The sequence below is a fragment of the Lepidochelys kempii genome, chromosome 26 (assembly GCF_965140265.1).
Source record: "Lepidochelys kempii isolate rLepKem1 chromosome 26, rLepKem1.hap2, whole genome shotgun sequence".
Lineage (NCBI taxonomy): Eukaryota > Metazoa > Chordata > Testudines > Cheloniidae > Lepidochelys > Lepidochelys kempii.
This window is the reverse complement of record NC_133281.1, coordinates 15,706,765-15,765,435: the sequence shown is the minus strand read 5'-3', so window position 1 is coordinate 15,765,435 and position 58,671 is coordinate 15,706,765. Positions and strand designations below refer to the sequence as shown.

The 58,671-nt window shown below is 60.7% G+C and overlaps 1 protein-coding gene across 6 annotated transcripts; it reads left to right on the top strand.

The window, feature by feature from the left end:
- The first annotated feature begins 7,391 nt into the window (after positions 1 to 7,391).
- PSD4 (pleckstrin and Sec7 domain containing 4) lies at positions 7,392 to 52,715 on the top strand. Of its 6 annotated transcripts, none has more exons than XM_073325345.1 (16): positions 7,392 to 7,711; positions 26,301 to 27,457; positions 32,820 to 32,898; positions 34,558 to 35,011; positions 41,703 to 41,882; positions 42,155 to 42,235; positions 42,750 to 42,862; positions 43,616 to 43,674; positions 45,458 to 45,547; positions 46,680 to 46,723; positions 46,989 to 47,155; positions 47,846 to 47,916; positions 48,350 to 48,495; positions 49,141 to 49,285; positions 50,246 to 50,389; positions 52,016 to 52,715. In XM_073325345.1, exons 2-16 carry the CDS (start codon positions 26,459 to 26,461, stop codon positions 52,265 to 52,267), a joined length of 3,024 nt encoding a protein of 1,007 aa, XP_073181446.1. In that variant the 5' UTR covers positions 7,392 to 7,711; positions 26,301 to 26,458; the 3' UTR covers positions 52,268 to 52,715. The 6 variants fall into 6 exon arrangements, with proteins under 6 accessions (XP_073181446.1, XP_073181443.1, XP_073181447.1 ...); XM_073325342.1 differs by lacking the exon at positions 7,392 to 7,711 and adding an exon at positions 11,524 to 11,799; XM_073325346.1 differs by lacking the exon at positions 7,392 to 7,711 and adding an exon at positions 19,168 to 20,650.
- Positions 52,716 to 58,671: the final 5,956 nt, after the last annotated feature.

The window sequence follows — 58,671 nt, the reverse complement described above, 5'->3', positions numbered from 1 at the left end:
TGGGAATGGCTTGATGCAGGTGCTTCCAAAGAGCCATACTCCGGTCTCTGTATGCCGAATCTGGGCCAGTACTTTTTATGGTTGAGTGGCGTGCCTCAGCTGGCCAGTCTGCGGCAGCCAACCATTTTTCATAATAACTGGCAGGAGCTAACAATTTACACAGTTGGAGGAGATCTGTCTCAGAGGGTTCATAGGTTTCACAGATTAACAGAAACTCCTCAGCAAATTTGACAGAGTTTTCCTGTGGTTTGGGAAAACTTTTAACTATAAATAAAAGTTCCGTACAAGTCCAGGGCTTATAATCCCATATGGACTCACTTTCTCCCATCTTAAGGACTCGTAAGGGTGCCACAACAGTTTGATCAGAGTCTCTCATTAACCTCCCATCAGGTTCTCTTTTCCAAGAAGAGATGTCAAGAGAATCTTTGCAGACTGCTTTGGATTTCTTCTTCAAAATATTTTGCAGAGCTGAGAGGCCAATGAGGGTATCTTCTTCGCTTTCATTATCTGTAGTCACTGAAGATTTTTCCTTTTCTGATTTCTTATTTGCGCAGGAGTATGGTGGGGGTCGGGTTTGATCCGGATCATTGCACAGGGCTGGGCAAAGGGGAGCGCTTGGACTAGGGGTGGGAGAGACTGCATCCAATTGAACTGTTAGTTTTTTGATAGAATTTTTAAGAGAGGTGAGTTTTGACTCAGTCCATCTACGATTTGCCTCTTCCCACCACTGCATGAAGCAGTCTACTTCTCCTCTCTCCAATTTGGTTTTTGGGAGGATGAGTTTGCTTTTTAAAGCATCCACTCGATCCTTGTCCCAAGAACCTAACAGTGGCCACTGTAATTTGGGGTTCTCTAGAGCTAATTTGGACCATTTTTCAAGAAATCTACAAGAGTCCGGACCCCTCCTAAAATACATAAAATAAGCTGGAGTTCCCTTAGGGAACTGTTCTTCCTTAGACTTCTGATTACCCATCCAGGAGGACTTCACCCAGCACTCACACAAGAAGGAAATTCAGGCTCAGCAGAGCGGTACCCGGTGTAACACACAGAAAGGAGCCCACAGGCTACGGCCTCAACTGCCCTTGCTTTCACACCAGGGATTATACCCAAGGCGTGGTGCGGCTGCAGCTGTGCAGATTCCACTTATTCAGACCGTGGGGACGGGGACGCCTTGGTCAGCCAGTCTCCGGACAGAGATGGCTCCCAGATTCACACACACACCACGGGGAAGACGGATAGACACAAAGACAAGACAGTCCTCAAACCGGTTAAAGCACAAAAATAATAATTACCTGAGACGTCTGATTCCAGAAGCTGGATCCAAAGACCCCTACCCGAACAGAGTGGGAACCAACAAGTTCAATGGCGTAGACTGCGCTGCTGCTGTGTACCTTTCTGTCTTGTGGAGGATCACTTGGACTAAGTGTCCAGGCACCAGCTGCCACGATCGTCCTGCAAGGCAGTCAGGGATCACACAGCCTCAGTGAAGCCACTTGCCATCTCGGTGGAACCTCCAAATTGTCAAAGTTTGACTCAGACTCACAATTTATCAGACCACTCTGTTTTATTAGCAAAGCTGCTCTGCTAATACATTTAGAAGTGAGCCCCCTGAGTGGGGCTTGTGTCTCTTAATTTATACAGTTTTTGGAGAACAAGTTACAGAGAAGTTACAGACAAAAGAAGAAAAAAGATTTTAGTCACCACCCTTCGAGATCCCTGAGACCAGTCACGTATCTTCAATTACCTGCCACCCTTAACAATCTCCTTAACAGCTTCCAGTTAACTTAACTAATTGCCCTTCACACCTTCCATTCTGATGCCTGCTTCTTAGAGGTGCTGGCTCTATCTTAATTGCTTCTCCATTCAAAAGCTAACTGTCCCTTCGTATGCTCCCTCAGATACTTTGTAACATGTTTTGGCATGCCCTCTCATATACAATGTATCCAGCATGTTGCCTTATACAACGTTATACTTATACAATGTTATACTTCCACACTACCCTCCAGCGTATCTACCTCTCCTCCCAGTTTAGTGTCATCTGCAAACTTTCTGAGAGTGCAATCCACACCATCCTCCAGATCATTTATGAAGATACTGAACAAAACCGGCCCCAGGACCGAACCCTGGGGCACTCCACTTGATACCGGCTGCCAACTAGACATGGAGCCATTGATCACTACCCGTTGAGCCCGACAATCTAGCCAGCTTTCTACCCACCTTATAGTGCATTCATCCAGCCCATACTTCTTTAACTTGCTGACAAGAATACTGTGGGAGACCGTGTCAAAAGCTTTGCTAAAGTCAAGAAACAATACATCCACTGCTTTCCCTTCATCCACAGAGCCAGTTATCTTGTCATAGAAGGCAATTAGATTAGTCAGGCATGACCTTCCCTTGGTGAATCCATGCTGGCTCTTCCTGATCACCTTCCTCTCATGCAAGTGCTTCAGGATTGATTCCTTGAGGACCTGCTCCATGATTTTTCCAGGGACTGAGGTGAGGCTGACTGGCCTGTAGTTCCCAGGATCCTCCTTCTTCCCTTTTTTAAAGATTGGCACTACATTAGCCTTTTTCCAGTCATCTGGGATTTCCCCGGTTCGCCACGAGTTTTCAAAGATAATGGCCAATGGCTCTGCAATCACAGCCGCCAATTCCTTCAGCACTCTTGGATGCAACTCGTCCGGCCCCATGGACTTGTGCACGTCCAGCTTTTCTAAATAGTCCTGAACCACTTCTTCCTTCACAGAGGGCTGGCCACCTCCTCCCCATGCTGTGCTGCCCAGCGCAGCAGTCTGGGAGCTGACCTTGTTTGTGAAGACAGAGGCAAAAAAAGCATTGAGTACATTAGCTTTTTCCACATCCTCTGTCACTAGGTTGCCTCCCTCATTCAGTAAGGGGTCCACACTTTCCTTGGCTTTCTTCTTGTTGCTAACATACCTGAAGAAACCCTTCTTATTACTCTTAACATCTCTTGCTAGCTGCAACTTCAGGTGTGATTTGGCCTTCCTGATTTCACTCCTGCATGCCCGAGCAATATTTTTATGCTCATCCCTGGTCATTTGTCCAATCTTCCACTTCTTGTAAGCTTCTTTTTTGTATTTAAGATCAGCAAGGATTTCACTGTTAAGCCAAGCTGGTCGCCTGCCATATTTACTATTCTTTCTACACATCGGGATGGTTTGTCCCTGTAACCTCAAAAAGGATTCTTTAAAATACAGCCAGTTCTCCTGGACTCCTTTCCCCCTCATGTTATTCTCCCATTCTTCACATTGAGGAAGAGGGTAGATTTTTATGAGCTTGCACTGTGCAGATTTTTCTACACAGTGCAAGACAGTATTATTTTGGGGTGTGCATGTGAGTGCTGGGGGAGTCCTCTCACACAGAGCTGACTTCAGTCTGTGCCTGCAGCGGGGTGTGGCCCACCTGTGTGTGTGCTGCAAGAGGCCGGAGAGCCTAATTCAGCAAAGCAGGGAGAGGGAACTGAGGCTGGTTGAGCAGGAGATGCTCAGTGAAATTCCAGTACATCAGGTGACATTCCGGATGGGGGCTCCAACCCATCACAGGGGTTGGCCCTGCTTTGAGCAGGGGGTCGGACTAGATGACCTCCTGAGGTCTCTTCAGACCCTGATATTCTATGATTCTATGATCCGTGCTGAGTTCTCTGGTCACCAACTGCCTCTCCAACACACAGCGTCAGCCTGGGGGGAGCTCTCCACTGCCTGGACCCCCACTCCCTGTTTCACCCCCAAACCCTGGCACTCCCCCAGCTCCCCACCCCCTTGCTGCACCATCCCCTGGGTTGCATGTACCTGAACACGAGCCTACTACCGACCCCCCAGCATCCTCTAACACCACCTCCCCTGCCCATGCTCTCCACTCTTAAGCGAGCGTCCGGAGTACCCAGGCATTGGGCAGGCCCTAGGGAGGGAATTTTATCCTGTAGCACTGAGGGGTGAGACACCTGGTCTTTCAGGGGTCCGGCTGGCTGGGGTGCCCAGCTGTGGGCATGGTGCAAGCCTGCAGGGACTCTAGGGTTCACACCCCCGGAGTGTTGGAATCCGGGCACTGGATGAAAATGAATCCACTAAGCAAACTGTGAGGCTCATGTGGGACCTAACTGTGAGCCTGCAATTGAGGGGGCTGGGGGCAGGGCTGGCTATTTAAACCCAAACCATAATTGGAGCCTAATTAGGCTCCCAGCCTAAGACAGCTTCCCTTATTATTAGCATCTCTCCTGTGGTGAATGATTCTGGGTCATTCCCAGCTCCTCAGCTGGGGTAACCGGGCCCAGAGCTGCAGGAGGCCCCCCAGCTGGAGGCCCAGCAACCGTCCCCACCACCCAGGTGTACAGGGGATGGAGCACCAGATCCAAGAGGTGTTTCGGTGCCTAAATCCCTTGGGGAGGATGCAGAGGGGTGACGGGCCAAATCCGTGTGAAGTGCAACCCCATGCACTGGGTCTGTCTCCAGCTGCAGAGGGCAGACAGGGCAAACCTGGGGGTGCTGAGATCTGCTTCAGGCACTGCAAAGGCTGGGAGGTATTTGCCTGACATCTCTGAGCTCACCGCCAGTCCAGCTGCCCCCTGCGCCCCTCCATCTGCTGCTGATCCGGCTGCCCCCCCCCCACCTCCCCTGCCCATCCAGTTGCCCCCTGTGCTCCCCCCCCAGCTGCCCTACGGCTGATCTGGCTGCCTCCACCTCAACCTCTCCTGCCGGTCCAGCTTCCCCCTGCACCCCCAGCTGCCCCCTGTACCCCCAGATGACCCTGCGCTCCCCCTGGCTGATCCGGCTGCCCCCCTGCACCCTCCCAGACAGTCCACCTGCTCCCCATACCCACCTGGCCAGACCAGCTGCCCCCTGCACCCCCCCCAGCTGCCCCCTTGCTGATCCGGCTGCCCCCCCCCCGCACTGCCCCTGCCAGTCCAGCTGCCCCCCATACCCACCTGGCCAGACCATATGCCCCCTGCACTCCCTCTGGCTGATCCAGCTGCCCCCCCGACTCCCCACCCCAGTCAGCCCAGCTGCCTCCCTGTGCCCCCTGGCTGGACCAGCTGAAACCCCTGCGTGCCCCCACCATCCATCTGCCTCCCTCCCCCACCCCTCTCCATGGCTGGTCCAGCTGACATCCCTCTGTCCCGCTGCTCCCATGCCCCTGCCAGCATGCCATGTGCTTACTTGTGCTGCCATCTACAGGCCAGTGCCCAGCACTGCACCCTGCCACCCAGGCCCCAGGGCTGCAGCTGTCCTGACTCAGAGCTTGGGGGCAGAGCCTGGAGGGTTGCTCTTCGCTGGCCTGGGTACTGCAGCTCCTGGGGCTCAGCCCTGCCCAGGAGACGGGGCCCCACAGCCACAGGACGAACACAGACCTAGAGACCCCAGGTCACCGCAGGCAGCAGGGGCCAGAGCCAGGGGCCAGGCTGATGCAGCTGCTGTCTGCAATGGGGGCCGGGGCCAGTGGAGCACAGGGACCTGTCCCTGGCTGTGAATAAGGAGCAGAGGGCTCTGCACACACTAGCCATGAGAGCACGGCCTTGTTGGGGGGACACGCGATCCTGGGGTTAAGCAGGGGACAGCAAAGGGGACAGAGTCAGGGCGGCAGGGGCCCCTGTAGGGAGCTGCAGCTAGGAGAGAGGCTGAATGTGTGCGGCAGTGCAGGAGAATCGCCCAGCCTCAGGGCCATAGCTTCACTGACCAGAGAGGCAACAAGGGGATCGGCTAGAGCCAATCAGGGATGGGAAGAGGCAGGGGGATTGGGTAGAGCCTGTCGGGGATGGGAAGAGGCAGCAGGGATCAGGTAGAACCCATTGGGGATGGGACAAGGCAGGGGGATCAGGTAGAGCCCATCAGGGATGGGACGAAGCAGCAGGGATCGGGTGGAGCCCATGGGGGATGGGGCAGGGCAGGGGGATCGGGTGGAGCCCATGGGGGTGGGACGTGTCCTGGCTAGGGGCTCCCCTCACCGCTGCCCCCTGGCCACGGGGCCCCTGGAGCTGCCCCCGCCCCCGAGCCTTGGCCAGGGTTCCCGGCAGGACGGTACTGTCAGGTGCAGAGATGGGGCTGGCCCAGGTGTGGCTTTGCTGCCTTGGCCAGCCCAGGGAACGCCTGGCAGCTGTGGGCCCCACGGGCCCCAGGAACACGTAGTCACAGCAGGCTGAGCTGAAAGGTATTTGGGCACATGGAGGTTAAGGGGAGCTGGGTACCTAACTAGTTTTAAGGCTCTGGACCCAATGGCCTCCCACGCTTGTGCTCTGGCCTGGCTGAGCACAGGGGAAGGCAGCACCAGCTGGGGAGTCACCTATGTGCAGCCCAGCCCCGTCTGCTCTCCTGGGTCCGGCCTGGAGACCAGCCCTCCACCTGTCCCAACTGGCGAAAACAAGGCGCAGGCCCTGCTGAGCCAGGCCCAGGTGCCAGCGGAGCCTAGGGAGGGTAATGGCCTCACTCCTGATTTACACCAGTGTCACTGGCTGCAGGGTGGGGCAGGCCGCCTGCCCCTCACCCTGCACCTCGCTGCTGGTGCCTGCACCAGGGCAAAGTGGGTGCAGGGAGCTGCCCCTTCGAGGCTAACAGCTTGTAACCCTGGCAGGGCAGCTGTGTCAGCAACAACACCAGGTGCTGGGACCTGGGAGAATAGGGTCCTCAGTGGAGTGGCAGGGGAGGATCGGGCCCACAGAACCAGGGGAGGGGAGGATTGAGACCAGAAAGCCAGGGCCGAGGAGAATCGGGACCATGGAGGCAGGACAGGGGAGGATCAGGCCTGTGGGGCTGAGGCAGGGGAGGATCAGGCCCACAGTGCCAGGGTCATAGAATCATAGACTATCAGGGTTGGAAGGGACCTCAGGAGGTCATCTAGTCCAACCCCCTGCTCAAAGCAGGGCCAACCCCCAATTTTTGCCCCGGATCCCTAAATGGCCCCCTCAAGGATTGAACTCACAACCCTGGGTTTAGCAGGTCAATTCTCAAACCACTGAGCTATCCCCCCCCCCGGGAGGATCGGGCCCACCAAGCCAGGGCAGGGGAGGATCAGGCCCATGGTGCCGGGACAAGGGAGGATCGGGCCCACAGAGCCATGCAGAGGAGGATCGGGCCCACAGAGCCGGAGGGTCGGGCCCAGCGCATACCCAAGCCTAGACACGCCCATCCCCAGCCTGGCTCAGCTCCTGACAGCCGCTGGCTGAGCTGGGCCGCCAGCCCCGTTCATGGGGGTCAGCGAGAGCCAAGTTGGGGGCCCTCCGCAGCAGCTCCTTCCCCTGTGCTGTGGGGAGGGGCAGGGGTCTGGGGCTGGGACGCGGATCTCCCAGTCTCCAGCACCCCTCCTGCCCCTGCTCCTCCCCAGGCTGGAGCGCAGCTCTCCGGCCCCGGGGGCCAAAGGTCAGTCACTCTGCACACAGGGGCCGGGGCTCCAGAGTGGGCACCGAGCCGCAGCGGCCGTCTGGGCTTGCTGCTGTCAAACCTGTCCGGCAGCCCCGTGCTGGCTCCTCCTCGTCCCAGAGCCGGGCTCAGGCTCTTCCGCTCTGCCGGCCCACGTTTCTGGAGCCGGCGGCAGGTCCCGTCGCGCTCCCCACACACCTGCGCCCTGCACCCCTGGGCCTGGGGGAGAGCAGCCCTGAGGCCCCCTGCCCTTGGAGAAGGAGCCATGAGCCTGCTGGGCCAGGGGAGGCAGAACCAAGCAGCCCCGGGCCTGTGCACCTGCACCGAGCCCTGCCACGAGATGGGTAAGGAGAGAGCTGCTTTGCCCGCGGCACGGACGGGACGGGCTGGTTGGCAGGGGTGAAAGGGATTGTGGGACAACCTCCCAGCATTCGCTGAGGGCCCTGACTCCAGTCTAGCCCCCCCACCCCCCGCCAACACCTAGTTCCTTGGAGGAAGGGTTTAGGGGGCTTTCCACAGCACCAGGCCCTGCTAGCACTCATGCCCTGACATGGCAGGGGGGGTGGGGGGGGGTGGGGAATGCAGGTGGGCCCCCTGTGTGCTGGGAGGAGCTGTCCTGGGGGTGGTTGGGGGGTTGGAGAGGGAGGTCCTGGTTGGCCCCCCACTCTGCTCTGAGGCCCGGACCCCGGGGCTCAGAGCTGGGAAAGACCCACTTGGCGCATCCTCCCTTTGGAGCCCGGCCGGCACATGAGGCCCCCAGCCGGGGTCCCAGACAGGCTAGAGGGTGTGAGGGGCTCGCCCAGCGCCCCTCATCGGGGTATCTGGCAACCGCTGAGAATTTAAATCTAGATAGAGCATGAAATCTCTGCCCCCTCCCCACCTGCGTGAGGCTGTGTGCTGGGTGGGTGCAGAATGCGTCTGTGGGGGTGCATGTCAGTGTGACGGGGTCTCTAGGTGAGCGTGGTTGGGGCTGCCCAGGGTCTGTCATGCCCATGCCAGCCCCATGCCCATGGGGCAAGCCTGGCCCAGGCTGTGACAAGCCTGTTCCGACTGCAGCCCAGGCCCCTGGCATCCACGGGGCAAGAGCGTTAATAGTGTGATCAGAACAACAGGGTGACACCTCCGCCCCCTGGCCCCGGGGCTGAGACGCGCCGCCCACACCTGGAGGGGGGGTCCTGCAGCAAGCTGTGAGGAGCTGGCAGGGCCAGGAAGCACTTCCCCTTGAGTTTGGCCGCGCATGGACCACAGGGGCCCGGACGCTCACAGGTGCCATAGGGAAACTGCTCTCGGTGGTAGGCTTGGGGAAGCCCCGACCAAAGTCAAGCTTTGTCATGCCGGGCACTGCCCAGCCCCCGCCCGAGATCAGGGCCCTGTCGTGCCGGGCACTGTCCAGACTCTGCCCGAGTTCAGAGCCCTGACGTGCCGGGCACCGCCCAGACATACCATGTGCAGCTCCTGCCCAAGGATCTCCCAGTCTGTACAGACCAAGCATTGTTACAAACAGGCACAGAGAGGGGGCAGGACCGGCCTGTGCTCACATGGGGTCGGTAGCAGAGCCGGGAACCCTGATGTCCCAAGCACTAAGCTGGCGCCAGTCATTGGGCCATGCTCCCTTCCTGTGGCAGCGTGGGGCCCCGTGGGTCTGGTGTTGCAAGATCCCGCCCTGCCTCAGAGCAGGGAGTGAAAGTCTGGGCTGGAGACACACGGAGCCTGTCTCAGGAGAGGCTGGGGTGAGCTAGGGACAAGTGCCCGTGTTGAGTGCTGGCACCATGCCTGGCAGTAGACCGGCCGAAGCAGCCGCAGCCCCAGCTGGGGCGTTCACCATCCATGGGCCGGAGCCTGGACCAATGCAAAACTCCCACGGATGCCAGTTGGGGTCATGGCAGAGGAAGGGGTTGGGGGACCTGGCCTGGAGCCCTGGTCCCTGCCCACGGTGCTGGCATGGCAGGCCGGGCACGCAGCTGTCTTGTGGCACAGAGGGCTGGGCGAGGGTGGTTCTGTGGGTCTCTTTATTTGTGCTGGGACTTGCTAATGCCTGGTCTGTCTGGGTCTGCAGCCGCCGAGCCTGGCCACACAGCGTCCCTGGGTGTGTTACTGTTGGCATGGATCCTCGCTGCCACCCACACCAGCCTAGTAGCTGGCTGGGGAGGCAAAGGCCAGCTGGCTTCATCCAGCCAGGTGCCCCCTGGCCCTGCTCACAGTCAGGATCTAGGCACATGTGTGGGGGGGGCAGCTTAGGGGGTATCTCACCCCCTCTGGGGCACCAGCAGGACCATAGAATCATAGACTCTCAGGGTGGGAAGGGACCTCAGGAGGTCATCTAGTCCAACCCCCTGCGCAAAGCAGGGCCAATCCCCAATTTTTGCCCCAGATCCCTAAATGGCCCCCTCAGGGATTGAACTCACAACCCTGGGTTTAGCAGGCCAATGCTCAAACCACTGAGCGATCCCTCCCCCCCCCAAGTAGCCTCATGCCAGTGCAGGGCCAGAGTAGCCGGCAGAGTCTGTCTCTAGGAGTCGGTGATGCGGCATGTGGGGTTTCCTCGGTGGCAGCTGCACGGCAGGGGATCGGTCCCCAGGCCTCTCCCTGCACGCAGCCTTCGCGTGACTGGGGGTCTGTAGCTCCCTGGTGGCGTCTGCAGGGGGGTGCAGCCAGAGACGCCGAGGAACTAGGCATGCTGGGTGGCGGGAGGGGATCCAGGCAGGGAGAGATCCCCGAACCTGAACCCTTCAAACCCCAAATGGCACCAGAATAAACCAGTGCAGAGAGAGCATGTTAGCAGGTCCTGCAGCCCTTGGGCACAGGCCACCCCCAGGAGCCAGGCTGTGTGTCCCAGTGGTTAGCTGGGAGGCTGGTGGGGCAGGTGCTTGCCCTACCTGGAGTGGAGGGAAAGGGTTGGCTGGGCTCTGCCGTAGCTTCAGCTAGCGGGAACTCGGAAGCAGGGGCGGGGCTGGAGGGAAAATTGGGGTGGCTGTGACCAAGGGGCATCATCTGCGGGAGCGTGTTTCTGTGAGCTTCCCCTGCCTCCCCAGGATTACTCCTTCTCTCAGCCCCCCACCCCATGAAGACAACTCTCCTCCCCCCCCCCCAGCCCCATGGAGTAGCAACCAAGGGAGTTGTCCAAGGTCATGCAGAAGCTCAGTGGCAGACCCAGGGACTGAATGCCTAGTCCAGGACCAGCCTTCTGCCACAGGACAGCGAGCCGGCTTTCGCAGGGCGGAGAGGTGGGTGCGCGGCTGGTGGGGACCCAGGAGAGCTGCTCTGGGGCCAGAGAAGAGTCAGGGCGGTTCCCGTCTGTGTCAGGATGACGGCACAGATGTGTCGGAGCAGGGGAATAGCGCAGGTGGGTGGGATCCAGGCACAGCTCAGCGTGTGCGTGTCCGTGTCTGTGCGTGTGTGTCCATGTGTGCCCGGCTCAGCGTGTGTGTGTCCATGTCTGTGTGTGCCCGGCTCAGCGTGTGCGTGTCCATTTCTGTGTGTGTGTGTCCGTGTGTGCCCGGCTCAGCGTGTGCATGTCCATGTCTGTACGTGTGTGTCTGTGTGTGCCCGGCTCAGCGTGTGCGTGTCCATGTCTGTGCGTGTGACTGTGTGTGCCCGGCTCAGCGTGTGCGTGTCCATGTCTGTGTGTGTGTGTCTGTGTGTGCCCGGCTCAGCGTGTGCGTGTCCATGTCTGTGCGTGTGTGTCTGTGTGTGCCCGGCTCAGCGTGTGCGTGTCCATGTCTGTGCGTGTGTGTCCGTGTGTGCCCGGCTCAGCGTGTGCGTGTCCATGTCTGTGCGTGTGTGTCCGTGTGTGCCCGGCTCAGCGTGTGTGTGTCCATGTCTGTGTGTGCCCGGCTCAGCGTGTGCGTGTCCATTTCTGTGTGTGTGTGTCCGTGTGTGCCCGGCTCAGCGTGTGCGTGTCCATGTCTGTGTGTGCCCAGCTCAGCGTGTGCGTGTCCATGTCTGTACGTGTGTGCCTGTGTGTGCCCGGCTCGGCGTGTGCGTGTCCATGTCTGTACGTGTGTGTCCGTGTGTGCCCGGCTCAGCGTGTGCGTGTCCATGTCTGTGCGTGTGTCCGTGTGTGCCCGGCTCAGCGTGTGCGTGTCCATGTCTGAGCGTGTTCAGGGGGCAGCAAATCAGAGACCTGCCTCCTTAGGCAATTTCCCCTCTTCTCCACTCTGCGGCCGTCTACCAACAGCTCGGCCAGCCTCCTGTCCCTGCTGGCGCGTGGCGGTAGCCGTGGCATCGTGGCAGCGTTGGGAGCAGGGGAGCTGTTCCCCAGGGCCTTGTTGTGTGCCCAGAGATTGCAGCCCCTGGGGAACGCTGCACCTGCCTGCGCGTTTCCTGCCACTGCGGGAGGAGCCGGCTCGCGCTGTGCAGCAAACAGGAAGCCGCTGGCTGCCCCATGGCACCGGAAGCAGGTGAAGGCCGGGCGGCTGCAGGGCTGTGCTGGGTGAGTTGCTGTGACACTTCCCAAGCTCTTCTCTCGGGGGCCCGGGTGGGATTGAACCAGCACGTTCGCTTCCTCTCCCCCATGCCTGCCGCTGGCAGCGGGCTGGGGCTGGGGCTGGCGGGACCCATGGCCGAGCTCTGGCGCAGAGGCCCTGGCGGGGGTAGGCCCCGTCTGCACGCCCTGCGTGCTGTGGCCTTGGGAGGGCTAGTGCGAGCGGCCCAGCCAAGAGAATCTCTCCACCCCAGCCACGGGCCAGGGCTGGCTCAGCAGGGGTGAGCTAGCCACAGGCAGGGGAGCCCCTCTCTGTAGCGCTCTTGGGCTGAGGTTCTAGTCCCAGCCCCCTAAGGTGTGTGTGTTGTTCTGTGTCTTCTCCCCATTCAGCTCTTTGTACTGCTCCCATGCCCGGCGGCAGGGGCTCTTTGTCTCCTTCCAGTGGCTGGCGAAAGGATAAGGATCTACTGTAAGCGCTAGCTAGTGGAGCCAGTCCTTTGGCTCCAGTGGGAGAGACTCAGGCTTTTAGTGAAGGTGGTCCCAGGTTCGTTCCCCCGCTGCTGGCCCAGGTGGGGTTGGTCACGCAGCCTCCAGGGGCCCAGCACTGTGTGCTGTCAGTGGGCTGGTGGCCCAGGCTGGCTGGCCATGGAAGCGCAAGTGGGGCGGCCTGGCCTGCTCCATGGCAGGGAGAGGCGGTGACAGCCTGGTACCGACGGGGGGAAGCAAGCCGGGTGGGCTGAAAAAGCCCTGTGGGGGTGGGAATGGCGCTTGCTCTGTAAAGCATCCCAGGCGGGCTATGGCCTAGAATTTGGCCTCTCAGCCTTGGGCTGGTGACCCCAAGCGGGGTCATGGCCACAGGCCAGGGGATCACAGCCACCCCACTCCCCCGACATCACTGAACGGTGCCGGGGATGGGAGTGGACGCCCCGGGCAGGGCAGCCTGTCTGTTTTAGCACCGAGGGGAGGGAAGTTGTGGACACACTACCAAGCAGCTGGGCCTGGAGGGAAAATGTTGGGGGCTAGTGTGGGCCAGGCTGCCCCCGAGGCTTCCTCTGGCTTCCCTCTGAGTTTCTCTCCCTGGACCCAGCAGCGTCTCCATCACCATCCCTGGGGAGGCCTGGGAGCGGGAGCAGTTTGAGAGCTGCTTGTGGGCAGGGCAGGGCCCAGGAGCCCCAATGGGTGCAGGCCCGTACCCCAACGAGAGCGTGAGGGGGTGTCACAGCACGCTGGAGGGGGGCAAAGAAGCCAAGCAGGAGGGATGGGGGCAAAGCACAAGTGCTTGTGTGGTGAGACCCGGCTGCATCCCCAGGGCACAGCACAGCGGCAGGGAACTGTCATCAGTCCCTCTGTCGGGAGACACTGTGCCCTCACCCTTCCCGTGGGGGGCCTCTGCCCACAGGAGCTGTCAGCTCTGCCAGGGATCAGTCCCCCAGGAGATTTCAGCCTGGAAATCAGCACGTCCACAGTGGAGACCCTCACCCCCACACTCATCCCTCCGAAGCACTAGGGCTGGGGGAGCCCCTGGGTGCTCAGGAGGGTAGCACAGTGCCGCTGCTCCTCTCCTTCCTGTGGGGGCAGGTGGGGGATGCTCATGCTGCCCCCCCCATGGGAGGGTTTGGGGTTTGAGCCCAGGTGGCGGGTGGCTGTTGTCACGGAGTGTGGGGGAGTCCAGGCCCTGCACCCCTCTTCCTGGGATCCACTGAGACTCTCAGCCAGCCAGTAAAACAGAAGGTTTATTGGACAACAGGAACAGTCCCAAACAGAGCTTGTGGGTACAACCAGGACCCCTCAGTCAAGTCCTTCTGGGGGAGCAGGGAGCTTAGACCCCAGCCCTGGGGTTCCCTGTGTTTCTCCACCCAGCCCCAAACTGAAACTAAACCCACCCAGCAGGTTCCCTGCTGCAGCCTCTGTTCACATTCCTGGGCAGAGGTGTTACCTCCCCCTCCCCCTCCTGGCTCAGGTGACAGGCTCTCAGGTCTCCCCTCCCCAGGGCACATTCCCAGGTCAACACTCCCCCCTCCCTGCTGAGTCACATCGTCACATCTCTCCCCCCTTCGAGACTGAACTGAGCGGGGTCACGCTGACCAGTGACCTGGGGAAGTTCGGGGCCCCCTCTCCGGGACAGCGCATCCGCTATCAGGTTGGCACTTCCCTTCACGTGGACCACGTCCATGTCGTAATCCTGCAGGAGCAGGCTCCATCTCAGGAGCTTGGCGTTGGCTCCTTTCATCTGGTGCAGCCAGGTCAGGGGAGAGTGGTCGGTGTAGACAGTGAAGTGTCGCCCGAAGAGATAGGGCTCTAGTTTCTTGAGGGCCCACACCATGGCCAGGCACTCCTTCTCGATGGCCGCGTAGTGTTGCTCCCGGGGTAGCAACTTCTTGCTCAGGTACACGATGGGGTGTCTCTCCCCCTTTTCATCCTCCTGCATTAACACCGCCCCCAGTCCCGTGTCTGAGGCGTCGGTGAACACCACAAAGGGCTTGTCAAAGTCTGGGTTTGCCAGAACTGGGCCACTGACCAGAGCCTCCTTCAGCGCCCGGAAAGCCTCCTGGCACTGCTCGGTCCAGACCACCTTGTCTGGCTTCCCCTTCTTGCATAGCTCCGTGATGGGGGTGGCGATGGCGCTAAAGTGGGGCACAAATCTTCGGTAGTATCCTGCCATCCCAATAAAGGCTTGGACCTGCTTTTTGGTGTGGGGAGCGGGCCAGTCTCTGATCACCTCCACCTTGTCTGGTTCCGGCTTTAGGCGGCCGCTCCCCACCCGATGGCCCAGGTAAGATACTTCCGCCATCCCCACCTTGCACTTCTCCGCTTTTACAGTCAGCCCAGCCCCCTGGAGTCGGTCCAGCACTTGTCTAACCTGGGACACGTGGTCCTCCCAGGTCTGGCTAAAGACACAGATGTCATCAATATACGCCACGGCAAAACTCTCCATCCCCCTCAGGAGCTGGTCCACTAGGCGCTGGAAGGTGGCCGGCGCTCCCTTGAGGCCGAAAGGCAGGGTCAGGAACTCATAGAGCCCCAGAGGGGTGATAAAGGCCGATTTCAGTCGGGCATCTGCATCCAGCGGCACTTGCCAGTAGCCCTTTGTAAGGTCCATGGTGGTGAGGTACCGAGCTCCTCCCAGCTTGTCTAGGAGCTCATCAGGCCTGGGCATGGGGTAGGCATCAGATACAGTGATGGCATTGAGCTTCCGATAGTCCACACAGAACCGGACCGACCCGTCCTTTTTGGGGACCAGCACCACCGGCGAGGCCCAAGGGCTGGCAGATGGCTGGATCACCCCCAAAGCCAGCATGTCCCGGACCTCTCTTTCCAGGTCCTGAGCAGTTTTCCCTGTGACTCGGAAGGGGGAGCATCTTATCGGCGGGTGTGACCCTGTCTGCACCCGGTGGACAGTCAGATTAGTGCGTCCAGGCTGGTTGGAAAACAGCTGTCGGTACGGATGCAGCACCTCCCTGACCTCAGCTTGCTGGGCAGGGGTTAGCTGATCCGAGAGGGGAATTGTTTCCAGGGGGAAACCAGCTCTGGTCCCAGGGAATAGATCTACTAAAGGGTCATCTCCCTGCTCTTCCCACTGTCCACACACGGCCAACACCACATTCCCCCTGGCATAATATGGCTTCATCATATTCACATGGTACACCCGGCGGTGGTGCGCCCGGTTCGACAGCTCCACCACATAGTTTACCTCATTGAGCTGCTTGACGACCTTGAAAGGGCCCTCCCAGGCGGCCTGTAGTTTGTTCTTTCTCACTGGGATGAGAACCATCACCTGATCCCCGGTGGCATAGGCACGGGCCCGTGCCGTGCGGTCATACCAGACCTTCTGCTTCCTCTGGGCTCTGGCCAGATTCTCCCTGGCCAGGCCCATGAGTTCAGCCAGTCTCTCTCGGAAGATCAGGACATACTCCACCACTGACTCTCCATCGGGAGTGGCCTTCCCCTCCCACTCGTCTCTCATCAGGTCCAGGGGGCCCCTCACCCTCCTTCCATATAACAGTTCGAAAGGCGAAAATCCAGTAGACTCCTGGGGCACCTCCCTGTACGCGAACAGCAGGTGAGGTAAGTACTTGTCCCAGTCCTGCGGGTGCTGGTTCATAAAGGTTCTCAGCATCATCTTTAGCGTCCCGTTAAACCTCTCCACCAGCCCGTTGGACTGGGGGTGATACGCTGAGGCCCAGTCATGCCGGACCCCACATTTCTCCCACAAGCACCGGAGCAGGGCCGACATGAAGTTGGAGCCTTGGTCTGTCAAGACTTCCTTGGGGAACCCCACTCGGCTGAAAATGGTCAGGAGCGCATCGGCCACGGTGTCTGCTTCAATGGAAGCTAAGGGCACTGCCTCGGGGTAGCGGGTGGCAAAATCTACCACCACCAGAATGTATTTCTTCCCCGACCGGGTCGTCTTGCTGAGAGGCCCCACGATGTCCATGGCCACCTTCTGGAAAGGCTCCTCTATGATGGGCAAAGGTCTCAAAGCCGCTTTCCCCTTGTCCCGGGCCTTCCCCACCCTCTGACAGGGGTCACAGGATCGGCAATACTGCCGGACCGTGGTAAAGACCCCGGGCCAGTAAAAGTTCTGTAGCAACCTCTGCCGGGTGCGCCGGATTCCCTGGTGCCCTGCGAGGGGGATGTCATGGGCCAGGTACAGGAGCCTGCGGCGATACTTCTGGGGGACCACCAGCTGCCTCCTGATCCCACAGGACTCTACTTCCCTTGTGGGAGCCCATTCTCGGTACAGGAACCCCTTCTCCCACAGGAACCTCTCCTGGCAGCCTCTCCTCATGGTCCGTACCACCCTGAGGTCGGCCAGGTCCCTGAGCTTCCGCAAGGAGGGGTCTTTCCTCAACTCGGCCTGGAACTCAGCAGCTGGGGCAGGGACGGGGCCCGGTTCCCTCTCGCTGGCCAGGTCTGAGGCCTCCGCCTCTCTAAGCCGTGCCCCTCGGCCCTCCCTCCCCACCAGGGTAGGGTCCTGCGCCTCCGGTGTGATACCCTCCCCGAGGTCAGGGCGCAGTGCCCCTCGCCGGCTCTGGCTACGCGTCACAACCAGGGCGGCCTGGGGCTTGCTTGGCCAGTCCTCTAGGTCTCCCCCCATCAAAACTTCAGTGGGCAAATGGTGGTGTACCCCCACATCCTTGGGGCCCTCCTTGGCCCCCCATTTCAGGTGTACCCTTGCCACGGGCACCTTAAATGGGGTCCCGCCCACCCCTGTCAGGGTCAGATAGGTGTTGGGCACCACCCGATCTGGGGCCACCACCTCGGGCCGGGCCAGCGTCACCTCCGCGCCCGTATCCCAGTATCCATTGACCTTCCTCCCATCCACCTCCAGGGGAACAAGGCACTCTCTCCGGAGGGACAGCCCCGCGCCCACCCTGTAAACTGAGCACCCTGAGTCCAGAGCCTCCAGCCCTCTGGTGGAGCTGGCCTGGGGTACTCTTCCCTCCTGAGCAGGTGGTAAACTGGCAGCCCCCCTTTCCTGGGTCGTCTGCCCCTCGTCCAGCTGGGTCCCTACCCAGTTAACCCTGGGTAGGTTGGGTCTGCTCAGTCTGTCCCTGAGCCCGGGGCACTGGGACCGTACGTGGCCTCTCTGGCCACAGTGATAGCAGCTCAGGTCACGTTGGTCCCCTCGAGCAGGTCGGAGGGGCCCGACGCCAGGCGTTCCCCTTGGGAGGGGGTTCTCCCTATTTCCCCGCTGGGAGGCCCCCTGGTGACTCTCTCTCTGCATCGGGGGGGGCCTGTTCTTTTGGGGCTCCTCCCGGCTACCCCCTGACCGACTGTTCACGAACTCGTCGGCCAGCTGCCCTGCGTGCTGGGGGTTCTCGAGCTTTTTGTCCACCAACCACAGCCTCAGGTCGGAAGGGCACTGTTCATACAGCTGCTCCAGTACGATTAGGTCCAGCAGGTCCTCTTTAGCTCGGGCCCCAGCTGTCCACTTGCGGGCATACCCCTGCATCCGGTTGGCCAGTTGTAGGTAGGTGACCTCAGGCGTTTTACGCTGACTCCGGAACCTTCTCCGGTACATCTCGGGGGTCAGCCCAAACTCACGGAGCAGGGCCTGCTTGAACAGTTCATAGTCCCCTGCCTCCGGCCCTGTCATTCGGCTGTACACCTCCACGGCTTTGGGGTCCAGTAAGGGGGTGAGAAACTGGAGCCTGTCTGCAGGGTCAACCCTGTGCAGCTCACAGGCATTCTCAAAGGCCGTCAGGAAGCTATCCATGTCCTCCCCCTCCTTCCGCTGGGCCAGGAAGCACTTATCAAAGTTCCTTGCCGTCTTGGGTCCCCCCACACTCACCGCAGCCGCAGCCGGGGCCCCACTGCTCCTCAGCCTGGCCAGCTCCAGTTCATGCTGTCTTTGTTTCTCCTTCTCCTGACGCTCCCTCTCCTTCTCCTGACGCTCCCTCTCCTTCTCCTCCTGCTCATGTTGACGTTGTTTCTCCTTCTCCTGACGCTCATGTTGACGTTGTTTCTCCTTCTCCTCCTGCTCATGTTGACGTTGTTTTTCATGATCCTCCAGCTCCCTCATTTTCATCTCCCTCTCCCATTCCAGCCGCCTCCGCTCCAGGGATGGGGAGCTCCGCCGGGAGGATCCCCTGCTGGGTGCCGGGGTCAGGGTGCCCTCGGTATTCGCTGGGCTTCCCCCAACCCCTCCCCCGGACATAGGTAGGAAGGGTCTCGGGATGTCCTCAGCAGCAGTCTGACCCCTCCCAGCCCGGTCAGGCCCCAGGGCCCACGCTGCGTCCCCCGGGCAGCTTCCCTCAGGGACAGGGATCGGGTCATCCAAGCGATCCCTCTCCTCCAGCTGGGCAATCAGCTGTTCCTTGGTGGACCTCCCGATGCGCAGCCCCCTCTGCCTGCACAGCTCCACCAGGTCGCTCTTCAGGCGTTTAGCGTACATCTCCCTGCTGGCCCCTCGCAGGCCGGGCAGCTTCCCACGGTTTCCAGGAAAAGCCCCTCGTGTGCCCGTCCTTCTTGAGGTCACCGACTCTTTGCCAGGGTCGAGCTGCAGACTCCTCCGCCCCTGGGACCGCTCGCTGCAATCCCTCGGGGGACCCTGTTACTGCAAAAGTCTTTCTCTCTGGTCACACATTCCCAGGGGTTAACCGCCCCCCGAAACCGTCTCTCTCTGAATCTTCAGCACGCCTGGTCCCCGTCAATTCCCCTTCGTTTTACTGCTCCCCAGTCACTTACTGCAGGAAGCGCCGTTCACGGGGTGCAGTACATCCCACCGCTGCCACCAGTTGTCACGGAGTGTGGGGGAGTCCAGGCCCTGCACCCCTCTTCCTGGGATCCACTGAGACTCTCAGCCAGCCAGTAAAACAGAAGGTTTATTGGACAACAGGAACAGTCCCAAACAGAGCTTGTGGGTACAACCAGGACCCCTCAGTCAAGTCCTTCTGGGGGAGCAGGGAGCTTAGACCCCAGCCCTGGGGTTCCCTGTGTTTCTCCACCCAGCCCCAAACTGAAACTAAACCCACCCAGCAGGTTCCCTGCTGCAGCCTCTGTTCACATTCCTGGGCAGAGGTGTTACCTCCCCCTCCCCCTCCTGGCTCAGGTGACAGGCTCTCAGGTCTCCCCTCCCCAGGGCACATTCCCAGGTCAACACTCCCCCCTCCCTGCTGAGTCACATCGTCACACTGGGCAACACCCTTGTGGATGGACACCGACAGACCCCGGGTTGGCATCGGTCACAAATGTGTCATGGGATCCCAGTGCGATGCTGTGGCCAAAGGGCTGATGCGGGGTATAAAGGGGCATCTCGAGTAGGAGCAGAGAGGTGATTTGCCCTCTGGATTTGGCACGGCTGCAGTCCTGGTGCCTGGGAGGGGTCAGAGAAGAGCCATGGGAAGGATTAAAAGGTTGGAAAATCTGCCTTGTAGTGATAGGCTCTGAGGGCCTGTCTGCACAGCAAAGGGAAACCAGCAGACTCGGGCTCATGGGGCTGTTTCATCGCTGTGTACACTTCGGGGTCGGGCTTGTGCCCAAGCTCTGGGAACCTCCCATCTTGCAGGTCCTAGAGCCTGGATGTCTACACAGACCTACAGCCCGAGCCCCATGAGCCTGAGCCGGCTGGTACAGGCCAGCCATGGGTGTCTAGGTGCTGTGTAGACAGACCCGAAGAGCTCAATCTCTTTAGCCTAGCACAGAGAGGGAGAAGCAGTGTCTACAGGTGGGGAACAGAAAGTAAGTTAAGAGGGAAGGTACTGTACATCTGGTGTCGGGCTTGGGTTACGGGGAATTGCAAACATCGGTTGCAAGGTTCACGAGGTACATACATATCACATAACCAGCACAGATCCAAATTGAGGTGTGGGAGTTTTTAAAGCGTCAGTGGATAGGTGGGCTCGGGTACGCCACCCATGGAATGTATTAAGAGTCCAAGTCAGTAGCGATGTAGAGAATAAGTGCACGGGTGGGGTGCGTCCCTCCCTTCATCAGGGAAGGAAGTGGGTTATTTCCCTGGTCTGTGTTCTCGGTTACTCCACCGGGTACTGTCTAATAAAGGGCTGTTCAGTCTAGCAGGCCACCCTCCAAAGGCTGGAAGTCAAAGCTAGACAAATTCCGACTGGGAACGAGGCGTAAATGTTTAACAGGGAGGGGAATTACCATGGGAGCAATTTCCCAAGGGTCAGAGCGGAGTCTCCCTCACTGACCATTTCAAACCAGGCTGGGATGTTTTCTTGCGGATCTGCTGGAGTTCGAACAGGGATGAAGTCCAGGCCGTGGGAGGGGTGGTGTGAGGGGCTGATTCGGCCCTGAGAATTGATGCTGGCAGCTGGTACCGCTCTGGGCTTCACGCATCACCAGCACTGGAGGTTTGAGGCCTGGGGGCAGGGCTGGCAGCGGGCACCTTCCCCAGGTGAGCCAGGCACGGACAGGGAGCGGCACTGGTGCGAGAGCAGGGCCGAGCCCGGCAGGACACCCTGCCCTGCAGAAGGGAGGCATCGCACTCGGTGCTTGCCCAGCCCACAGTAACGCAGCCGCGGGCTGCTGCTCGGTGCCAGGGCAGCTCGTGAGCCAGCGGCTGAGTCCCGCGATCGGTCCCCGCCCGGGGTGGCACCACGGGCCACGCTTGGGGAGCCCAGCCGGGCGCACGTGCCCATCCCGTCCCGGGCGTGCAGGGGACCGGCCGGCTTCCCCCGCCTGGGAGCCGATCTCGCGGTAAAAATAGCGCCCTCGCAAGGCCCGGCGGCGGCCTGGGCGGACGTCGGGCCCGGCGCAGGGCGGGCTTTGCTGCTGCTCTTTCATTGCCGGGAGTTGTCCCCCTCCGAGCCAGGTGGGGCGCGGGATTGCAGGGCGAGCTGGGGCCGGAGCTGCGGGGAGACCCTGCCTGGGGGCGCCCGGAGAGAATGGAACCAGCTCGCCCCAGGCAGCCGCCGCGGTGCACTGGCGGTTCCGGGGGCTGGAGCCGTTTTCCCGCAGCTTCGCATGGCCAGTGCCCCCCCCTCCCCGGGGCCCCTCTGTGAGCGGCCCAGGTGCCAAACGCCCCGCGCGTGGCGCTCAGCTGGGCAGGGACCCGCGCCCCGGGGTCTGTACAGCGCCTGACCGCGGCGGGGCCCCGGCCGCCCCGCCCCGCCCCATTGTGCCGCGGCGGAGCCCGAAATCCCCTCGCGCGCCCGGTGCTTGGGAGAAGGGACACGCCGGCGCGCGGGGCATGAGCCCCGCCGCAAACCCTGCCTGGATTTCTTTTTCATGGTGCAATTTTTTGGAGGGGGGGGGGGTCTGAGCCATGGGGCTTGGCCAAACAGCAGGCCCCGCTTCCACCCTGGGACACGCCCCTGGGGCGGGGGCCAGCGCCAGCCCTGGGAGAGGGACCCCCCCCCCGCCTCGGCGCCTCTCAGCGCCCCGCTGCTGCGGGGCTGCAACCAAACGCGCCGGAAACTGCCGAGAGGAGTGTGTCAGCGAGTGGGGGAGGGAAGTGAAGCAGAACTCCCCAGCCCCGTGCCCCCCCCCCGGCCCTGCCCCAGGGCTGCGGGCTTGGCTGTGGCAGAAGGGGGGGGTCATGCCCCCCCATCTGTGCAGCTGTTTGCATGCCCTTAGCTTAGCCAGCAGTGGGAGGCCAGGAGGGCCTGGGCCTGGCTGCGGGGGGGGGCACGTTTCTAAACCCTGTGGGCAGGAAGTGTGCAGGCAAGTGACAGCAGCAGAGCGAATGCGGGGGGGCGGGAGGAGAGAGTCCCAGCCGTCCGGACCAGCAAGGATGGCCGGGTGTCCCCAGGCTCCCCCCCTCGGGCAGGGGCTGGCCCGCTCCCCCGGCGCAGAGAGGAGCCCCGGGTAGGTGCCTCTGGCGGGGGCTGCGGGGCCGGGAGCCAGTGGGAGTGGGCTGGGGAAGGCGCCGGGCCGCTTGGCTTGGAGGGGAAAGTCCTGGCAGGAGCGTGGGGGGAGCTTGGAGCGAGTTGTGGGGACCCCAGAAGGGGGTGGGATCCAGGGGGCGGCACACGCACCCCGGCGCTGCTTGCCCCCCCTCCCCGGAGCTTACGGCTGTGACACGACTCAGGAAGGACGGGAGGAGGCTGGGGGAGCCGTGTCCCTGTCTATGAATGGGGCGTCTGTTCCTCTGCTGGCCCTGCCCAGCCGGGCGTGGGGCCGGACAAGACTCACACGGGGCAAAGAGAGGGACAGACAGACAGACAGCCCGCCCCCCGACATACCCAGGCCCAGGGCTGGCTGGGGCTGTCACAGTCCGGCTGGCAGTGAGCTGCCCACCTGGGGAACCAGCCGCACACTAGCTCAGCTAACAAAGCGGGGGGTGGCTTGGGTTAGCCACTCAAGGTCCAGCCCGCCTGCCCCCCGGATCTGTGCTCGGGTGGCTAGCCCCTGCCATCACCCCTGCCGCAACGGCCATGCTGCCCAAGCCAGCGCCCCTGCAGACACACAGATCCAGCCATGCAAACCGAGATCCAGACACACAGACCCCTCTGCAGACAGACACGCAGACAGACACACACATGCCCCTTCCTCAGACAGACACACACACGCAGACAAACGCCCCCCTCTGCAGACAGACACACACACGCACAGACAGACGCCCCCCTCCGCAGACAGACACAAAGACACTTACACACATGCCCCTTCCTCAGACAGACACAGAGACGCAGACAGACGCCGCCCTCCGCAGACAGACAGACACACAGGCAGACAGACGCCCCCCTCTGCAGACAGACAGACACACGCGCAGACAGACGCCCCCCTCCGCAGACAGACAGACACATGCACAGACAGACGCCCCCCCGCAGACAGACAGACGCACACAGGCACCTCCACAGACAGACACACACACAGACACCCCCCTCTGCAGACAGACAGACGCACACAGGCACCTCCGCAGACAGACAGACAGACGCACACAGACACCCATGGGCACCTCCGCAGACAGACATGGACACACACAGCAAGGCTGGGCACTCATGACACCCATGGATATTAGCAAGAGCCAGCGCCCTGGAAATCGGGCTCAGGGGCACCTGGACGACAGTCCCCAGAAGCAGACAGACAGACAGATACAGAGAGGGGAAGCCAGACATTTTTGGTCTGGCTGCTCAGGGGGGTTGGTTCGCTCCCACCAGTGACAGTGAACTCTTTCCACCCAGCCTCACCCCTTCACACTCAATGCGCGCATTGTGCTGGTGGGGAACCTGAGGCACAGAGAGTGACAAGGACTGCACTGAGGTGACAAAGGGAGTCAGTGATAGACCCAGGAAAGTAACCCAGGAATCCTGACTCCCCAATCAGTACTCTAGTTATTGGACCACGCTGCCTCTTATCAAACCATCGAGCCCATACTGACCACTTCTGGGAGATCGATTTACCTATCTATCTATTCATCCCCATCCACCCCCTCTAGCTATCCCCATATGCCCTCAGCCTTGCCGAATCCATGACGTTCCCCTTCCAGAGCCGGGGTGGGGGGCAGCAGCCCCAAGTGAGGTGCCAGCATCCAGAGGTGACTCTCTCCCTGTGCTGCTCTGTCTCATTAGCTGTGCAGCTAGGCCTGCCCAACCCGCGCTAGTTTCACAAACGCTGCTATTCTGATGTACTCCCGTGACTCCAGGAGCTGGGGCTTTATGGAGCAGTGAGCCTGCAGGAGAACGGGCTCTTTGCCAGCACCCAGCCTTTTCGCAGGAATGTAACGGGTTTGATTAAACTTTGGTCATGCCATTTCTCAGACCCAGGATGGAATTTCTGGTCAGGCCACAGCAGTGAGCGAGCCCCAGAAGAGCCAGCAGCCCAGTGCTCGTGGCACTCACCAGGCAGGTCAGAGACACGGGGTGGGTGCCTGAAGCCCGGGGCTGTAGAGTCTCTCTTTGGCCCAGTGAGTATTTGTTATGGAACTTCAGTGATGGACAGATTCTGGACCCTGGTGCTTAGGATGCTCAGGTGGGAGATGCGGGTTCAGCTGTCCGTTCCCCGTGAGCAGGGGTTTGAACCCAGCTTTCCCACCCCGCAGGGGAGGGCCCCCTAACCATGCTAGTTTTCTGGGAAAGGTCTCATGTTCATCCAGAATGGGAGAAATATATACAGTCTGGACATTTTTCATGGGACTGGAAAAACCATTCCCCCCGCCCCCCGGCTCTAGAGACACCCTGAAAATCACAAGCCTGGCTTGAGCAGCACTGCAACCTTGGCTAGGGGCTCCAAGCGCTCTCTCTTTGTACAGCACCCGGCACACCGGGGCCATGTGCCACGAGGGGGCTCTGGGTGCTACCCTAATACAGATGACGAGTACACAAGTGCTAATAACAGAATTTCTTCGGGGTAGTGATTTTTAATGAGCAACATATAGATTAGCAAGCCTGATCAGTCAGTTATGGGGATCTTTTCCATGTGACTGCGTCAGTCCTATATGTCTCTGGTCAGTTGCGTAAGCTGTGACTTCACATGCATCAAGCAGACACCGGAAATACTGTGGCTGAGTGTAACACTCTTCTGGCTCGGGCTTTGCAATTGTGGTCACTCTCCCAGCATCTGAGTGTGTGCGTGCGGGCCCCTCTGTGGTCTAGTCTCTAGCTAGCTCTCAGTGATACGGAGCGAGCAGAAATGGAGCCCCCGGATGCTAGGTCAGAGGCATCTGTGTGTCCGCAGGTTGTCGTGTATGGCCAGCTTCAGGGATGGGAGAACTCTGTGGACTTCAGGGACTCAGGCCTGCAGGTGCGATGCAGGGGCCAAAAGGGCAAATGTGATCCCGGGATGTGTAGAGGAATCTTAGGTAGGAGCAGAGCACTTATTTTCCTTCTGTATTTCACCCTCATGTGACTGCTGCTGGGATCCTGTGTCCAGTTCTGGTGTCCCCAATTCAGGAAGGATGTTGATAAATTGGAGAGGGGTCAGAGAAGAGCCATGAGAATGATTAAAGGATTAGAAAACCTGCCTGAGCGGGAGAGATCCAAGGAGCTCCATCCATTTAGCTTAACAAAGAAAGTTAAGGGGACTTGATCACTGTCTATCAGGAAACAAATATTTAATACTGGGCTCTTCAGTCTAGCAGAGGAAGATGTAACATGATGCAAGGGTTGGAAGTTGAAGCTAGACAAATACAGACTGGAAATAAGGTGTAAATTTTTAATGGTGAGAGTAATTAACCATGGGAACACTTTACCCAGGGTCATGGTGGATTCTCCATCACTGACAATTTTTAAATCAAGATTGGCGGGACTCAAGTCATGCTAAGTAGCATCTAGGCTTTGTGCAGTCCTGCACCAGGGTGATCTCCATCCTTGGCCCAGATGCCAGGCATTTCCCCTCCAAGTTACTGCACATTTGTATGTAGCTTCTACACTCTTAGGGGCGATCCTTTCTCCCTGTGTGGTACAGCACCAAGCACACTGTGCATGCCAGAAGCATGACAGATAACACTCCTCGTCTGAGCACTTCAATGCAGGCCGTTGTCATTATCCCCCTTTTACAGATGGGGAAACTGAGGCACAGAGCAGGGCCATGGTCACCCAGAGAGTCAGTTGCAGAGCTGGGATTAGAACTCAAGTCTTCCAAGTGTGTGCCCCACTCACTAGCCTACACTCTGAGTGCCGCCAATTCCTAGCTCTTTTCCTCATTGGATTCCAAAGAGCTCAGTATCAATGTCCAAATGGGGAAACTGAGGCGTGAGGTGGGGCTGTGACCTATCCAAGGTCACCCAGGCCAGTGGCTCAGCTAGGAATTGAACCGCTTCCTTTAAAAATGAATTTCCCACGCAGCCCTTGACATCAGCAGACACTGCTAACCAAACAGAAAAAACCCCTCTGTTCTGCCCCCGTTTGTCTGCTGTGCCCCCATGTGTCTGGGTGCCTGGTGTGATAAATAAATTGTCACCACCGTTTGTACTGTACAAACCCTGTGACCTCCAGATGGATTTCCCTACTTTCGGTATTGCTTGTAATTCCTGATCCAGGTTGCAGCGTCTCTCGCCCCCAGTGGCTTGCGTTGTCCTTTCCTGGGGTTGTCTAACGTGCCCATTTCCAGCCCATTTCGTTGAACGTTAACTTGTGGTTTTGTTTGCTTGCCCTCCTCTGCTCCAGGGTAGACCCGAGTGCCATGGGGAGCCTCTCTAGAGAGCCGGCTGCTCACTGCTTAGCAAACAAGATGGGAGAAGAGCCCACCTTGGCTTAACTGAACCTTTCAAAGCAAAGGCAGGCGTATCGGGAACCCCAGTGTGTGGTTCCTGGTGGATGGTGACATGGATGCGGCCGGCCCTTCCAGCCACACGGAGCCCGTGGACCTCCTGGCTCCTTATGCCGCAGAAGCTCCAGACTGTAGGCCTGGAGAAAGCCTCTTTAGGATTCAAGATGCAATTGTGTTCTCTGATAATTACACAGACCCGGGCAGTGCCTTATACGCCCAGTTCCCTGAGGGCCCGGAGGGCCACAGTGCTGGCAGCTCCTCCTTGGAAGTCGTTGCCGGGGCCTGCGAGACATCTCTGGAAGAATTTGCTGGCCTTGGAGGTGGAGGGACGCCGGGCGCCGTGGGGAATGCACTTGGTTCGGAGATGCCCGCTGTGGAATCTCCGCCCCCTCCAGCAGAGAACCTGAATGCCCAGGACGAGGAGAAGAATGACGCTGCCCAAGCACTGTTCTGGGCTGGGATCCTCCAAGCTCAGCTGTGTGTGCTGGACCTGCAAGGGGAGCTGGAGAAGCAAGAAGAGCCTGTCGCTGAGCTAAGCAGCTGGTCCCAGGGCCCCGAGAATGCACAGAGATGCTCCCCAACTGCACAGGGCTTGCCCATCTCCTGGGAGCCGCTGGACGAAAGAGCCACCGCGGCCAGTGACAGCGATGATGGGCAAGAGGCTGGCCCGGGGAGGCAGGAGGAGGAGAGCTTGTCATCCGAGGAGGAGGAGGAGGAAGAACAGTGCCTCTTCTACAACAACCCACTCTTCCAGGAGAACCCGTGCCCCACAGGGCCCAGCCCCTCTGACGGCCCTGCCTTGTGGAGCACTGCCGAGGGGTATCACGCTGGTTCCAGCGATGAGACCCACAGGGCTCCGCAGGATGAGCCGGTGTCGGGCAGCCAGCGGGAGGAAGTGCTCTGGTGCCCATTGGCCGAGGCGGATGAACCAGGAGCTGAGGATGAGGTGCCGTGCGATGTCCCCGCCTACACGATACACTGCAGCACCTGGGCCCCCTTGGTGATCACGGAACGGGACATCGACGGGTCCTGCTCGATGGCCGAGGACCTGGAGGTAAGCAGCGAGCGGCCCATTCGCCTTTTGTCAACCTCCTTCTGGAGGCCAGCCTGGGGGGGACCGTCTCTGGTGGCCAGGCTGGAGGGAGCGGCTTAGCGGAAGGATGGCCCATGTCTCCCCCTTTACCCCGCCCGCTCAGGCCAAACTGAGTGATCGCAGTTTGGAGAAAGCCCCCTTGGCCTGCCCGGCCACTCCCGGCACTGCGGAGCTATGAGATGGGGGGCACGAAGGGGCACTGGCTGTGCCCGCCTGGGTCCGTACTGAGCTGCAGTATTGACCCCCACCAGCCCATCCCATCCGACCTGCTGCATAACCCTGGCCGGGGAACGTTGCCAGAGGGAATTATTCTTCCCTGCTCTGCATAAGCCTCGCAAACCAGGCTGCCGGGGTCTGGTGGGAGGTGAATTACCTCCAGCAGTGGGAAAAGCCCTCCCCTTGGCATAGGCAGCATGCTGCATCTTGGGTGTAGACAGCTTCAGTAATTTGGAGGCGTGGCCCGTGGGAACTACATGTCCCAACATGCAGTGCTCCAGGGCACCCTGGACAGGGGCCAGCGCAGTCAAAGCATGTTCTGGGGCCAGCTCCAGGGCCTGGCCCCTGGGATAGGAGCAGCCACTTTGCACATGGATTCGCTCGTGCATCTTCCACGATTGTGTTCACAGACCAGACCATGGCATTGCCCTCACACTCGTGCTCATGAGGGGTGTGAACGGCAGCATCCATGCAGACACTGCAGTGCTGCTGTGGGGTGTGGATGCCTTGGGGGTTGCATCCCCTCTCGCTTGCACTGGTGTCACTCCCTTGCTTTCTGTGGAGTGACTCCTGATTGACATTGGTGGAAGAGAGAGGACAGGCTCTGGGGAATGGGGATATACACTGGGTGTAAAACTACACTGTGGGTCCAAACTCCCTCGGGTGCACACAGGCTCACCAGCATGCAAGGGAGGCAGGCTGGAGTAATGTCCCTGCTGAGAAGGTGGAAAGTAGCGTGGCCTAGCGGACAAAGTACTACACTGGGACTTGGGAGCCCCAGCTCTGCTGCTGCATAACTTTTATGGCCCCTCGCTGTGCCTCAGTTCCCCACTTGTGAAGTGAAGCTGATGCCGCTGACCTCCTTGGAGATCAACTGCTGGGAGAAGCTAGATGAGAGCTCGGTATGAGTAACGTGGAGGGCAGACCACTTCAGCCCACACCCCCTTACCTCCCTTCCTGTCAGTGGCTTTCTTTGCCACATTACAGGGGCATTCTGGGGCCATGTACAGGTAAATGGTGAATAGAGAAGGTGCCAGCAGGGGGTGCTCTGGAGCAGGCACCTTCCTGCTGGGTTCTGCAGGACCAATCAAACGGGCTGCTGTGCTGCTGCCCCCCAGCTCCTGCCGGGGCCGGGGACCTGGGCTCTGCTCGGCCACATGCGGGGCGGGGGGTAGGGTGAAGGCTGCTGTCACCCCTCCCCACTTCTCTTCTGCAGACTAGACAAGCCCAGGTCCCTCCACCTCTCCTCGCCAGCCGTGTGCCCCAGCCCCTGATCATTTCCATTGCCCTCCGCTGGACTCTCTCCAATTTGTCCATGTCCCTTCTGTAGCAGGGGGCTCAAAGCTGGACGCCGCACTCCAGATGAGGCCTCGCCAGGGCCGAATAGAGGGGAACGATCCCGTCCCTCGATCTGCTGGCAATGCCCCCACGAATGCAGCCCAATGTGCTGGTGGCCTTCTCGGCAGCAAGGGCCCACTGCTGACTCATATCCAGCTTCTCGGTGACTGTAACCCCCAGGTTCTGGGGCCATGCAGGGACCTGCCCAGCCCCTGGGGTCGGTTAAAGAAACCTCCAGGCTGCTCCAACTCATGATCTGTTTTTCATAGCATCCAATGAGCCCTCGGGGTAGAGAACAGCCTCAGTGCAGTGTGCCCCCCTTCCCCCCCAATCTGCCCCCCTAGGGATCCTGGGGGCTCAAGAACAGATACAGTGCAGGTGCCTCGGCCATATCCCCAATCCACCCCCATGAGCCCTGGGGAGCAGAGAATAGCCACAGTGCAGGCCACACTGGCCATGCCCCCATCCACCCCCTATAGGCCCTAGGGGGCAGAGAACAGCCACAGTGCAGTGCCCCCCAGTCACACCCCTGATCCGCCCCTTATGGGCCCTGGGGGGCAGAGAACAGCTACAGCACAGGGTGCTCTGGCCATTCCCCCGACCCACCCCCTATGGGCCCTGGGGGGCAGGGAATAGCCACAGCGCAGGGTGCCCCAGCCATGACCCTGATCCACCCCCTATGGCCCTAGGCGCAGGGCTCCACACCAGCTGGGGAGGCCCCTACAGAGGTGGGAGTCTGAGGGGGCCATTTACACCCACCCTGAGGCCTGTTTAGTGTGTCAAACCAGTGCGAGGGGAAACCGGGCCAGGGAATGGGGTTTGGGCCAGCCCCTCAGCACCGGCACCGTGGGGCAGCCCCTGACGCGCGGCTTGCCTGGGCTGAATTCTGACCTCAGCTCCATGGAGGGCCCAGATCGCCGTGCCTGTCGGGCTGCGTGCTCGGCCCTCCCCAAGCCCTCTGGCCAGGCTCTAAGTTTAAAGGTGGCCGGCGTGGCTGGAGCCTGGCTCCAACAGGGCACTGCCCAGCATCCACCTTCCTGTGGATTGTTTGCAGCCGGTGGCTTGGCGTCTGGCCAGTCTCCGGGGTGGGGCTGGGGATGAGGCAGCCGGCCTCGTGCGTCAGGCTTTGCCGTGGGGGTGGAGTGTCAGCCATCCTGCCGGGTCAGGGGGGCGTCAGGGGCAGGGTGACACATTTCTGGACTATTTCCCGGGAGCAGCACCAGGAGGAGCTTGGGATAGCTCCAGTGTTGGCTTTCCTGCCATTGCAGTGACCGGGGGAGGGGGATGACCAGGTTGGGGTGCTGAGGCTGGAGTGATGGGTCGCTTGGTTCAGGGGCCTGGTTCTCAACCAAGAGGAGCAGCGGGCACTGAGCGCCTCTGGAGCTCAGGCCCCAGCATGAGGCTGAGATGATGCTGCCCAGCGTCTGTCAGTCTACAGGGATGCTGCTGGGTAAAACCCGAGGGTGTCGAAACCAGACATATCCCCCGAGCTGCTACTGACCCAGGATTGCTAGTGGGGGGAGGAGTTCCTCAGAGCTTGTTCTCACCACTCCCACCAGGACTGGTCATGTTTGTATTACCATTACCCTTCGGGGCCCCAGTCACAGACCAGCACTCCTCTGTGCTAGGCACTGTACTTTTCTATTGCTATTAGAGGTATTATGGTAGTGCTTAGGCGCCCCAGTCACAGACCAGGCCCCCGTTGTATGTTCCATTTTCCACATATGCCAGGCTCAATATCTTCATAAATGATCTGGAGGATGGTGTGGATTGCACTCTCAGCAAATTTGCGGATGATACTAAACTGGGAGGAGTGGTAGATACGCTGGAGGGCAGGGATAGGATACAGAGGGACCTAGACAAATTGGAGGATTGGGCCAAAAGAAATCTGATGAGGTTCAATAAGGATAAGTGCAGGGTCCTGCACTTAGGACGGAAGAACCCAATGCACAGCTACAGACTAGGGACCGAATGGCTCGGCAGCACTTCTGCGGAAAAGGACCTAGGGGTGACAGTGGACGAGAAGCTGGATATGAGTCAGCAGTGTGCCCTTGTTGCCAAGAAGGCCAATGGCATTTTGGGATGTATAAGTAGGGGCATAGCGAGCAGATCAAGGGATGTGATCGTCCCCCTCTATTCGAAATTGGTGAGGCCTCATCGGGAGTACTGTGTCCAGTTTTGGGCCCCACACTACAAGAAGGATGTGGATAAATTGGAAAGAGTCCAACGAAGGGCAACAAAAATGATTAGGGGTCTGGAGCACATGACTTATGAGGAGGGAACTGGGATTGTTTAGTCTGCGGAAGAGAAGAATGAGGGGGGATTTGATAGCTGCTTTCAACTACCTGAGAGGTGGTTCCAGAGAGGATGGTTCTAGACTATTCTCAGTGGTAGAAGAGGACAGGACAAGGAGTACTGGTCTCAAGTTGCAGTGGGGGAGGTTTAGGTTGGATATTAGGAAAAACTTTTTCAGTAGGACGGTGGTGAAACACTGGAATGCGTTGCCTAGGGAGGTGGTGGAATCTCCTTCCTTAGAAGTTTTGAAGGTCAGGCTTGACAAAGCCCTGGCTGGGATGATTTATTTGGGGATTGGTCCTGCTTTTGAGCAGGGGGTTGGACTAGATGACCTCCTGAGGTCCCTTCCAACCCTGATATTCTATGATTCTCCCTGGATGAACTACATCTCCCATGATTCATCATGGTTTCACCTCTGACTGAACCACATGCTGTCTCATGGGAATCATATGAGTGCAGGTGCATGCTGGGTGATGTAGTCCAGCCAGGGAGCCCCGCCCATCCAGCACAATTGAACAAGAGGTACCAGAACTATAACTCCCATGAGGCACCATGGCTCCATAGACAGATGTGGTTGAACGTTGAACCGACCCGAAATGTTTCAGCATTTCCAAATTGACATTTTTCTGACCTTTTCAGTCTGCAAAAAACGTCAGCATTTTCGCCTTCTATCCCAATTCAGGAGCAAAACCGATGTAGAAATACCAGGATACTGGGATTTCTGCTCAGCTCCCATCCAGCCTTGTGGGTCAGGTTAGCCTGTCGCCAAAGAGTACAGAGCAGAAACAGAGACAGGCAAGGGCTGGGCTGTTGCATTAGAGAGGAGAAGAAGGAGGGAGATGGCAGAGGGCTGTAAAACAGAGTGAGAGAGATGGGGAGAACAGCAGGACCTGCCGTTTTGCGTAATGCCCCTGCCAGGAGACAATCAATGAGTGTTAAAGGCAGCGAATGAAAAACACACACAGTGCCTAGTTAAGCTGTGGAATTCCCTGCCACAAGAGATCACAAACAAAAGAGGCTCAGCAGCAAATCAGGCTTGGTTACCTTCAGTCATGTTATAAACCCTCCTGCATCAGGGCCTGAGCCAGCCACTCATTAGCAGGGCCTGGCAGAAACTTCCCCTCCGGGTTGGTGATTTCAGAGTCGGTTATTGTGGAAGTTTCGCTGGTGCCAGCCATGGTCGGGGCCAGGAGCGTGGGCTGGGAGGCCCAGTGCACGTCGTTCCCGGGCAGGAGGGTTAAGCAGGCGTGGGGATGGGATGGATCCCCCCACAGTGTTTTCCAATGGAGCTTGGGCGTCTCTTTCTAAAATCTGGGTGCCCTGGGCTGGATTGTCCACCTGCGTTGTGCAGGAGGCCAGGCTGGATCAGAGAAGCCGCACCCGGCCTTACCAGCCAACTCCCTGGCCCCTGCTCTGTTCCCGGCAGTTCTTGGGCTCCTGCAGATCTTCTAATGTGTCTTTCCTTGTTCTCCAGGCCCCGCCCCGCCCCCCCGACCAGCTGGCAGATGGAGCCGTCTGCCGCCCCCCGGTTCTCCTGTGCAGTGTGGAGTCGGGTGAGTCCTGGGACCATTCGGGGACGAGCCGGCTGACTCACGGGTGAAACCCAGCTGTTCCGCGATTGCTCTTACCTGGCCTACAGGGGGTGGGGGGCTGGCTGTGAGACCGAATGTGGGGGGAGACTGTACCCCATCTGCTGCTGCTGGTTCCTGGCCTCTCTGCAGCAACTGGTGCAGCCCCTGTCCCAGACGACACTAGGCTGGGTGGGCCATGGGTCTGAGCCAGTTGGGCCAGGCCTGTATGCCGTGCTTAAAGTGGGGGGTCTGTCATATTCTACGGAAAAGAAAGGGACATCACATCTGCCTGCCTCCCTACTTCCCCTCTGTCCTGCCCCCACCTCATCTGTTCTGCCCCCCCACTTTGGGGAAGGGTTGCAGGGCTCTTTAGCTGCCCCCTGCCCTTATATGAGAATGGTGTCAGCTCCTGGGGGGCGGGGGGGAAGAGCTTTGCCAGATTTCTATTGGCTGCTCTTGTGGAGGAGTCAGTACTGAGGGGAAAGCAGCCAATCCGAGTGTCCCCGGGCAGGGCTGGCATGGGCTCAGCTGGCTGGAGTTGCAGGGATGTAGCTGTGCGGTCTGTGGCTCCGTGAGCCCAGCCCCTGGCTGCTCCCTGCCCTGACAGCTCCATGGCTGGGGTGGGGCTAGCGGAGAGACGGGGGCTGGATCCCTGCAGCCTGATCTGACCCCTCTGGCCTAGCCACTGCTCTCCGGCTGGACCCATACCCTCCTGCATGGTGCCACACCCGCTAGGGATTTGGCCCTGTATCGCAGGCGGGAGGCTGGCTGGGGCCATGGCAGCTGGGGGTCTGGCCCCATATCTCAGGCGGGAGGATGGCTGGGGTCACGGCAGCTGGGGGTCTGGCCCCGTATTGCAGGCGAGAGGCTGGCTGGGGCCACACCCACTAGGGATCTGGCCCATATCGCAAGCAGGAAGCTGGCTGGGGCCACGCCAACTGGGGGTCTGGCTCATTTCGCAGGCGGGAGGCTGGCTGTGGCTACGCCAGTGAGGGGGGTCTGGCCCCGTATGGCGGGCGGGAGGCTGGCTGGGGCCACGGCAGGAGGGGTCTGGCCCCGTATGGCGGGCGGGAGGCTGGCTGGGGCCACGGCAGGAGGAGTCTGGCCCTGTATCACGGGTAGGAGGCTGGCTGGGGCCACGGCAGGAGGGGTCTGGCCCCGTATCGCGGGCGGGAGGCTGGCTGGGGCCACGGCAGGAGGGGTCTGGCCCCGTATCGCGGGCGGGAGGCTGGCTGGGGCCATGGCAGGAGGGGTCTGGCCCCGTATCGCGGGCAGGAGGCTGGCTGGGGCCACGGCAGGAGGGGTCTGGCCCCGTATCGCGGGCGGGAGGCTGGCTGGGGCCACGGCAGGAGGGGTCTGGCCCCGTATCGCGGGCGGGAGGCTGGCTGGAGCCATGGCAGGAGGGGTCTGGCCCCGTATGGCGGGCGGGAGGCTGGCTGGGGCCATGGCAGGAGGGGTCTGGCCCCGTATCGCAGGCGGGAGGCTGGCTGGGGCCACGGCAGGAGGGGTCTGGCCCCGTATCGCGGGCGGGAGGCTGGCTGGGGCCATGGCAGGAGGGGTCTGGCCCCGTATGGCGGGCGGGAGGCTGGCTGGGGTGCAGGGGCTGTGCTGGGACCATTGGTAAGTGGACTCTTCCCGCAGGTCTCAGTGGTGCTCTGGACCCACCTGAGGGCGGCTTGCTGTTTTCAGCTTCTGGCACCTCTGTGATATCGGCCCTGCTGCACGAGGAAGACTGGGACCACCCCAGCCCCTGCAAGCTCCGGCCCCCGAGTCCCCCTGCGGGCGGAGGCAGCCGGAGCCCCCAGGTCTCCCAGCAGCACACCTTGGAACCTGCTCAGTGCCAGGAGGTGGATTTGGGGCTGCCAGCCCCTGGCTGTGGCAGCCCGGCTCCCCCCTGCCTGGTGGCGAAGGCATCCCAGAGCACTTCCTGCCCGCGAGGGGAAGTCACCGAGGCTGAGTCCCCGGCTGAGACGCTTGACGCAGCGGAGGGGAAGCCGGGCGGCACGGCACAGGGGCAGGAGATGGAGGAACTATCCCCCGCGCTTGGAGATGAGCCTGTGCTGGAGGAGGAGGGCAGGCCGGAGCCCACCTTGGGGTAAGCCAGCTCGCGAGTCTGGCCACGGGGAACCAGGCGGGAGGTTGTGGGGCTCTGGCAGCCACGACATCCTCCGGCTGTGGTTAGGCACCGGGGCTGAGCTGAGCTTTGCACTGTGAAGGCTGAGATGAGAGCTGGCAGCCATTTGGCGAGCGCTCCAAGAGGGTAGAGATAGCTGAGAGCTAAAGGAACTTGCTACGCATCCGTCCATCCATCTGTCTATCCAGCCATCCCCAGACCCCGCGCCCCTCGATCTAGCTATCACATGGGGGAGGGATAGCTCAGTGGTTTGAGCATTGGCCTGCTAAACCCAGGGTTGTGAGTTCAATCCTTGAGAAGGCTATTTAGAGATCTGGGGCAAAAATTGGGGATTGGTCTTGCTTTGAGCAGGGGGTTGGACTAGATGACCTCCTGAGGTCCCTTCCAACCCTGATATTCTATGATTCTATGTTACTAGCTATCCAATGCATCTGTCTTTCTCTAATGAGGTGCCCATCCCCGGAGCCTCTGGGCTCCAGCCCTGCTGCCTCTCACTATGACCAGCTCTCTGCTTTCTCCCACCTTCTGCTGCCCTTTCTCTCTCCCTGGCTCTGTCTCACCCTCACATCTGACCAGCCTGATGCAACCTCCGAGCTGGCTGCTGGTCCCTGTTGGGCTGGGCTGTGGGCGGGTGCAGGCTGTCCTGGCCAAGCCCTTCCAGGGCAGTGAATCTGAGCTGTGGGCTCCCAGGAGACATTGACCCTGTGGGCTTTGCCAGACGATGCCTCACTGACTCCAGCCTCAAGCATTGACTTCGTAGGGTGCTGCAGGGCACCCAGCCAGCCCCCACACTCCCAGCCACAGCATCGCTGTCTGTAGTGCAAATCCCCTCAGCTGGGGGGCTGTCAGCCACCAGCCAGACTGGTACGGACAGGTCACTCACTGGGCTGGCATCATGCTCAGCACCTTGCCCCTGGCACCAGTGAGGTTATTGTTCTTATTTACTAAGTGTATTAGGGTAGCACCTAGGCACCTCAGTCAAGGGCCAGGCCCCCATAGATCAAGGACTGTATCTGATTTATTAGGTGTATGATGGTAGTGCCTAGCAGCCCCACACATGTGATTTATTAGGTGTATTACGGTAGTGCCAAGGTGTCTAAGCCCCAGGCCACGCCCCCATGGTGCTAAGCACTGTAGGTGATTTATTAGGTGTATTACGGCAGTGCCCAGGCCAGGTCCCCCGTGGCCCCTGGCACTGTACATTATTAGGTGTATTACGGCAGTGCCCAGGCCAGGTCCCCCGTGGCCCCTGGCACTGTACATTATTAGGTGTATTACGGCAGTGCCCAGGCCAGGTCCCCCGTGGCCCCTGGCACTGTACATTATTAGGTGTATTACGGCAGTGCCCAGGCCAGGTCCCCCGTGGCCCCTGGCACTGTACATTATTAGGTGTATTAGGTAGTGCCTAGCAGCCCTGGTCACAGGCCAGGCCCCCATGGCGCCGGGCGCTGAACAGACCCAGAGCAGAGACGGTCCCCGCCCTGAGAGCTGACAGGCCCTGCGCTATGGTGCACAGGACCCATCCAGAGTGCTGTGCAGAGTTCTGGGAATGCCAGGAGGGGAGCCGGTCCCATGAGCCCCCCCGGGCTGGATGGTGTGTGGGGAGCCCGGCCCTCCAGGCCAGGCCGAGGGGCAACTAGAGTTGTGAAGCGGGGCAGCACCCAGCCCTTTCCCAGCAGTGCTGCTACCCCCTGCCTGTGGGGCCATGCTCCTCCCCAGAGCCCGGTGTATTGCCCAGTGCATTGCCCAGCCCTGCGGCCCTGGGCTGTTAACCCTTTGGAGCTGGTGCACCTTGGAAGTGGGGCATAGAGAGCATGGTGCGGAGGGTTGCCATGCTCCCACCCCAGAGCTGGGCTCCCTCTTCTCCCTCACCAGCCTGCCTCTGGCCATCACCCCACACGCAGCCCCCAGCCACGCTGCTGATCTAGCTGCTGACAAACCCGCACACTCAACCCCTCCCCTGCTCCCAGCCATTTGCCCGCCTCTTCACCCCCACGTTCCCTCAAGAGGGTCCAGCCTCCGCCCCACAGCTGGCCCCCATGCAGTGTCCTGGGGCCTTCCAGCCCAAGAACCCAGCTGCGGGCCATGTGGGTTTAGCCCAGGCTGTGGGGGATGCCCATGCATCCTGGCAAAGTGGGTAGCCCGCATCTCCTCCCTTCGATGCCAAGAGCTCCCACCGGGTCCAGCAGGGCACAGAGCGCCCCCAGCAGCCCTACGCATGCGCTGCAAGGGTTAACGTCCAAACCAGTCAGCCAGATACCTGAGTCAGTGCCGGTGACCCAAGCAGCTTTGCTTTCTCTTTCTCTCTGGGATATCCACCCCAGCCGGTGCCAGCCCTCTGTTGGCTGCTACTCTAATCCCTGGTTACGCCCCAGAGTGTAACCGCATGGTGCTGGTTCAGAAGGGCGCCGGGGGAAGGGGCTTTGCTGGAGTGTAACCGCATGGTGCTGGTTCAGAAGGGCGCCGGGGGAAGGGGCTTTGCTGCTGTTAGGATTATTCTCCCAGGCAGGACTTTGTCCCCTGCCCTCCCCAGTTTTACTTGGCTCACAAGCTGAGCTGGGTGGAGAGGGGAGATTAACACCAGGTGACATCGCTGTGAATTCCTTCTCAGGGCAGCTCAAGGCAGAACACCAGGGCTGAGCACAAAGCCAGGCTAGGGCCGTGAGGGTGGATGCAAGACAGCTCTCTCTGTTAGCCAAAGACTCAAAAAGTAAAAGCAGGTTTTTTTTAAAGTCCATCAGAAGCAGGAAGCTGCTTAACAACCAGTGGGGCCACTGGACGATCTTGATGCTAAAGGAGCACTCAAGGACGATAAGGCCATTGCAGAGAAACTAAATGAATTCTTTGCATCGGTCTTCACAGCTGAGGATGTGAGGGAGATTCCCAAACCTGAGCCATTCCTTTTAGGTGACAGATCCGAGGAACTGTCCCAGATGGAGGTATCATTAGAAGAGGTTTTGGAACAAATTGATAAATTAAACATGAGTAAGTCACCAGGACCAGATGGTATCACCCAAGAGTTCGGAAGGAACTCAGATGTGAAATTGCAGAACTACTAACTGTGGTCTGTGACCTATCGGTTAAATCAGCTTCTGGACCAGATGCCTGGAGGCTAGCTAATGTGACGCCAAATTTTAAAAAGGGCTCTAGGGCTGCAGGGGCGGTGCCTGCAGGCACAAGGGCAGCAAGCGAAGCCTCCCTGCTGCCCATGCGCCTAGGGCTGCACTGCAGGGACCTGGCGGCCGCTTTCTGGGAGCCGCGGTAAGTGCTGCCAGGACCTGCACCCCGAACCCCCAGCCCAGCCCGGAGTCCCCTCCCACACCCAAACTGCCTCCGGAGTCCACACCCCCCAACACCCGAACCCCCAGCCCAGCCCGGAGTCCCCTCCCACACCCAAACTGCCTCCGGAGTCCACACCCCCCAACACCCGAACCCCCTGCCCAGCGGCTTATTAACGCCTAGGCTTGCAAATTTGCAGGGGCAGCAAATTTATAAGAGCAGCCAGAGGGTGCTTCCCCCGGCACCGGTTTGCGCCCCCGGCCCCACCCCAACTCCACCCCTTCCCCGCCCCCATTCCCCACCCCCTCCCTGCCCCTATTGGTCCCCTTCCCCAGATCCCGACCCCGGCCCCACCTTTGCTCCTGAGTGCGCTGCCTTCCCCCCCTTCGCAAACCTGTTTCCCGCATAAGCCCTGGCAGGGAGCGGGGAGAAGCAGGACCCGGTGGCGCGCTCAGGGGTGGAGGCGGAGCGGAGGTGAGCTGGGGTGGGGTGGGGCGGGGGGGCACCAATTATTTCAGGGTCTAGGGGCAGCAAAATCATTAATCCGCCACTGTCCCTGCCCCAGGCCTGAGTCCCCTCCTGCACCCCAAACCTCTCCTCCCAAGTCTCACCCAGAGCCCGCACCCCCAGCCAGAGCCATCACCTTTACCCTGAACCCCTCATTTCTGGCCCCACCCAAAGCCTGCACCCCCAGCCTAGAGCCCGCACCCCAACCCCCATGCCCCAGCCCGGTGAAAGTGAGTGAGGGTCAGGGAGAGCGACTGAAGGAGGGAGGAGGGATGGAGTGAGTGGGGGCAGGGCTTCGGGGCAGGGGTGTTTCACAGAATCATAGAATCACAGACCATCAGGGCTGGAAAGGACCTCAGGAGGTCATGTAGTCCAACTCCCTGCACAGAGCAGGACCAATCCCAACTAAATCATCCCAGCCAGGGCTTTCTCAAGCCTGACCTTAAAAACTTCTAAGGGGATTCCACCACCTCCCTAGGTAACGCATTCCAGTGTTTCACCACCCTCCTAGTGAAAAAGGTTTTCCTAATATCCAACCTAAATCTCCCCCACTGCAACTTGAGACCATTACTCCTTGTCCTGTCATCTGCTATCACTGGGAATAGTCTAGATCCATCCTCTTTGGATCCACCTTTCAGGTAGTTAAAAGCAGCTATCAAATCCCCCCTCATTCTTCTCTTCTGTAGACTGAACAATCCCAGTTCCCTCAGCCTCTCCTCATAAGTCATGTTTTCCAGACCCCTAATCATTTTTGTTGCCCTTCGCTGGACTCTCTCCAATTTATCCACATCCTTCTTGAAGTGTGGGGCCCAAAACTGGACACAGTACTCCAGATGAGGCCTCACCAATGTCGAATAGAGGGGAACGATCACATCCCTCGATCTGCTCGCTATGCCCCTTCTTATACATCCCAAAATGCCATTGGCCTTCTTGGCAACAAGGGCACACTGCTGACTCATATCCAGCTTCTCGTCCACTGTCACCCCTAGGTCCTTCTCTGCAGAGCTGCTGCCAAGCCATTCGGTCCCTAGTCTGTAGCGGTGCATGGGATTCTTCCGTCCTAAGTGCAGGACTCTGCACTTGTCCTTGTTGAACCTCATCAGATTTCTTTTGGCCCAATCCTCCAATTTGTCTAGGTCCCTCTGTATCCTATCCCTCCCCTCCAGCGTATCTACCACTCCTCCCAGTTTAGTGTCATCCGCAAACTTGCTGAGGGTGCAATCCACACCATCCTCCAGATCATTTATGAAGATATTGAACAAAACCGGCCCCAAGACCGACCCCTGGAGCACTCCACTTGACACCGGCTGCCAACTAGACATGGAGCCATTGATCACTACCTGTTCAGCCCGACAATCTAGCCAACTTTCTACCCACCTTGTAGTGCATTCATCCAGCCCATACTTCTTTAACTTGCTGGCAAGAATTCTGTGGGAGACCGTGTCAAAAGCTTTGCTAAAGTCAAGGAACAACACGTCCATCACTTTCCCTTCATCCACAGAGCCAGTTATCTCATCATAGAAGGCAATTAGGTTAGTCAGGCATGACTTGCCCTTGGTGAATCCATGCTGACTGTTCCTGATCACTTTCCTCTCCTCTAAGTGCTTCAGGATTGATTCCTTGAGGACCTGCTCCATGATTTTTCCACGGACGGAGATGAGGCTGACAGGCCTGTAGTTCCCAGGATCCTCCTTCTTCCCTTTTTTAAAGATGGGCACTACATTAGTCTTTTTCCAGTCTTCCGGGACTTCTCCGGATCGCCATGAGTTTTCAAAGATAATGGCCAATGGCTCTGCAATCACAGCCGCCAATTCCTTTAGCACTCTTGGATGCAACGCATCTGGCCCCATGGACTTGTGCACGTCCAGCTTTTCTAAATAGTCCCGAACCACTTCTTTCTCCACCGAGGGCTGGTCACCTCCTTCCCATGCTGTGCTGCCCAGTGCAGTAGTCTGGGAGCTGACCTTGTTCGTGAAGACAGAGGCAAAAAAAGCATTGAGTACATTAGCTTTTTCCACATCCTCTCTCACTAGGTTGCCTCCCTCATTTAGTAAGGGGCCCACACTTTCCTTGGCTTTCTTCTTATTGCTAACATACCTGAAGAAACCCTTCTTGTTACTCTTAACATCCCTCGCTAGCTGCAACTCCAGGTGTGATTTAGCCTTCCTGATTTCATTCCTACATGCCCGAGCAATATTTATATACTCATCCCTGGTCATTTGTCCAATCTTCCACTTCTTGTAAGCCTCTTTTTTGTGTTTTGTGTTTGATTTTGTGCAATTAGAAAGTTGGCAACCCTAGTGGGGCCTGAGGCCCAGATCCTCAGAGATATTTAGGCTCCTGATTGCCAAGGGGAATTAGGAGCCTAACATGGAGGATCTGGGTCTAAGTAAGGTCACATGGGGAATTGAACCCAGGTTTCAGGCTAACCACTTGACCAGCCTTCCTTTCACAGACTGCAGGTGTGCGCTCCTCCCAGCCCTACTCCCTGACGGCTCTTTGATGCACACATGAGCTGATATAGGATTTGCTCACCCCTAATGGGGAAGCAGGATGAGAACCCAGCTTCCAAACCGCGGCCTTGGCCCCATGAGCTAACAAAGAGAGCTCAGAGGCAGCAGCCGCCGTAGTAGGACTCTTAATCTCACTTATCCACAGACCCGTGTCTGAGCGCCGCGCACAGAGGGGCAGATCACAAGACCCCACGCGCCACTTACACTGCCCAGCGGGGGGGTAGAGCTGGGCCTCGCAGCCAGTGCCTCCCCTCCCAGCAGGCTGCTGCAGAAGAGGGCTGGACTCAGCCATGGGGAGGGCAGTGATGGGAGGGGCCTCCCCTTGCTGTTGACACCGCCATCCGCCCCCTCAGGTTTCCCAAGGAGGAGGACGCAGGGGAGAAGCCAGGAGACCTGGAAGTGTTGCAGCCCGACGGGGCCCTCCTTGCCAACGGGGCCTCTGGGGACCAAGGGGCAGCTCAGCGGCTGGCAGCAAGGCTTTACCACCTGGACGGCTTCAAGAGGTCGCAGGTGGCCTCCTACCTCAGGAAGAAGTAAGGACTTAAGTGACGTTTCGGGCAAGATGGATGGTGTTCTGGAGTGCCCCCTACTGGGAGGGCTGGAGTAGCCAGGAGCTCCCCCCACAGCCAGTGCCCTGCCCCACTCCCCACAGTGCCCAAGGCTGGGGCTGGAGTAGCTGGGAGCTTCCCCCACAGCCAGTGCCCTGCCCCGGCCCCCCACAGCGCCCCCTGCTGGGAGACGCTGGGGCTGGAGTAGCCCGGAGCTCAGCTCTGCACTGCTCTGATCTGCATGTGTTGGTTCCCAGCAACGAGTTCAGCCGGCAGGTGGCGGAGGAGTACCTCGCCTTCTTCCAGTTCAGCGGGCAGACTCTGGACCGGGCCCTCAGGTAAGGGCACCGCAGACCCGTCCAGAGCGTTTCCCAGGGGAGCAGCATGGGACGAAAGCCTGCAGGGAGGGGGGCAGAGGGAGGGGACGCTCAGGGCAGCGCTATTAATTCCTCATCTCAGCATCGGACCATGCTGCTGATGACCGGACCTAAGGCCAGCCAGAGAGGGCCCCATGGTGCCAGGCCCTGGACACACAGCGTACTGGACAGTTCCCACCCCAAAGAGCTGACAAGCTAAATAGGGCAGATGTGGGGAGGGGGGGCGGGGATTGGAGCAAACAGCTGATCAGCCCCAGGCAGAGAGAGCCCCCAGGCTACACATCTCTGGGTCCGGGGAGGCAGAGTCCCTGTTGCACGGGCCTGGGGCCACAGGGGGCCAGGGGCTGTACAAACATACCTGGGGCTGCAGAGCAGCAGACGAGCGGCATGCGCAGGGTGGGGAGAGGAGAGGATCCAGCCAGTCTAGGTGCCAGCTGCAAGTCTCTCCGGGTGGTGTCTCCTGTGTGCTGGGCAGGTCCTTCCTCAAGGCCTTCGTGCTGACTGGGGAGACGCAGGAGCGGGAGCGGATCCTCAGACATTTCTCTAAGCGCTATCACCTCAGCAACCCCGACGCCTTCCCCTCGGCAGGTGAGCTCCCCGGGCCCCCCACATCCCCGCCCCGGCTCACAGGCACCCTAGGGTCTGACGTATCCTGGACCTGACACTGTCACTCACTCCCCACGGGACCGGTGCTGCTCTGTGCCTCAGTTTCCCCACCCCACTAGGAGGCAGTGATTCCCATCCCTCCTCTACAGGGTGCTTGAGAGGCAGGACCACCATGCTTCTAAAGAGCGGCAATGCACCCGGGCCAGCGCCTGGCAGCCATGAACCCTCCCAGCTCCCGGGCCATTCAGAGTGCTCACAGCACCTGCCACCTCTGGGCTGGAACCAGGCAACTGTTTAACGGTACCACAAGGCTGCAGGCCAGTTTAAGACAGGAAGTGAAGAGTGCTGCCCACAGGAAGCTTGAGGGAGGGGTGAGGGTTAGGGTTAGGGATGGTGGGGATGAATGGAGCTGGAGTTTGGCTGGGATGCCCAGGTTTTCTTCGGAGCCCCGGGATGAAGGTGTTTTGGGATTCCCCACTGCCCCCACACAAATGCCCATGATTGCCCTGCCCTACCTCCACCCCAGCACTCAGTAGATGGCGGGGGAGGAGCTGTGCCACTGAGAGCTGGGATTGCTTGCCGGGAGGTTGCCACGGTGCCTGCCTGGGAGAGGTGCCGGGTGGGGCGATCTGTGCCCTGGAGGGGTGTGGGACCCCTGCTGTCCACACCCAGTGGGCTCTGCAGATGGACCCCCAGGCTGGCTCCATGCCAAACACGCTCCCTCTCTGCCCCTAGATGCTGTGCACACCTTGACCTGCGCCGTCATGCTGCTCAATACGGACCTGCATGGGCAGGTAAGCCCAGGGGCACGGAGGGGTGGGGGGGTTCAATGGGGATCTCACCAACCAAGCCCAGAGTGTGGCCTGACTGGCCATGCCAAGGCGGTGTCCAGAGCTGGGCTGTTTCGTGCAGTTGGGCACAGAAGGGGAATGGGGTTGGTAGCAGGACGTGCCCTCTCCCCGGTGGTTCCCATCGGTGAGTGCTTTGGTGCGAGTGTGCAATGAGATGGGGGGCTCAGCCCATCTCCAGCAGGGAGGGCTCACGAGGTCCTGGGCCATGGAGACAGAGCTCCGCCTCGAAGGGCGGGGTGAGGACTGGGGTCAGATGGCTGTGCATGTTCTGGGATTCAGCAGCGGGGGGGAAGGGATGGTCCGTCCATCTGGCCCTTTTCGCCAGCGCCAGTCACTAAGGGAACCGATTGCATGAAAAAGCAAGGCTAAAAAGCTTGTTAGCAAATCGGCAGGCTCAGTCCGGGGCGGGACAGGCCTCCAGTTAGCGCGCACATGCGTGGACACAGGCTCCGTGATCTCACACATACTCGTGTGCCCAGCCGTCTGGATGCCTGCCCAGGCGTTGCTCATGGGTTTGTGCATGCTAGAGTATGCCCGTGTCACGCGGGAGGGAAATCCTTGGAGCTGGGGCTGCCCACTGGTTTTGGCTGGCATTTCACTTTACTGGGTGGGTCTCCTTGGCCCTCACCTAGCTGTCCCTGGTCACACTGTGGGTGCCCCAGGGACACCCACTCTAATCCCAGCACTGCTCAAGGGTCCCATTAGCCTTTGGCTGATCTGGGGAGTTGGGCAGTGCAGCGACTGGTCCTGCAAACTCCCCTTCTCCTGCTGCTCTGGGAGTCACCCCTGGTGCCTGACCGTGCCCAGCTGTGCCCCGGCAGCTGTTCTGTGTGGGACCCCAGGCCTCGTACCCAGGAGGAGCTGTGCCCGTGATTCACCCTGGGGCAGGGGAAGGTCACCCCTGAGAACAGCACCCCCCGCCCAGATGCATCATGGCTCCATGCTGCAGCTCCAGGGCAAAATGCTGTGTGAGTGTGGGCACAAGGTCCTGGGTATGCACGCATGTGAATCACACAGGTTGTTTGCCCAAGATCGAGCATGTGTGTGAACAGGGGAGTGCCTGTGTGCAGAAACACGGGCTTGGAGGGATGTGCCCAAGCAGGCTCCAGCACAGACCTGGCCCCCGGACTCCTGGGTTCTGCTCCTTCCTGCCACCCCCCCTCGCTTTGTATTCTTAGGGGCAAGGAGTGATTTAAGGGGAGGCTGCCCGTCACTGGGATAGCCATGTTGTCACTGGCAGGCTAGCAGTGAGAGGGGAGCAGGGCCCACCCCCCAGCTGAGTTGTCAGCCGGCAGGATGGAACCGTGGGCGCCTCCTCCGTCAGCCTGTGTTTGTGGCCCTGGCCAGCACTACAGGGGGCCAGACATGGCACAGCTGCCCTCTGCTGGCTGGATGTAGCACCATGTAACAGTGTGTCATAGCCCCGGCGCAGCTCCCCTCCAGGGCTTTGGGAGCAGCAGGCTCTGAGTGCTAGAAAGATCATTTGGCTCCATTATCCAGGCTGTGTGGGGTCAGTGCCCCTGGGCCTGGTGCTGGCCCTGGCCTGGGGTGGGGAGGACATGTGTGGGAGCCATGTGCGCTGGGCAGCACGAAGTGCCACACGGGCACAAACCCAGCCCTGTTCTCACTGTGATCCACGTTTCTCCCACCCCTGTGTGCGTCTCCCACCCCTGTGTGCGTCTCCCATCCCTGTGTGCGTCGCACCATCGCCCCCTTGTGGCTGCAGAACATCGGCCGCAGCATGACCTGCCACGAGTTTGTAACCAACCTTGATGGTATGAGGGACGGGCAGAACTTCCCCAAAGATCAGCTCAAGGTACTGAACCCCTCGGCCAGGCGAGCTGGTGCTGCTGGTGTCAAGAGCTTCTGGCCTGCATGCCAGCTGAGGGCCTGGCGGGCCCCAATACCTACCCGGCTGTGTGTCCACCCACTGCACCCTCCATCTGGTCACCTGTCTGTCTGTCCATCCTGCCACAAATATGTCCATCCACCCCCGTATCTATCTACCCTACACACTCTATCTATCTATCTATCTATCTATCTATCTATCCCCATCGACCCCCTCTATCTAATCTATCTATCCCCATCGATCCCCTCTAGCTAGCTATGCAGCTATCTATCCTCATCGACCCCCTCTAGCTATCTATCCCCATCGACCCCCTCTATCTAATCTATCTAGCTATCCTCATCGACCCCCTCTAGCTATCTATCCCCATCGACCCCCTCTATCTAATCTATCTAGCTACCCCATCGACCCCCTCTAGCTATCTACCCTCATCGACCCCCTCTATCTAATCTATCTAGCTATCCCCATCGACCCCCTCTAGCTATCTATTCAGCTATCTATTCCCATCGACCCCCTCTATCTAATCTATCTAGCTACCCCATCGACCCCCTTTAGCTATCTACCCTCATCGACCCCCTCTATCTAATCTATCTAGCTATCCCCATCGACCCCCTCTAGCTATCTATTCAGCTATCTATTCCCATCGACCCCCTCTATCTAATCTATCTAGCTATCCCCATCGACCCCCTCTAGCTATCTCTACCTATCCCTGGCACCCTGCCCCCAGTGTCTGTGCTGCATGGGGTGGGGAGGGTGACAGGGCTCCACGTGGCCCTGTGTGGGGGAGGAACCCGGCTAATCCCAGAGCCCAGGCCCATTCCTGCCATGCCCTTGGGGAGACAGCCCAGGGAACGGACGTGGGGTCGCGGTGATTGCAGCAAGGGTGACACCCCCTCCGATGGGGGTGCCCAGCAGTCCTGGCGAGGGCTGTCCCTGCAGAGCCTGGCTGCGGAAGGAAGAGCCCTGCCCAGGGTAGCGCCAGAGGGAGGCAGGGACCCCCGGCTCTGTGGCTGCTAGGGGGCAGCGTGCGGCCTGCCCCAGGCAGGGGGCGGGGCTCTCAGGGGGGCGTGGCCACTCTGACGCCCTGTTGCTCTCCTGGCAGGCCCTGTATTACTCCATCCGCAACGAGAAGCTGGAGTGGGCCATGTGAGTACCCGGGGCCCCGCCAGCCTCCCACTGCCCCCGCTGCCTGCAATGGTCCCTCCCGGGAGCCGTACAGCCTGGTCCAGCCCCCATTCCACCCGCTGGTCAATGGCATGGTCCATTCTGATGGGGGGAGCCACAACCTGTTCCATTCTGACCGTGGGGAGGCGAGGGGGGGGACACAAACCCCGGCCTGTTCCTTTCTGACCCCGGGGGGGCACCTTGCCAGCCCAGCCTGTAATGCCGGGCACTGTGGCTCCCCCTGCAGGGACGAGGAGGAGCTGGTCAGTGCCCTGACACCCCGGCCGCCCAGCACCCCGTCCAGCCGGAAGAAAAGTAACCCCTTCCTGACGCTGACCCAGGACGCCAAGGCCACCACGTACAAGGAGGGGCAGCTCGCCCGCAAGGTGCACGCTGAAGCCGATGGCAAGAAGAGTGAGTGTCATCCGTCTCCCCGGCAACCAGCAGGGGGCGGAGCAGTGACACCCATTGCCTGGCAACCAGGATGGGGGGGGAGTGACATCCGTTGCCTGGCAATCAGCATGGGGGCAGGAGTGACACCACCAGCGCAGTGGGGCGGGGTGATGCCTGTCGCCCCAGCAACCAGCGCAGGACAGTGACACCCATCACCTGGCAACCAGCGCAGGGGGGAGGGGTGATGCCTGTTGCCCCAGCAACCAGTGTGGGACAGTGACACCCATCACCTGGCAACCAGCGCAGGGGGGAGGGGTGATGCCTGTCGCCCCAGCAACCAGCGCAGGACAGTGACACCCATCACCTGGCAACCAGCGCAGGGGGGAGGGGTGATGCCTGTTGCCCCAGCAACCAGCGTGGGACAGTGACACCCATCACCTGGCAACCAGCGCAGGGGGGAGGGGTGATGCCTGTCGCCCCAGCAACCAGCGTGGGACAGTGACACCCATCACCTGGCAACCAGCGCAGGGGGGAGGGGTGATGCCTGTCGCCCCAGCAACCAGCATGTGCGCGTGTGTGTGTGACGCTTGTCACCCCGGGAAACCAGCATTGGAGGGTGACACCCATCACGGGCTGGGGCGGGTGGCGGTCTCACCCTCCCTGGGGCGGGAGGGGCTGGGGTCTCACCCTGCATGACCTTTGCCTTTCCAGCACCCTGGGGGAAGCGAGGCTGGAAAACCTTCTACACGGTGCTCAAGGGGATGGTGCTCTACTTCCTCAAGGTAATGCTGGGGTCCTGCTTTGGGGCTGGGGGTGTGGGGAGTGGTGGGCAGTGCCATGGGGTTGGGGGTGCAGGGAGGGGGGTGGGCAGCGCCATGGGGCTGGAGGCATGGGGAGAGCAGCCCTTAAGGGTCTAATCCCCAGCCCCATCCCGTGTCTGGGGGATACCATATCTAATGTGGCTTTGGGGGCTCTTTGTGGCTCAGATCTGTGTCTCCCTGATGGCCAGTGGGAGCCCCCGGCAGACACCAGCCAGGCCCAGCACCCCTGGCCCAACCCACGGAGCAGGAGCGCCCTGGGAGCAGGTCCCTGGCATGGGGGCACAAGGGGCAGGCAGTGGGGGCAGACGGGCTGTGCCAGGCGGGGGCTAGGGCTCTGGGCAGGGCTGTCTGCTCCCGCCTCTTGGCTCATGCTCCATGTGCCCCTTCCTCACAGGATGAGACCCGGGTTGACGTGCCAGGCATGGAGGAGCCGATCGGGGTGCACCATGCACTAGCCGAGAGAGCCTCCAAGTACAACAAGCGGCCACATGTCTTCCGCCTCCAGACGGCCGACTGGCGCATCTTCCTCTTCCAGGCGCTGTGAGTGCCCCCCAGGCATGGGACCTCCCGCCCTGGGTACACTGTCCCCATCCCGGGCTCATCCCCCCAACCAGGGGATGCTGCCCTCTTCCCTGCCTTGGGCACGATGCTCCCCGTCCTGCCCTTCTCCCCTGGGTCAGGGCACACTGCCCCTCCCCACCTGGGCACGCTATCCTCCCCACCTGAGTACACTGCCCCCATCTTGGGCATGCAGCCCCATCCCCCTGTCCCGTCCTGGGCACGATGCCCCCCCGCCCTGTCCTTCTTCCCTGGCCAGGGCACACTGCCCCCCACCCTGTCCTGGACATGCTGCCCCCGCTGCCCCACACCCTGAGGCACACTCTCCCTGCTCCTTTACCTCAGTCCCCCCTGTCCTGGGGCCTGCTGCCCATGCCACCCCGGGAGCACTACATGTTACATGGCTCTGCGTTCCTAGCAGGAGCTCTGCCCATGCCCCTCACTCCCGACCCACAGCCCCCACTGCATCTGCCCTGGGAGCTGACCACAGACTGGGACCCAGCCAGGGGCAGCCAGTTGGAGCCTTCACCCCTGAGAGTCTCTGCTCCCACTCAGGCCCCAGGGCGTGGCCTCCTCCCAGAACCCACACCCCAGTCTCTCCCTCTCTCCTCCCTCTCTCCTCCCCAGAAGCGCCGAGGAGATGAGCTCCTGGATCTCCCGCATCAACCTGGTGGCCGCCATGTTCTCATCTCCGCCCTTCCCGGCGGCTGTGGGCTCCCAGCGCAAGTTCATCCGGCCCATCCTGCCCACAGCACAGAGCCGCAGCTCCCTGGTGAGCTCCCCGGTGCTGACACCCGTGGTTATGGGGCAGGGCTGCCCGAGTGACTGCCAGTGACGGGACCCCCAGGGCTCCTCCGCGACTGCCAGCCACGGGACCCCCAGCCACTGCCAGCCATGGAACCCTCAGTGACGGGACCCCCAGGGCCCTCAGCGACTCCCTGCCACGGGACTCCCCAGACCCATCAGCGACTGACAGCCATGGGACCCCGAGGGCTGTCAGCGATTCCCCAGTGAAAGGACCCCCAGAGCCCTCAGCGACTGCCAGCCACGTGACCCGCCAGCCACGGGACCCCCAGGGCCCTCAGCGACTGCCAGCCATGGGACCCCCCAACCACGGGACCCCCAGGGCCCCTCTGCGACTCCCAGCCATGGGACCCCCCAGTGATGGGACCCCCAGACCCATCAGCGACTGCCAGCCATGGGACCCCCAGGGCCCTCAGCGATTCCCCAGTGAAAGGACCCCCAGAGCCCTCAGCGACTGCCAGCCACAGGATCCCCCAATGATGGGACCCCCAGGGTCCCTCACTGATTCCCCAGCACCGGGACCCCCAGGCCCCTCAACCACTCCCAGTGATGGGACCCCCAGGGCCCCCAGCAACGGGACCCCCAGGCACCTCAGCGACTCCCAGTCATGGGACCCCAGGCCCTCTGGTGGTTTTCTCCCCAGCCTGAGGGGCTCACTGACAGGGGCATCTTCCTTGGCTCAGTTTTGCCCCCTGGTGCCCCCCCCCCCCAAGTACCCCCCATGGGCTCTGCCCCTTCGTGGATTTGTGGGCCCATCAGAGCACCATAGGTGGTGGCTTGATCAGCTTCCCGGCTCAGCCCATGGCGGCCCTGTGCCCCATCGATTGGCTGCTTGTCGTGGCATCCCCTCCACCTCAGTGGCTGTGGTTCCCATGGAGGGTTCCTGGCATGTGTGGGGGACCCCTTGACTGAGCCCGTGTCCCGGCAGGAGGAGCAGCACCAGGCCCACGAGGGGTGGATGGACAAGTTCTCTGACGAGCTGGGTGAGCACCAGCGGAACCTGCCCGACAAGCGGGGCCGGGGTCGCGACCTGGAGGAGTATCGGCTCAAGAAGGAGTATCTGCTCTATGAGGTGGGCACTGCCCTGGGGGCGGGCACGGAGGTCGCTGTGTCATAGAATCACAGAATATCAGGGTTGGAAGGGACCTCAGGAGGTCATCTAGTCCAACCCCTTGCTCAAAGCAGGATCAATCCCCAACTAAATCATCCCAGCCAGGGCTTTGTCAAGCCTGACCTTAAAAACCTCTAAGGAAGGAGATTCTACCACCTCCCTAGGGAACCCATTCCAGTGCTTCACCACCGTCCTAGTGAAAAAATTTTTCCTAATATCCAACCTAGACCTTCCCCACTGCAACTTGAGACCATTACTCCTTGTTCTGTCATCTGGTACCACTGAGAACAGTCTAGATCCATCCTCTCTGGAACCACCTCTCAGGTAGTTGAAAGCAGCTTTCAAATCCCCCCTCACTCTTCTCTTCCGCAGACTAAACAATCCCAGTTCCCTCAGCCTCTCCTCATAAGTCATGTGCTCCAGTCCCCTAATCATTTTTGTTGCCCTCCGCTGGACTCTTTCCAATGTTTCCACATCCTTCTTGTAGTGTGGGGCCCAAAACTGGACACAGTACTCCAGATGAGGACTCACCAATGTCAAATAGAGGGGAACAATCACGTCCCTCGATCTGCTGGCAATGCCCCTACTTATACAGCCCAAAATGCCGTTAGCCTTCTTGGCAACAAGGGCCCACTGTTGACTCCTATCCAGCTTCTCCTCCCCTATAACCCCTAGGTCCTTTTCTGCAGAACTGCTGCCTAGCCATTCGGTCCCTAGGCTGTAGCGGTGCATGGGATTCTTCCGTCCTAAGCGCAGGCCTCTGCACTTGTCCTTGTTGAACCTCATCAGATTTCTTTTGGCTCAATCCTCCAATTTGTCTAGGGCCCTCTGTATCCTATCCCTACCCTCCAGCGTATCTACCACTCCTCCCAGTTTAGTGTCATCTGCAAACTTCCTGAGGGTGCAATCCACACCATCCTCCAGATCATTTATGAAGATATTGAACAAAACTGGCCCCAGGACCGACCCTTGGGGCACTTCGCCAGATACCGGCTGCCAACTAGACATGGAGCCATTGATCACTACCCGTTGAGCCCGACGATTTAGCCAGCTTTCTATCCACCTTATAGTGTCCTCAGTAGGGACAGCTCAGAGCCAGGGGGCTCGACCGGGCTGCTGTGCTGCGGGGAGCAGTGGGCGGGGGCTCAGCAGGGGAGTGCTGTGCTGCAGGGTGTGGAGTGGGGGCTCAGCAGGGGGCAGAGTGAGGGCTCAGCAGGGGGCACTGGGCTTCAGGGGGCAGAGTGGGGGCTCAGCAGGGGGCAGGGTGGGGGCTCAGCAGGGGGCGCTATGCTGCTGGGGGAAGGGCAGGAGCTCAGCAGGGCGTGGGATGGGGCCTTAGCAGGGGGCACCGGGCTGCGGGGGGGCAGGCTCAGCAGGGGGTGCTGGGTGGAAGGGGGTGAGGTAGGGGCTCAGCAGGGGGCACTATGCTGCTGGGGAGGGGACTAGCACTAAAGGGAAGATCTCAGGGCACCCCAGGCTGGGGACCCGTGCCCCACCCCCGCCATGCTGTGTGGCTGTTCCCCTGCCTGGCGTGTTGCCCCCCAGAGCTGGCTGCAGCCAGGGCTCACGCTGCGCTCGCCCTTGCAGAAGCGCCGCTATGAGACCTACGTGAAGCTGCTGGAGGCGCGGCTGTGCGGGGGCTCCGAGGAGCTGGAGCAGTGGGAGGCACGGCTCGGGGGCTCCGACTCGGCTGACGAGGGGCTCGGCCTCATCAAGTCGCACTCCAGCCCCTCGCTCAACCTGGACCCGCCGCCTGCCGGCGTGAAGGTCAAACGCAACATCTCGGAGCGCAGGACGGTCCGGAAGATCATCCCCAAGCGCAACAAGCAGCTGCTGTGACCCCCGCCAGGGCGCCCAGGGACACCCCCCTGGCACTCGCCGCAGCACAAGGTACGAGCTGTCGCCCGGACTTGAACCCATGGCTCAAGGGACACGATGGCACCAATAGCACGGAGCCCCCAGGTGGCGCCAGCATCTCAACAATGGGGGGGTGATGAAGGCACCAAGGGTGGGTGCCCCCCCGGGGGTCCCAGCCCAGGACTCTGAGCCACCCTGCCCTTGGAAAGGGAAGGGCACCGGGCTCTGTCCATGTGTCCCCTCCAGGAGGCAGCGCTGCTCGATGGACCTGGACTGGACTGGGGGGTGCCTGGTGCAGGACGGTCCATTCCGCCGGCTGAGCTGGGCTCTGGGACCCCCCCCAGGGCACTGCACCCCCCACGCCGTCTCCTGATTCCTGTTCTCAGAGACTGGCAGCCGCCAGAGCAATAAACCAGAGCGAGCCATGGAACTGTGCCCAGGCTGCATGGGGAGGGGCGGGGACACGGGGCTGTTCCCTCCTTGGGCAGCATGCCCCACATAATGCAGGGCAGCGGGGCTGGGGAGGAGCGAGGGGACAGCCAGCGCTCTGGAGGAGCTTGGTCAGCCCATGGACCTGCCTTGGCAAACTCCCACGCTGCTCCATCGCCATGGACCCAGTCCTGCAGCGAGGGCTGGGCAGCACGTCACACTGATGGGCGATGGGCCTATGGGTGCTGCGATGCCCTGGTGATGTGTGCCGGATGGATACGGACTCCCCACCCTCGCCCCACTCTGCCCCCACTGGGCCAGAAGGCCCCTCCCCGGCTGGAGAGCCCTCCAGTGATCAGCAGGGCGGAGCCGAGCTGCCGGGGCAGGGGCAGTGTGAAGGGGGGTGGGGCCAGCTACTAATGGACTGAAGAGCCCAGCTGGGAATTCGGAGGTTCCTGGGCATCTGGGCTGAACCAGCTGCAGCCAGGAGGGGCTGGGAGCCAGGGGGAGAAGGCCCTGGCTACCCCACCATGAGCTGCCCCCCAGCTCTGCCGGTGCCCCTCACTCCTGACCCACAGGCTCTGCTACCCCAGCCCTGGGCTCCCCACCCCCCCGGCTCTGCCGGTGCTCCTCACTCTTGACCTACAGGCCCCTGCTGTCTCAGCCCTGGGCTCCCCGTCTCCCACCCCCATCCCCAGTGTGGCCTGTGCCCCTCAGTCCTGACCCGCAGCCCCTGATATCCCAGACCTGGGCTCCCCATCCCCAACCCTGGGCTCCCCCTCAGCTCTGCTGGTGCCCCTCACTCCTGACCCACAGCCCCCTGCTAGCCCAGCCCTGGGCTCCCCCATCCAGGGCAGATGTTGCTGTTTTCCTATCCAGCTACCTGCTCCCCTGGTTTTGTGGCCCTGCCGCAGGGCTGCTAATGGCCCATGACCCCTCCCCCAGCCCTGACTGCCCCCTGGGCTCTGGCAGTGCCTGGCCGGGGGTCTCAGGTTGATCCCTGGGGGCCTGGGCGCTTTGCCCATGTCAAGGAACTCTCTCGCCCACAAACAGGCACGCACTGCCCTGTCCAGAGTGAGGCGTTCTCTGGTTCCCCAGGCATTCAGGGGTGTGGGGCCAGGAGCCAGGACTCCTGGGTTCTCTCCCTGGCTCTGACATCCTGCAGCCAAGCTGTCCTAGAAGAAGGGTGGGGGCTGCTGGAACTCCTGGCCCAGGGCCGTCCTTGTCCATACGCAAAGCACGCAGCTGCGTAGGGCACCAGGAAATTTGGGGCACCACATTGCCTGAAATTTCCTGGTGCCCAGCGCTGCTGCATGCTGCTCCGGCTCTTCCCCAGGCCCCCGCCCCTTCCCTACCCCAGCCCTGCCCCCACTCCCCTGAAGGCTGCAGCCAGGCCCAACCCTGCACTCACTGTGTGGGAAGTAGAGGGACCCCGCCGCAGGCTGCTCCGCACCCCTGGCTCCCAGCCGCGCTGCCGGCGAGCGCTGGGGGGCGGTTCCCCTCCCCCCAAGCCTGGGAGCCAGGGGAGCAGAGCAGCCTGGGGCCGGGTCCCTCCACTTCCCACAGGAAGTGGCCATCCCCCGTCCCCCACGCAGGCCTGGGGCCAGCCCCCTGCTCCCCTGTGGAGGCCTGGGGGGCTCCGTAGAGCACTGTCCCTGGGCACTACGGCCCCATCGCTCCTCCCGTCAAACACCACCCACCCAGCCTAATGGGTCACGCAATGGGAGTCTGCTGTGACGGTGTTCCATTGGCTGGGTGCACTGTCACTCGTTCAGCACCTGGCAGTGGGCGGAGTCTCTGCAAGAGGCCAGGGATACGTAGCTTGGTGAGGAAAAGCCACGTTTTCGGAGCCGTTCCCTAGGCTGAGGACCCCCGCTAACGAGGCCGGGGTCCGGGGAGATGGAGCTGCCGGTGTTTAACACAGCTGCTCCGGCCCAGAGAAGCGGCTGAGGGGCTGGAGAAGGCAGGCTTAAAGCCAGCTCAGGTGACAGCTCAGGAGCAGAGGCTGCAGCAGATCTGTGGTTCGGTTCCGACCTGGGACCATGGGGCGGGGCAGGTAGTGGCTTCCTGCAATAGCTCTGCGGGCACCGTCCTCCTCTTGCTGGGCCAGGGTAGATCAGGAGCTGGCGGGCGCAAGAGTGGGCCAGCCCTGGCCGCCCGGCACCGACCCAATTCCCGCAAGTCTGCCCCCCAGCCACTGTGCACATGGGTGGAGGGGGAGCAGGCCAGGGCATGGGGCTGTGAACCCAGGAGTACAGGCGTCACATCGGAGGGCCTGGGACAGGATGGCAGGAGTCCATGCAGTCCCCCAGGCTGGTTCTGGTCTCACGCGGGTGTTCCGGGCAAGTGAGAGCCTGGAACCTGGTGCAGGTCACTCAGTGGGAGTCAGGCAAATCAGGACGGGCAAGGGGGTGGAATGGGTTGAAACGCTGTGAGAGACGCTCTGCTATGGGACCACGTGCAAACCTGGGACTCAGGGCCCCGGCCAGGAGAGTTTCTGCTCCTTCAGGGTGAAATGGCTCCGGGAAGCGGAGAAGCGGCTGGCGCGGTGCAGCGAGTGCCAGTCCAGAGCCATGCCCAGCCAGCTGGCACCTTGTGCAGCAGGAACTGCGGGGATCAGCCCATCGGGCAGCACTGGGGGGGTTACATGGCAGCCTGGTGTGTGAATTTGGGGGGATCCCTGGATTCCCCACCCCAAAACCCTGTGGGCTCAAACCTACTGCCCGGGCTCCTGCTGAGCACCACGTGCCCCATGGAGCCAGGGGGGCACAGGCGGGCAGCACACTGAGGGAGCAGTGACAAAGGCTGGCCAGCGGGGAGCAGCAGTGTGCAGCTCTGATAACACAGTCTCTTGGCACGAGCTGCCCCTTGCCTTATGCTCCCTTGGGGCTGGGGCATCAGCGGATTTCCCGGGCGTGGTGGCCCAGATGGTGTCGTGGCCTGCATGCTGTGCCCAGCCCCGCCGTGCTGGGGGCTGTACAGGGATCTCCGCTCCGGCTCCCAGATTTAGGCACCAAAATAGGAACTAGGCTTCACTGCAAACTCGACCCAGGTGTGTCAGGTGGCCCCAGCCCAGAGCATGGCCCTGTGTGCATGGGGAAGCCGGTGCAGAGGGACCCATAGGGTGGGGTGAGACACACCCTAATCGGGGCAGGGAGGGCATCCAGGAAGCGCCACGCTCAGGGCCGTGCCCCCAGCTGGAGCAAAGCACCGCGGCCAATCCGTTCCACGCCTGCCCTGCGGGGAGCCGCCGCTGACGGGATTGTTGCAAGGAGCCGAGGAGTCAGGCTGGGGCTGGGATCCGGGCTGCAGCACCTCATCCTGGTGCATGGGGATGGAGCCGGGGGGCGGGAGGGCTTAGGGGGAGACCAGTGGGACCCTATTATGTCACAGTCTCACCTACTTCCCCCAATCCCCCACACCAGGCCCGGCAGAACCGAATAAACCAGGACAGCTCTATGGGCCTGCTCTGGGCCGCACCCCTTGTGCCCAGCGCCCCGTGGGGACAGGCGCTGAGCGCAGGCCCTGGCAGCCAGAGCCACCCAGCCAATATTCATGGGATTTGGTCTGTAGCCCCTCACTATGGCAGATCTGGGCTCCCTTCTGCCCCCCCCCACTCTGCTGGTGCCCCTCACTCCCGACCCGCAGCCCCTGCTATCCCAGCCCAACTCTGCCGTTACCCCTCACCCCTGACCCGCAGCCCCCTAGCTGGGCTTCCTCCCTCCTCTCCTGGAAGGGGTGAGCTGGGGTAAAACCCTCCTGGTAGCAGGTTCTATGACCTGCCCTGTCTGCAAACCAGCCCTTGAAGTTTCCGAAAGAGCCAGTCATCCCCTGCCCCTCCCCCGCCAGCCCCTCACTCCCCTCCCCCACAACGGTTTCAGCTCCACTCCTGAACCCTGCAGACCCAGGTTGCCCTGCCCCCCCCGATCTGCCAGCTGCAGCGTTGTCCCCCTGCCCAGCCCAGCACCCGCATCTCAGACGCCCCACAAATCATGAGATCTTTACAGCTCATTTGTAATGCGGGGGAGGGGTCAGGGGGTGGAACCCCCATTTCCGGGTGAGACCTGGACTCCGGCTATGGCAAGCTCCAGCCACAAACTGACTCGCTGGCCACTTAACACAGCCATCCAACCCCCCTGCCCCAAGCCCAGCGCAGGCCGTGCCCGGGATTGAGGGGGGCGGGGGGCAGGTCCAGTCTCCTGCAGGAGCAGCTCATTTTGCCGCTCAGGGCCCAGCAGCACTGGGGCTGGTGAGCAGGCGAGGTCACAGGGCTGAGTTGGGATCATTGGGGCAGCACCGAGTGGTCCTAACTGAGCTTAGGGCCCCGTCGAGCTGGGCACTGGGTGTGTGCTCACGCACAAATAGTTCCTGCCGCAAAGACTTGACAAGAGCTGGAGGGAAACTGAGGCCGAGGAGGGAAGTGATTGGCCTGTGTTCTCCTAGCAGGTCAGCGGCTGGGCCAGGAGTAGAACCCAGGTGTCTTGAGGCCCAGCCTTGTGCTCCATCCGCTAGGCTTCCCCACCTCCCAGCAAAGCCCCCTTCTGTCTGTGGCTGCCCAGCATGGTGTGGTCCTGCTGCACCAGAGGCGTCGTTGCCAGGTGGTTAGAAGGAGGAGGCCAGTCCTGCCCTGGTTTTAAAGCAGCAGGACCCATGATTGCCCTGCTGAATGGGGCTCCACCCCCACCCGGGGCGTTACTCATCCAATATCGCGCGGCACTAGGCTGTACACAGCTATAAATGTCCCAGCCACCAGAGGTCTCTGCGCCTCAATATCTGAACACGCCATTCCCAGATGTCGGTGGAGTGGGGGCTTCGTGTAAGCTCCAAAGAGCAGCCCCCTCACCCTCCGGGTCCTCCAGGCCTAGGGGAGATGGGGCCCATCTATGCGGAGCCCTTCGCGCGTGGGCAGGGGGCTGCATTCCCAGGGCCAGAGGCCACAGGTTCCAGCCTCATCTCCCCAGCCTGGCGGCCAGCCTGGTCTGAGAGAGCCCTGCCAAGCCCAGCCATGCCACCCCCACCCTGCTATGGCTGGTGGGCGCCTCCTGCTCCCCTAGCGCCACCGTTGTCTGTCCCCCGTGGCACCTCAGGCCACGTGGCCACCCTCCCCACCCCCAGCTGAACTGAAATGGGGGGGCATGATGTGCAGGGGCTGCAATGCTCCATGCAGCTGAGGCTGGGCTGGAGCAGTCTAAAGGGGGTTCTCTAGTGTGGCTGCTGGACTCCTGCAGACCTTGGGGCCCCTTGTCCCCCGTGTCACCACATGGGGCCCCTCTATCCCACCCTGGCTGAACCACAGCCAGCGCCTGGCTCGGAGGGGCACCAGCCTAGTGTCACCCGGCTGGTGCCCTGGAGCAGGGGAGGAGGCCGTGGAAAAGCCAGATGCAGCAGTTAAAAGGAGGACAGGCGCAATGATCCTGCAAATTGCCACATCTGTATAATCTGCCTTTTATTTTCTGCTTCATGAACTTTTATTTCCTATTATTTATTCACCTCCCCGCCCCCTTCGTCTCGTTAGGATTCACCATGCCACGCTCCGCAGCCCCCCCGCACCTGCAGCCGCCGATGGCTCAGGGCCCCCATGATAAACAGCCCTCTGTGGGGAGAGGGGAAAACAGAGCGTGAAAACAAACCACAAAAGGAGGGAGGTGCTGGGCCAGGGAGGGAGAGCTTGGGGCTGTTGTGGGGATGGAGTGGTTGGGGGGATTGGGAGGCACGGCGCCTTGTGGGAACATGGGGGATTGGAGGATGGAAAGATCCTGGGATCTCGGGGGATGGAGGGTTTGGAGGTGCAGGTGTTTGGGGGGATGGAGGGAATGGGAGAGTTGGGGATGGAGGTTTGGGGGAGTTGGGGGATGGAGGGTTTGGGGGTACAAGTGTTTGGGGGGATGGAGGGTTAGGGGGATGGAGGGTTTGGGGGTACAGATGTTTGGGGGTACAGAAGACTGGGGGGGCAGGAG

Excerpts from the sequence above, each read along its gene's own strand:
- PSD4 (XM_073325345.1), top strand. The coding sequence starts at position 26,459 with ATGGATGCGGCCGGCCCTTCCAGCCACACGGAGCCCGTGGACCTCCTG. Across the intron at positions 35,012-41,702 it reads AGGCCGGAGCCCACCTTGGG|GTTTCCCAAGGAGGAGGACG; the intron begins GTAAGCCAGCTC and ends CCGCCCCCTCAG. Across the intron at positions 49,286-50,245 it reads CACAGAGCCGCAGCTCCCTG|GAGGAGCAGCACCAGGCCCA; the intron begins GTGAGCTCCCCG and ends GTGTCCCGGCAG.